This window comes from Arabidopsis lyrata (genome assembly GCF_000004255.2).
Source record: "Arabidopsis lyrata subsp. lyrata unplaced genomic scaffold ARALYscaffold_6, whole genome shotgun sequence".
Lineage (NCBI taxonomy): Eukaryota > Viridiplantae > Streptophyta > Magnoliopsida > Brassicales > Brassicaceae > Arabidopsis > Arabidopsis lyrata.
This window is the reverse complement of record NW_003302550.1, coordinates 20,334,051-20,394,998: the sequence shown is the minus strand read 5'-3', so window position 1 is coordinate 20,394,998 and position 60,948 is coordinate 20,334,051. Positions and strand designations below refer to the sequence as shown.

Below are 60,948 nucleotides of genomic sequence, written 5' to 3'. Positions count from 1 at the left end.
TATAGATTTTTAGTATATATAAATATATTTAATTAAGATTGTTTTAATGTATTAAGTTTCGATTCGAGTTTGATTCGAATAACTCAATACATTATGTATATACGGTTCGAGTTGTAATAAAATTCGGTGCAAACTTGAAATTGATGAATTTCGTTTCGATTTAGTTTGGTTTTGATGTCCACTCCTTAGCCTGAACTAAAATAACAAGAAAATCTAACACTAGTGGATAATAATAATAATAAAAAAAAAGAAATAAAAAAGAGAGTGTATGTGTCAATTTCTTGGTTCCGAAGCAATTTCTTGGTGCTCTCTTCCTCTCGATTGCATCTTGATACACAAGAGACAAGACAAATCATCCTCTCCCTCCTGCCTCCTCCACAACATCGAATCTCTCTAACGCCTCAATCACTGATATTGATGCTTGTCTCTTTGTAACGTAGATTGTTTTGAATTATAATTTCTCTATTTTTCCCAAGGTAAAAAATTATATACCTAAATGAGGCAAAACAGACATGAAAAATTCTCGAATCTTGTTTACCAAGTAACTGTAAAATAGGGTTTAGCAAAAAGGTTAAATGCTCCAATTGCGATAACCGGTCACGCAATGCGACTCCGGATACGAACGAACTCATCCGCATTAGCCGAACCAATCATCCACGCCACTTTTTTGCCCCCACTTTGGTCCAAAGCTCACGTTACCATCTTTGGCAAATCTTTAGCATTCATTTAACTCTTTATAAACACACCTCTTCATCCCAATGATTGCGACTTGTATGACCCATTAAGATTTCCAACCCAATTATAAATAGGGTTGTTGTGGTGGGTCCAAAAGACGGGCCACTTGTATAAAAATAGTTTAGGGTATGACTGGTTAACTACAATAGAAGAAAAAAAAAACGTAGAAGAAAAAATTCTTAAGTTATATACCAGTCAAAAAAAAATTAGAAGAAAATTTTTTCTTCTAAAATTGTCAAAAAGTAACTACAACAAAAGAATTTTTTCATCTCGTAAACAACTAGAACTCTTTTTTCTTCTTGATGGGACTTTTCTTTTCCTCTACTTTTTTTTCTCATTTCTTCTGGTTTTTTAACCAGTCAGACCCTTAGTTTTGAAAAGAGATGACTAGTGGTGATAGTTTTGTGTTACTGTTTTTTTATAGAAAATTTGCAGAGCATAATTATAGGTGATATTCATATAGTATTATTAGGAATTTTTTAATATTATTTATAATGTTTGTTTATTGTTTGAGATTTTTTATGATACTCCTACTAAATATGTTTGTATTAGTGAGACCAGTTTAAGTATCATATAAAAAAATTTACAAAATCAAAAATAAATATATAAAAACATAGGATTACAAATGCATTGGTGAATTTTTTTTTTTCCCGCTTTCACAAAAAAATGTATTTCAGGGACGAATCAGGAGCCGTCACGTCACCCAATACTGGATATCAAAAGTATCACTGCAGTGATACTGATCAGGCCCAAATTCATTATCTGATCCATTAAAATATTATATGTGGGCTCTTGATACTCTAATTGTATCACCTATGGACATGGTCTAATATTCATAAGAAACAAACTGATCTTGAAACGTCCTTATTAAATATATCGAAGATAGAGATATTTTTTGGATTACGTATAATAACTAAAGAGCCAACTCAAGAGTGATTACAATATAGACTCTCTTCAGGTTGTTGAAGCTTTGAAGGCGTCGAGACAGCTAGCAGTAGCGAGTGATCTGTTCCAAAACTTGTCCCAATACTCAACAAATGGGAAGGTTCTGTAAACAGCAAGAGATTCTTGTTCATTGATCAGCTCGTGTGCTGGACCAATCACTGCATCTGTCGAAGGGAAATAGAATGTAGGAATCGATAATCGCTCCTTCTCGGTGTTCACTACGGCTCTGTGGAGCACACTCTTGTATTTGTCATTGCTTATGACCTTAATTTAGCACAATATAGTGTCAAAACAGAGGAATTTAAACCCAAAATACTATAAAAAGTTAAACAAAGGAAACTGATTTGTTTTGATTACCAAACCTGCATTTGGTCGCCGATGTTGACAATGAAAGTATTGGGAATTGGATTAACAGCGACCCACTTATTATCCTTAAAGACTTGCAAACCAGAGACTTGGTCTTGAAGAAGGACAGTGATGACGGTTGGGTCTTTATGTCCGGGAAGTCCGTAAGTTAGCTCGGGCTCGGGACATGGTGGATAGTAATTAAAGGCCATGTGTTGAGCGTGTTTGCCTAATATATTGCTTATATGGTCGCTTTCAAGGCCTAAGCTCTCTGAGATGGCTTCAAGAAGTCTCAAAACCAAAGCTCTTACGCTTGTCGCGTATTCAGCTGTTACTTCTTTGAAAGAGTTGGGACTAGAAGGCCATTCTTCGATGAAATCTTCAATGGGAAAGCAATGGAGTCTTAGGAAGTCTCTCCAATTCAAGATTTTGTCTGCGCCGATGTTGAAACTGGTGGAGACTCTCGTCGTCTTTGTTGGATCTGCCGAGTAGTGTTTGACTCTTTCGCTCTCGGGTTGATGGAAGAACTCTCTTGCTACGGTTAGCATTTTATCTACCGTTGTATCCGGTACTCCATGATTCTTGATCTAGAAGATAATAAACAGAGCTTAAACAGAGTAAACGTTGTGTTGAAACAGAGCAATACTAAACTTGGAGTTACCTGAAAGAAACCATAAGTGGAACAAGCACTATCAAGTTGCTGGACAACTTCGGCTCGATTAGGTCCATGAAGCTCCCGGAGATCGATTAGAGGGATGGAATCGCTGGAACTCTCGACCTCGGACAAGTTTGGACGGTCCAAGATTGGTCGGACATAGTTTGAAGGGATGTGACTAACGGAGGAGTCGAAATCAGACACTAAGAGCTTAGATGTTGCAGAAGTTGCCATGATTTGGTAATTTGATCATGTCAAAAGATGAAATATAAAGGGACAAAGATGCTCTATAGTTCTATATAATATACACAAATGTAACGTTTAATGTGTTTATAAGTGGCGATCTTAGGAACATTGTAAAAATGACGTCGGCAATGTTGCGTCATTCTCCGTTTATGTTGCCGTGTTACGGACGGCAGTATTACTAAAGTAACACTTGTATAATTGTATTATTTGTTTTAAACAAGTAGATAAATTGTCAATGTTTTGTATGACTGTATATGAATTAACAAAGAAAAACAATGACTATGACTTTTTGATTTTTTCAAAAATTGATTTGTAGTCTTATATTAAGTTAAAAAATATATAACGTTTTAAGCACGGTTGATTCGTTGACCTGCCAAATTGAGCTGTTAAATCATGCCCACCAAATACGTTAAGGAAAACTATTAATGGAAATGTGATTAAGATTGTCTTTTAAATCTACAATATGTGGTTGTCTTTCGGAGTTGCGAATGGGTGGTGGTCTAATGATAGTACAAAATAGTGAGTTTTTTTGTGCATCGGATTTAATTCTCCTTTGTTACAGAAGGTTCTTCTTTAAATTAGAATACCTAAAGGTTAGTTCCCGGTATTGGATGAGATTATAACTACACTTTATCAAAAGAACAAAAAACATGTGATCGCCTTTCGTATCTAAAATTAAAACAAAAATTGGAAAAATTGTCAAATATGATTAAAATGACTATCGAAAGATTCAAATCCTGATCTCCCAACCTGAAAGTGAATAAATCAACGATGAAACCACGATAAAGTTATATGTTTTTGGTCGACGTACGTAACTATGGAGTTAGAATATATAACCTATGGTGGAGAACACGAAAATTAGTTGTATATAAATAGGTATTACCAAAGGAAAAATACATTAATTAGAAGGGTGTATTGGATTAGTAGTTTTTTAGAAGATTTGATATATGTATTTTAGATTTGAAGAGACTTTGAAACATACGTGATGATTTGGTGGATTTTTAAAAGTTTGATTTAAAAATAAAAATTGATGGTTATTTGGTGAGATTTTGATGGTTAAAGAGTATGAAAATACGTTAAGAAATAGTTGACCCGGCCTATTCACCCGATCAAAGGTAGTAAGATGAGTCAAAATGTCTGCGGATTCGCCTGATCGATCCGACCAGAGGTAAGACGGGTCAAAACATCTGGGGATCTTTCTGACCTATCCACCCGACTAGAGGTAGGGCGGGTCAAAACCATATTTCTTATCTATTCAATCAAATCATACATCTATATCTCTTGTCTCTTTTTCTATGTATGAATAGTTTCATAATTGGGTTTTAGGGGTTTTTAGTAGAAGATTCAATTAATTACTGGATTGATTGTCATTAGAAATTTTCTATACTTAAGTTCTTTGATTTACATACTTTTAATGCTAGAATATGACTGACCACCCTTTTTTATAAGATAGATTTTTCTATGCATCAAAAGTGTATGCCTGAACGAATGTTAATTGAAAAATGTGTTTTTAACCTACGAAAATTGATGCTAGAACGCATTGTAAACCAAATGAACATGTTTGATAATGAGAATTTGACTAGGAAATTACAAATGAAAGTTTAGTAATCGAGTAGTCAAATTTAGTGACTAATGTCTTGAAAGAGAATTAATTTAAACTTCTATTCTTGTTTGAGAACGATTCTTCATTATTGAATTCCTTGTTTCATGTATCCTACTAATCATTGTTCTTTGAAATACCCTATACTCCAATATCTTTAATTTATAAGTTTAATTATTTATTTATTATTTATTTTTATTTACAAATCTGAAAACTAACAAACAAACTTCCAGATTTTAATTAAGAACAAGTTTCGCAAGTCTTTAGTGTACCATTGGCTCTTGTAAATCGACCCGGTATAAATACCTTATGATTGAATGTATCATGTATTACTTGAGAAATCACGCACACCACAACCATCACCAACAACTTATGGTCCAATTTCATGTCTTCTAACATGTTTGTAATTGTGTTAGTAGTATAAATCGAAATCAGGAAATAGCGAATCTACGACTTATCACAGATCCAACTACCACCAGACCACATACAAGTGCTATATTTTTGTTTTATTTTAGTTTATCCTCATATGTAATTTTATTATTCTTGTATCCACATACAAGTGCTATATTCGTATATATATATATAATAACTCAGATGACCATAAAAGCTTTTTAAGCTCAAGGACTAATCCTAGACCCATAAAAACTCAAATTGCTCGAACCCCGATGACTAATGCTATTCGAATCCAGGTCGCGAGAATTGTCTCCTTTTACCACTGGACCAAAGCGACTTGGTTCATCGTATATTTATAAAATCTGAGGTTTAAAACTTTAAATCTCAAGCAACATAAAAGTTTTCAACAAAAGAAATATTATTTTTGTAAAAAAGAAAACAAATAGATTATTTTTTTGGGATCTTTTCTTTCTGTGGAGATAGAATCTATAGTCATATACACGTCAGAAAGTATCATTCGTACGAAAAATATTTTAATTATCAATATAAATTACAATTACAAAAATGATCAGTAAGTGTTTTCTTCGTAGAGTGGTTGAAACAATTTGTTTTTAATTAAGAGAAGAAAGAAAAAGAAGAAGTTTCAAAAGAAGTATTGACACGCACACACATGAACTGGAACGTTATACATATTATATGAAAAAAAACCCAATAATTTTAACTCTAAGATCCCTAAGATAGCATCAGCAAGCACTTGCGTGAAATCTCCAAGCGATACGATAACGTAAAATATATTTTAGACGACTTTTTTCGTTTCCATGAAAATATTAATTATAGTTCGACTTTGAGTTGCACAATCGTCCAATAATAACAAAAGGAAACTTTTACAGATTTAATGATAATAAAAAGACCCACCTTTCCTACTTAATTTGTCAGAAACCTATGCATCTGTTTATAGTTTCAAAATCACACGATAAATGATGTTTAGTTAATATTATTAGGGCTAGGTTAAGTCGATTTCTTTTTTTTTGGTGAGTAGGTTAAGTCGATTTCTTGTTTCCCAAGACTATACAATAAGGGTTTAGTAGATGTGATAAATTAGTCTACCATACTACATATATACAACCCCGGCTCAGCTCAGGGGTGGCGGAGATGCGACGGTTGGAGTTTTTTTTTTCTTTTTATAAAAAATTTTATATATAAAATAGGCCCAAATATTTTTAAAAAATATAATTAGTATGAGAATTATATTTCAAGAGGTCTAATTCTTTATAAGTAAAAGTATAAAAAAGCCCAAAATTTTAATATAACAATTTTTACTGTAAAAAATATGCGAATTTTTGAAAAAAATAATTAAATTTTCTTTTTCTATATAATAATAGGCCAAAAAAAAAACTTTTGTCCTAAGACTCCCAAATATATTGGGCCGGGGCTGGATATATACAAGACATGAGATTGGGAGATTCGTAGATCATCTTGTTAACACCTTTCTTGAGATTGACTAGATCTAGTCAATTCTCTAGAGAAAACCACTTTTGTCGTGTTCTATGTCAAGGCTATATCTCGTGTGGTACTTTAGTCCATAAATCTTCACTATCTTGAAATCCACAGTTTACAAGGAATTACAGATGTTACGTTTACACCAATAATGAAGATATATATCAAATACAACAAACGACAGTATCACATCAAGCAACTCAGAAGAACCATCTAATTACCACGAGCAGAACCTTTAACGTTCTTACACAACGCGGTGGCTAGACCGCTAGGTCCATTGTGTATTTGTGTGTTAAGTTGATGTCAATCAGCTGAATATAATATCTTTGCAAGGAAAGCTTTTGCTACATTGCATATTCACAGCCACTCAGTTCCTTTGATGTTCCCCAAAAGTTCTTTAACGTCACGTTTCATGAGAGTCTCCCTGTAGACAAGATGATGACCTAATCTTATAAAACAACTCAAATAAATTAAGAAAGCGAAGTTAATTTGTTTCTTGCGTAGGAAGTTTACCAATTTAAGGCATGAAGGACAAAGACAATGCGCCTACTCAGGGCCTGTTTTTTTTTTACGCCCACATTTTTGCTTCATGATAAGCATCTTATAATATCTTTATCTAATTCCGACAATGATTTGACATAACATCATAATTGAATAAATGTTTTATAGAAACAACATGTTTGATAATCTATTTAATATTAGAAATTTAGAATGATTATTAATATTGAGTGGTGTGATGTTGTGCTTTCACTTTCCAAGCCATGTGATATATACATCGTGTAAGTTATTACTACTGCTGTTTGATATTAGCCCAACTGCAAATCTATTGGAGAAGCTCTTTAAGCTTGACGATGTACAAGGAGCAGAGGAAATATACGGAGAGTGTAGGAACCGCAAGGACCCGAGTTCGATACTAGAATACCGGGTTTGCTAATCTCTCGTTATAACGAGGAAGATGGTGAAGCCAAGGTAAGGAAAGTAGACTATTCGAGTCGACAGAAGTGGATGCGGATGAAGTTTAAGCTGTTCAAGGAAGATTTAATCAGTTGTGCGGCAACTTCGGTTATGGTTGCGGTAACTCTGATCTTGCTATGGTGTGTTCTAAACCACCCTGTAATATGCCTTTTAGTACTTGCTTTCGCTTTGAAATCATTCTTGGACCCTTCATGGTTAATTTGGTCACTCCCTGCAATGTCGCGGAGGAAATCATTAGTATATTTTTTTCAAGTGTTTTATATATATTTGAAGATGAAATGTTACATGTCAAGAGTGTAACCGGAAGTTTAACATAGTAAATAAGATAGAGACTGTATTTACTATGTTATAACATGTCATCTTCAACACCAAATCAATGCTTGTTGTCGGCTGACTAGTGATACAACCAGGTTTCCTAATCTACTAATCCAAAAATGCACGATTAATATGTTGCGGTAGTTGTTGCTTAATTGCGATCTTCGCTGGAAACTTCCTTGGCCAAATGAATTGATTTGAAATAGAATGCGCAAATGGTCTGAGCTGGTATCGCTGACCATTTGGCATAGCTTGCTGCAAATAAACATGAGCTTGAGAGATATATGTGATTCGTTTAGATTTAAGTGAGCATATAACATGAACAAGAATAGTGTAGCTAGAAAGTCATATGTTGTAAGAACTTGTTACTAGGAACACTATGTTTTGGGATTTAGTTTCCTCAATATGAAATCCACATTGGATCTTCTCAGCAGCAATGATGTTTAAACATATTAATTTTTTGGACAATAGGCATTGATTGAAGCCACGAATCTGCCTAACATGAGCACCCTCGAGTCCGCGAGATCGATTTCTGTGTTTCATTCTAGTATTGCTCCTCCTTGAATGTCTTCTACAATATGTATAAGTGTAAATATAAAAGCATAATGAGTTCAAACTGTTACAAGAACGGTTTATTTTATTTTTCTAAGCAGATTTATTATTTATTGAAAACTACTGATCTTGAAATGGCAACACAAAATGGATTTTTGAGTTCCAATCAAGAACTAAGGACCGACCTAGTTATAACGATGATATCTTAGGCGGTGGAAGCTTTGAACGAGTCAATACAGCTCTCAGTTGCAAATGCTGTGTCCCAAAACTTTTCAAAATACTCAGCATATGTAAAGTTTCTGTAAATAGCATGAGAGTCTTCTTCCTCATTGATCAGCTCTTGTGCTGGACCAATCATAGCATCTTCAGAAGGACAGTAGAATGTCGGTATTGATATCCTCTCTTTGTCGATGTTCACAACAGCTCTGTGTAGCACACTCTTGTATTTGTCATTGCTTATCACCTAAGAGGAGAAACAAAATAAGCACATAAAGTTAGCACAAAGAGAGTGAACAAAACAGAGTTTTTTTTTCAATTTGTTTCCTAATTACCTGCATCTGGTCACCAAGGTTGACTATAAAAGTGTTGGGAATAGGATTAACAGCAATCCATTTACCGTCTTCGAAAACCTGTAAACCAGAGACTTCATCTTGAAGAAGAACAGTGATCAAGTTTGCATCTTTATGTCCGGGAAGTCCGTAAGTTAGCTCGGGTTGCGGACACGGCGGATAATAGTTTATAGCCATGTGTTGACCGTGTTTTCCTAAAGTATTGCTTACACGGTCTTTCACAAGGCCTAAGCTCTCTGAGATTGCCTCAAGAAGTGTCAGAACCAAGGCTCTAACGCTTGTAGCATATTCAGCTGTGACTTCTCTAAAAGAAACTGGAGTTGAGGGCCATTCGTGAATGAAATCTTCGATAGGATAACAATGGAGTCGAAGGAAGTCTCTCCAGTTAGAGACTTTCTCTTTGGAAACGTTGAAACTTGTGGAGAGTCTTGTTGTCTTTTTGGTATCCGCAGAGTAATGCTTCACCCTTTCGCTCTCTGATTGATGGAAAAACTCTCTTCCCACATTCATCATTTGCTTGATTATTTCTTCTGGCACTCCATGGTTCTTGATCTGGAACATGCAACAGTAACATTTTGATCGGGCATAACACAGTCTCTTTTATAATAAAACAAAGGGAACACAGTGGCTTACAATAAAAACATAGTGAAGTCGAAAGAAAACAGAGAAAAATGATTTAAACAGTGTAAACTCGAGGAAAAATATAAGAGTGTAACTCAAGAAACAAAGTAAATCTAGTAAATTGGTAAGGAGATTGAACGTGAATTGTTCATGGACTTGCCTGAAAGAAGCCATAAGAAGAGCATGCATGAGCAAACTGATTGATAATGTTGGCTCGATTAGGTCCATGGAGGTCTTGGAGATCGATTAAGGGGATAGAATCGCCAAAAGTTTCAACCTCAGACATGTTTGGACGGTCAGAGACTGGTCGGACGTAGTTTGAAGGGACGTGATCAACAACTGAGGCGATGTCGGATACGAGGAGCTTTGATGTTGCAGAAGCTGCCATGATTGGTGTGAAAATCTGAAGCGAGAGCGATAGCTAGAGAGAGATATGTTATCACTTATCGTACATATCCCATATGAGTCATAGATGTGTTATATAGAGACAAGGACACCGCGAGATGTTTGCCACGTTGGCTAATATGAATTTGATTTTGTTTCATCCTCAAACCTTTTCAATTAAGAAACTGTTGTCATCTTTAATCTACGGACACAAAAAAAAATTTCTTCTTTAATCTAATGGATAGGATTTAACTAGTCAAAATACGAAAAATGTAGAATTAATATAGAAACTGTAATCTTTTATATATATATATATTTTCGCTATTTGTAACTTTTATTGTTGTGTAGATAATGTATTAATAGTGAAAGCCCCTTTGGCCCATTGGTTGACTAAGGGTTCATTAATGCTTCTACACCCAGAGGTTTGGGGTTCGAGTTCCAGATACTGCGATTTATTAATAAATTTACAGATTATTGGAGACAAGTATGCAGGAGATCTCCAGCGATGTACAATTATAGCCGTTTTTACACAAAGAAGGAAGTATCCATCAAAACTATGAAGAAGGAGGTGAAAGAGGTGAGCATAAAGAAGGAGGTGAAGGAGGTGAGCATGAAAAAGGAGATGAAGGAGTTCGTGGATCTGATAAGGGTCGGAAGGAATTGTCCGTTGTAGAATCGTCTATGTAACAGTTCTCATAATTTGCAATAAATAATAAATTCAGATGATAAAAAAAAAAGATAATGTATTAATAAAGTTTTAAATAAGGAAAATTAGAGAAGTTGAAACGTTAATATTTATTTTTCTTTTTTTTTGTCATTTGTAAATTTTATATCTTTGTGTATTCAATGTATCACCAGCTAGAACTTAAAAACAAGAGAAAAAACAGGTTTTGCATGTTAATAAAGAGACTAATTAATATACAGAAGTTATAAAAAAACAATCTTTTCTTTTCTTTTTCTTTCTATTTTTTAACACTGATATATATATATATATATATATATATATATATATATATATATATATATATATATATATATATATAAAAAGAAGGAAAAACAGGTCTTGCATGCTGATAATTACATATAGAAAAGAGACAAAAGAATTAATTAATATAAAAGTTGTAACGTTTTTTTTGTTGTCATTTTTAGGTTTGTCTATATGTGTACCAAGTATATCACTACTAAAAGTTCAAAAAAAGAAAAACAAGTTTGCATGCTAATAACTATATATAAAATTTTGAATAAATAAGTATGTGATATTAATATATAAAAGATTAAATTAATTAAATAACATATATATATTTTTCATCTAATAAATTTATTAATAATATAATATTTTTTTTTCAATAATAATAATATAATAGTTAATAAAACATTTTACGGATTTAAATTTTAATGTAAAATAGTATCTCCGTATAAAATATTGGGTGCGGAAATTTTTCAAAATTGTCGTGATCGTTGGAAAGTAAATCAAATGTGCCAATGAATGAATTGTCGGGGTACCGGGAAGCACTCGAGGATGTTTTTTTGGAAAAAATTCTTTCTCTGCGGAAAATAAAGATTCTTTGATCTACGGATAGGATTTAACTATGAATAGTCCAAATAGATAATAAAAGGAAAAATAATGAATTAATAATATTAGAATTAATGATTATCTATTTTATTTTCTGTATTATTTTTTTTTCCTCATTTGTAACTTTTATTGTTGGATATACAATATATTAGTAACATCATATCTTCAATAAGCCCTCAAACTCTCAAATTTAGGGGTTTTTTTGAACTCCAACAAACCTTCAAACCTTTAAACCTTTATTTTTTGAGGGTTCATTATTTAGGAAAATGGCCAAAATCAATCCCAACTATTTCCATGCGGTTTTTTTCTATCCAAACTCTGATCTCCCGTACTTATCAACCCGAACTAACATAATTTTTAAATAACAAAGTTGAACTATGTAACCGTTAGCCAATTTCAACATAGTCTTTTTTGTATTTGTCATTATTGATTGGAATTGTTAAGTCGTAATTATCTGTTATTTTGTATCTGAATCATTCTTTTATTCAATTGGCTAAATGTTACATAATTCAGGTTTGTTACATTATTTAATAACGGATATATGTTAAAATTGACTAACAGTTACATAGTTCCGGGTTGTTATTTAAAATTTATGTGGGTTCGGATTGATAAGTACAAGGAACTAGAGTTTGAGTTGAAAAAGGACGCATGAAAATAGTTAGGGTTGATATTGGCCGTTTTCTCTTCACTATTCACACTCTAAAAAATTTCATATTTTCATCTTAGTCGTTATAGCTTATATATCTTATAAGTTACAAAAAAAATCCTATTAAATTCAATTATTACAAATATATACATACAAATTCAAATAATTTACATTCAAAAAAGGTAATCAGAGAAATTGTAACGTTTTTCTTTTTTTCTTTTTTTTTTTTATTGTCATTTGTAATTTTCTCTTTGTGTATACAATGTATTACTAGAACTTAAAAAAAAAAAAAGGTTTTCATAGAGAGACAAAATAATTATTAAAAAAAGTTTTTTTTCGTTTTTGTAACACTGATATCAATATTAAAAAAAAAAAAGCACTTGGTGTTGATGATTCGGTATAAAAAACAAGTGACAAATGAATTAATTAATATAAAAGTTGTAACGTTAATATACATATTTGAGTCATTAGTAACGCTTATCTTTATGTGTACCAAGAGTATATCACTACTAAAAGTTAAAAGAAAGAAGAACAAGTTTTGCATGCAAGCTGATAAATATATATTAAAATTTGAATAAAGAAGTATTACACGGTAATATACTAATATAAGAAAGATTTATTTTATTAACTAACTTATTTACGTTTTTTAACTATGTAAGACAGGGTAATGTTCGTATTAAAATCCAGTGAGCTACCTATTTAATGAAAGGGATTTGGGTTATATATTATGCAAAAGTTTTTCAAAATTGTCGCGATTTGATCATTGGAATGTAAATTAAGTGTGCCGATGAATGAATTGTCCGGATTTTGGAAAGCACCCGATCAGGATGCTTTTCGGGAAAAAAAGTGAATGCTCAAGTCAAATAAGATTCGACAAGAATTTAGAACCTTAGGACAAGTGCATAAATTTATCTAGAAAATGTGAATTTAAATTATATGTAATTCAAAGATTCAAATAAACAACGTTTAAATTGCATTTATTAGATTATAAAATTGTGGGTTAGTTCTCATGCGGAAAGTTTTCAAAATTTCGTGATTTGTTGTTTGGAAAGTAAATAAAAATGAACTGTTAGGGTTCCGAGAATCACTCGAATTAAAAATGTTTTCCAAAAAATCATTTAGTGCTCAAGTCTAAGAACAATCGACAATAATCTATACTAATAAGACGAGTGTAAGATTATGTTGGCGGAAAAATATTGAATTTTAATAAATATATTTTTTCGTGAAAGTAAATAAATATGTGCCAATGAATGAAATCTTAGGGTTCTGTAAAGCATTCAAAGATGTTTTTCGAAAAGTATTTAATGCTCAAGTTAGAGAACAATCGATAAGAAAGCAAAAAGATAAAACAATTTTTTGGATGTGAGTTCAAATGTGATTCAATTCCGAAATCCGAAAAAATGACCTTTAAATTGTATTTATTAGGGTAAAAATTGTGGGTTAGTTAATATTCGAAAAGTTTCAAAATTGTAGTGATTAACGTCATTGTGGATTAGTTATCATGGAAAATTTTCAAAATTTTCGTGAATTATGTTTGGAAAGTAAATAAAAATGTGCCAATAAATGAACTATTAGGGTTTCGAAAGCACTCGAAGATGTTTTCTGAAAAACAGTTAATGCTCAAGTCTGAAAACAATCGACAATAATTTAAATTAATAGGACAAGTATATAAGATCAAGTCTCAGACATTTAATGCACAAGTCTAAGAACAATCAACAAAGCCTTTGTACCAATCTAAACCAAAATCAAAGGTATCTCAAGTTCCTCAAAGATGTTTTCTGAAAAACAGTTAATGTTCAAGTCTGAAAACAATCGAAAATAATTTAAATTAATAGGACAAGTGTATAAGATCAAGTCTGAGACATTTAATGCACGAGGCTAAGAACAATCAACAAAGCCTTTGTACCAATCTAAACCAAAATCAAAGGTATCTCAAGTTCCTCAAAATGTTTCTCAGATTTCTAAGGGTATGAAGATGGGAACTAGCAAGAGTGATTTGGTAATGGAGGATGTTCCTGAGATGCAGGATAATGATCTAACTGAATGCATAAAATTAACAGAAAGCACATATAATTTACTGGATATGAAGGAGAATATCAGGATGAGAGGATACCACGTTCTCGCTACTGATGAAGAGGGGAGGGCTTTTTCTGTTGACGAAAGTGGTAACTCAAAAGGTATTTCTCACTTCTCTAGTAGTCTAATTCTTTTCAGGTTGATATTGAAAATACAAATAAGGCAATGAAGAAAATTATTCTCAAAATTAATAGAAACCTGAAATACAAACCTTTTGGGACAAAAATAAAGGAACAAATACTCACAAGAGAAATGTTTTCCCAATATATGGCTTCTCCGGAGAAACCTGTTGGTGGCTAAGGCTATGTTTCAAAAATTTGTATGTGATATCAAAACAAAAAGCTGTAGGTACAAATACTCATAAGGCTAAGGAGGGAATCAAAGAAGGGATGGTGGCGATCTCGATACCATAGGTTGATACGTGAAGATCTTAAGTTGAAACTGTCAGGGAATAGAGGAACACTTGATAGAAGACTATTAGCATGACATATGGAAGAACAAAAAGTCGGTTCTTTTATTTTTATCGGAAACTAAAAGATCTTATTCTTATTTACAAAACTTTCTATCTCAAAGTAGTTATAGTAAGTTATATACGGTTGAGTCTTGCGGGTCTAGCGGAGATTTAGCCTTATTTTACAATGACGATATAATAAGATTAGAGGTTCTTTATGCAAGTAATCGGGTTGTTGATATTAAAGCATTATTCGGGAAACAAATAGTGTTTATATCTTTTGTTTATGTCGATCAGGTTGTTAAATTTCGCAAACATGTGTGGGAGATACTAACTCAGCTAGGTTTTAATAGGAAAGCTCCATGGTTCATGATTGGACTTTAATGAATTTACTGGAGATCATGAGAAAACGGGTGGCAATTTAGGGTTAGCGGCCTCTTTTGTTTCCTTTAATCTCATGATTCGATATTGTGGAATGTTAAAGACTTTCCATCTTATGGGTATCAATTGTCATAGTGAGGTTGTAGAAAACAAATCGTTAAATGTACACTTGATCGGGCTCTCAGAAATGAAGATTAGCATGATTTATTCCCTTATTCTAGATTATTTGGGAATGATTGGATCTGATCAAAAACCAATTTTAGTGAATTGTTCAAATTCGATAGGTAGAAAGAGTCGATGTTATTGGGATCAATTGTCATGGTGAGGTTGTAGAACATATTGTTAGATGTACACTTAATTGGGGCATGATTTATTCCCTTGTTCTTGATTATTTGGAAATAATTGGATCTGACCAAAAACCGATTTTAGTGAATTGTTCAAATTCGATAGGTTAAAGGATCGAAAATTTCGATTCGATTAAATATGGGTTGGAAAAGATGGGTTTCCTATGGCGATTGATTCAGGTAAGAATCGAACTAACATTTTCCTAATACGGTGTTTCTTGAAAAGATTAAAAATTGTAGAATCTATATTTCATGGTAGAGAGAGAGAAATAATGTTCCGTAGGGCAATGTAAATATTTCCTCTCTTGAGGTGGCTTCGGAAGAAGCGAAGAAAGATGACATAATTTTCGAGGAACAAATTACAAAAATTGAAAACAAAAATAAAATGAGCCTTATCATGATGAAGAGATCTACTCGAAATTAAAAAAATAAACAAAAGTTTTTGATTTAAGGTTAGTGACAAAAATTCTAAATTTTTTTCATGCGTCAACAAAATCGTGAGACCTTCCATTTTAAATCAAAATTCTTTGATTCTACTAATCCTTCGTTTAAGTTTAACAAAGGAGATCGTGACTCTCAAACGTTCTTCTTTGTTAAACTTTCCTTTCCCTGAGCCTCGGAATAGATCCGGCCCAACTAGGATGGACATAGGGGCAATGGCCGAGACACCCATGTGATTTATTTTCCTAAGCTTGAGAATAGACCCGACCTAACTAAATATTTTTTAGTTATACATAAAATGGATCCAAATTTAATAGAAAAATGACTTAAGCCCAAAAATTTTACTAGAAAAATCTAAATTTTAGCTTTTTTAAAAAAATAAAAAAGTAAGAACTTGAAAATATATATTTGTTTTTGCTAAAAAATAAATACAAGGGCCATAAAAAGTTTTTGCCCAAGGATCCCTATTTATATTGGGTCAGGGCTGCTTGCATGAGTATATCACAATGACACAATAAAAAAAAAAAACAAATCCATCAATCGCAAAAATCCATCTCCCCAACCCAACTCTCGCTCAAAATCTCATCCCTCAACAGATCTATGATGATACATCTTGAGTAGAGTCACCCAGATACATATTCCAAATTTCTTGCCATTAACAACCCATCAAATCCTTTCTTAGCCTCAAGCAGATCCAAATTTTTTCTACAAAAATAAGAAATTTCTTTGATCCATGATTAACCAAATCGAAATACCACCAACTAACCATCCCCAATCTACTAGCCAAATCAATTTCCTCACAAGAATACCAAGAGATAGATTAAACTTAATCTCCATTTCCAAACCTAATCTTCTGTGTCGCCGTCATCGAATGCATGCATTGGTTTTTTAGACGAAAGTATCTTTCTGATAACTTAATGAAATTGATTTTTCACAAGGTATTTAATTTCTAAACCTAAAATCTATCATTTATGAATTTTCGTTTGCAATCATTAAATCAAACCAGCATTAAATTGAAATCTAACTAGTTCACAATACTTAATGAGTTGGATCGATATAAAGTTTTCAGCATTGAACACTATGAACTTTATCAAGTGTTATTTCGAATTTCTAAACTGTTTGTGATTTTTTTTTTTTTTTTGAAGTTGCAGTCATTGGCCAATTCTGTTACTTTCGTTGATCAGTTTGTTTTCATCTCAAATAATCAAGCCTATGGCAAGGTAAAATTCAAATCAAATTTTTAATTTGGATAGAAATTCTGACTATTATCACTACATACGTTTCTCAATAAATATCATTTTTATAATTTTCACATAATTAAGAAAGTATATGAAATTATCTCCTAAAAATTATTGATTGTTGGTATTGTATTTATTTTTATACTATTAGTTTAGAATTGAATTGGAATTTTGTGTTTTCTCTGGAAATATATATTGAAAATCTAAACAATAGTCATTTTATAACAGAAATTTGAAAGGAGTACTAATCATGATTTGCCGGTGCACTAGTGTAGTTAAAGTTAGCTAAATATTTTAGACCCCCGACCCCATTTAAAGAAGTAATAAATATGTTTACATAATATATGTGATAAAATAAAAAATGAGTTAAGAAAAAAAAACAAAAAAAAAAACTAAATATGGGAAAAAAAATGAAAGGGATGGCATCATCAACATGATGTCAAAACTAAAAAAATATATATACAAAATTAGCATTATATAAAGTTTGACCCCATTTTTTAAGCTTTTAACTTTATATTCTAGATTTATATTGTGAAATGGTATTTATAATTTTGCATTTTTGTGTTTTTGAGGTTAATGATAAAGTTAGGTTAATCACGCCACATAACAGCATATGAGTTCATATATTGTACACATAGAGATGCGCAAATATATTTAAGATATAATTTCTATAAATTAATATTAGATAAACTAATATTCTTTAATATACATTATCAAATAATTAAAATATTTCAAGTATTAATTACATATTATTATTGACTTTGTGAAGTCAACTTGCAGGTTTTAGAAATGGAAAGTAAAATTACAAAAAGTAATAGAATGACGGGGATTTTTTTGCAGAAAAAACTTGTATAGAATAATTAAATTATTTTATAGCTAGTACTCCCTCCGTTTCATAATATAAGTCGTTTTATCTTTAAACACGCAGATTAAGAAGATTTACTTTTACAAAGTTCAGCCAATCATAAAAGAGACTGCATAATATAAATAATTATAAAATATTAAAGTAATATATAAAGTGCATAGAAACTTGAAAACGACTTATATTATGAAACAAAATTTTTTCTCTAAAACGACTTATATTATGAAACGGAGGGAGTATATATTAAGGATTTTGCGGTTACCATAAATTTATAATAGATGATAACATATGAACTCGGATGTGGTGATGTGATGTGGTTAACCCAACTTCATCATTAACCTCAAAACACACAACAATGCAAAATCATTGAATACCATTTCACAATGTGAATCTAGAATATAAAGTTAAAATGTAAAAAATGGGTCAAACTTTGTCAAATGCTAATGTTGTCTTTTTTTTTTTTTTGAGTTTTGACATCATGTTGCTGATACCATCTCTTTCATTTGTTTCCCATATTTAGTTTGATTGGTAAAATGAGTACCATTGAGTTAAATTGAGGTACCTTTTTAAATGCGGTTGTTGGTCTAAAGTATTTAGCTAATTCTATTTAATTATATCAGTGCATCGACAAACTATAATTCAATAGATCTACTAATTAGTACTCTCTTTTAAATTATTTAATTAACTAAGTGGTATTAGTTTTATAGATGTAAAGTAAAATTACAAAAAAAATAACGAATTGGAAGGGCTTTTGAATAATTAGGCAAATTGTTATATCTTGTGTTCGTGGCATGGTGTGCTAAACATTTGTCTACCAACCTTTTAGCCCGTTTGTTTTCACTTGCATTGATAAACCAAAGAAGACCAATTTTAACGCATGAACCCTAATCTTATTATGTTGGCCTAAGAGTCTCCTCAATGAAATGATCAAATATTGAAGTGAACGAAAAAAACATTACCCATTTTCAAAGTCTTTAGTGAATTAGACAAAACGGTTGTATGAAATTTGTTAGGTATTTTTTTTTAGACGAAAATGTTTGCAGTTTTTTCCAAAGTATCTAATTCAGCACTTGTTACCTTCATTCTCAAAATGAGTCACATACATAGACAATTCCATAACGACATCTAAAACACTTAGTTGTAAGGTTTGAGACGTCACGAACTACTAGTAAAATCTTTATAACTTAATAGTGTCGGTACTATAATATTTATTTAATTTATAGTAATTTTAGTTTAGGGAAAGTTTCTAAAATATCACTAAAATGAGTTTTTGTTTCAAAAATACCACCACTAGTTTTTTTTTCTCAAAAATACCACTAAAATATATTTTTCCGAAATACCACAAAACTAAAATTAAAGTTTAAAGTTTCAAAACTAAATCCTAAAACCTAAAAAGTACACCTTAAAAATACTTTTCAGTTTTGTGGTATTTTTGGACTAAAAAGTTTTGTACTTGTATATTTGAAAGAAAAATATTAAAGATGGTACTTTTGTAACAAAAACTTTAATTTAGTGGTATTTTAAAATATTTATCTTTAGTTTATTTATCAATTTATAAAAAATGCTTTATTTTATCACTTAAGATTTTACATGAAATTTTAGAAAAAGATGAATTGAGATAATTTGCTAGAAATATATTTAATATTTTGTAAGTTTGGATTTCAAATTGAATAATTAATTATTTCAGATTTACAAAAAAAAATACTTGATAATTAAATATTTTAAATTGAATTAACGTAACAACATTTGAATTTCATAATTTGAATCTAGAATATAACTCGTAGTTGTTAAATGCTGATGTTGTCTCTTCTGACGTCATGTTGCTTACGTTACGTTTTTAAATGCAGTACATATAAGGTCATCTGCAACGCCGGACCACTCCCATGTTCTTAGCAGTTTTTTAATCCAAAAAAATGGGCTAATGGACTTAAGATCAGGAACTGGGCTCTAGTCCTGGATCTGTTCTTGTGGGTGTTGCGGGGTGACGTGTCATTTCGGGATTGGTTGGAAAAATTAGGAAAGGAAACAACAGATTCATTTTTTGAGATTTTTTTTTGTCCTTTTGTCAGTTAATAAAAAGAGTGTTGTTCGTTAAAGATTAATAAATGACTTTGTATTTTTCTTTCTATTATAGTAACTTTATTTCAAAAAGAGAAATATAGTATTTGTTTCACCGCTTATCTTTACATTCTAGGAAACTTCCTTTTTTTTTATTTGTTCATAAAATGACTAATTTTTTTATCATTACTCACAAGTTTACTTTTTTCGGTTTAAGTCCGGTTCTTTGGTATTGTATTTTGAATTTTAGTATAAAAAAAATTGGGAAAGGAAACAACAGATTCGATTTAATTTTTTTTGGTTCATTTTTTTTTCTTAAATATTTGGTATTATATTTTGAATTTTAGTATAAGTTTTTTAAGTTTGCAATTTAAATGTAATTTTTATAAGTTTTTATAAATGTAATATGTTTAAAAAGTTTTTGATTATTATATTATTAAATTATGATCTTAAACATGTTCTCCCAATAACCAGCTTTTTAACAAAAGATCTAAATTACTGATCTTACATTATTTTAACAATATTTTTACTCTAAAAACACCCAAATGTGATTCCCCATTGAGGATGCCCTAAGTCAAAATAGATCATTTTTTCATTTGTCTCTTATATTGTCACTTACATACAGATTAATTACGTTTTTAAATGCCGTAAGTACACCGGAAAATCTATATATATAATTAGAGAGTCTTCTCTCCATCTAAGGTGTCCACCTAAGCATCCACCTAAGCAATAATATTTATTTTACATTAAAATCAATTTAAAACATCCATTTAATGCATTTACTTGTAATTAATAGAAATAATAAATTTTAAATAAATAAAAAACGAATTATGTAAAATAAATAAATTGTTAAAATAATAAAATAATACTATAAAAATTTTATAAGTAAGACTAATATAATTCAACTTTTAAATGATAAAAATTAAATATGGTCAGTATTCAAAATTTTAAATGTGTTAATGAGTTTTAGGATGGAAGTAACTTTATGTAATTCTATATGTGAAACTTTAAACAAGAAAATAAAAATCAAAGTAAAATATTAGTTTCGAAGAACAATATACTACATATTTTTAGTTATTATTAAATTTTTACTTAAAGAAAAATAAAAAATTACTAAACTCAACATAAATTTATAATTTAAGAAGAAAATATTGTAAGATGCAAACTTTATCTTGTGAAATTATAAAAAACAAATCTTGAAAATTTTAAAACCTTATCATCCATCTTTTAAAAAATAAATAATCAGTGATCACAGTATTCATGAGTTTTACAATAAAATATATTAAAAATAAATGTAAGCCACTAAAAAAAGTGATATGTAATTTGTGTAGCATATTCTCAAGTGGAAGTACAACTTTATAACAGAATAAAAAAAACTAAGTTTGATATTTCATCAATGAAATATTGAAAAGATAGTTATGATATGTCTTGAAAATCAATTCACAGTCCAATATATATTATGTGTGAGTCAATAGAAGGTAAAAAGAAAGTAGATGTCGAGAGGCAACGATTGCATCATAGAAGATGACGAAAGAACTGGTAGTTAAAAGAGTTTGAAAATAAATTTCTAAAACTTTAGAAAGATAATGCACATGACTAATGTATCTTTGAGATCTCATTCATTGTGTGAAACGAATGAGTTCTTAGAAAATACATGACATACATTATTAAACAAATTATTAGATTCAAAGTTGGGTTTAACCATTTGGCCATGTAATCATGGAAAGTAAAATAAGATAGGCACATTGATGACTTAGTCAGAAATTCTCTTATTGTTGCACTAGCTTTGATGGGTAAATCAAACTCGCTAAACTGGTTCTAGCAACATGGTATTATAGATGTACTTTTACACTAAATAATGTTCATAAAACTCGGGAAATTCACATTTTATATGGAATGATGTTATGTTCGTATCAACATTTAATCATAAATAATATCTACAATTAGATCAACAGTCGATAATTAATATCAAAACTTTTAGAAATACCTTCATGGAATATGAATAAGAAATAAACTCTTTGAGAGTGTTGATACCGTTTATTATTTGTGGGATTATATTAAGTGATCTTTGTTACCACGTGATATATATCAAATTATTTATTTGTCAAAGAAATATTATCGTCGATAATATATATGTTATATATCGCTGCGTAAAATAAGTTTAGTGTTTAAAATTTGAATTATTATATTTATGCTCAAAAAATTATCTTTTAAATTTAATTGATTATATTTTATGCTCAAATTTTATATCAATAGAAAAGATTTTAAAATTAAAATCCCGCGCAACGCGCGGGTACAAAATCTAGTCTATATAATTCAATAGATCTCATTTTATCACATATATACACATTAATTAGTACTATTGTTATATATTTTTAAAATTGACTATAGATTTGTTTATGAAGATCTTGTTAATTAAGTTTTGCAAAATTATATGAGAAAATTAACACAAATAAGATTTAATAGGAAAACTCTATAGTTAATGACCGGAGAATTCAATGAGACTACCAAGAGTCATGAAAAATGGGTTGGAAGCTAAAATCATCATCTTTTTTTTTGTCACATCTAAGCTAATGATTAGATATTTCAAAAATGATATAATTTCATGTTACGGGGATCAATTATTATAGAGAGATTGTAGAATAAATAAACACATTGTCATATGTAGGTTTGATCGGACTCGTAAAAAACGAAGATCGGTAGAGTTTACTACATATAAGTACGTTATTTTATTACATATGTAAAACTTTAGAAAAAAATATATAAACTCTGTCAATCTTTGTTTTTCAGAGTCCGATTAATCTAACATCTAACAATATGTTTATTTATTTTATAATAATTGATCTCCGTAACAAAAAAAATTATAGTTTTTTTTTGTCAACCACACATTAATTAATACATAACTTCTTGATTGGTTGCCCAATTAGGAGGATAAAAGTTTACAAAAGTAATTTTAGAAAATAAAAGTAAAAAAAAATATATATATATATATAGCTTTTTAATATATCGAATTATTAAGTTAAAAGAGACAAAAGAAGATGTTGATTTTAGCTTTCCATCCATTTTTTTTTTATATTCATTAATCTCATTGAAGTTTCCGGTCATTAACTATAAAATTTTCCTATTAAACTTCTCATATAGTTTTGCAAAACTTAACAATTGACAAGATCTTCATACACTGATAAACATACGAATATTTATTTTAAAACAATAAGACAGATTAATTAATATGTATGTATGTGAAAAAGGAGATCTATTGAATTACATATTTGCATGTGCACTGACGCCATTTAAAAACGTAGCAAATTTGTATGTATGTGACAAAATAAGGAAATAATGAAACAAATGATCTATTTTAATTTGACTTATGTGAACGCCATTTGAAAACGTAACGTAAGCAACATGACGGCAAAAGAAACAACACAGCATTTAATAAACTTCAACTTATATGTACGTCATTTATGAAATGATTTTAATGATATTGTATTGTTGTGTGTTTGGTCAACCATGTGACATCACTGAACGAGAGTTAATAAGTTGGATAAAATTTCTATAAAATTAAAATTTGATAGATTAATAATCCTTAATATATATTATAAAGTATTAAATAATTCCAAGTATCAAACTTAATAAAATTAGATTAGATGATTAGATAATAATTTTCGGAAAGCCCTTATATAAAATATATGATTCCATTATTATCCATAACTAATAATCATATAACTTATATATATATATATATATATATATATATATAAGATAAAACACAAATGTATAGTTAATGATTTTTCAGAAAATAACTTTTCGTTTGAGATGGTCTCTAATTTTTATTGTATTTTAACAGTTGTTTTTTGTGTTTTCAAACTATCATATAATAGTATTGTTTATAACTTTATTATCAAAGTAGTCAAAAACTTTTGTAAGTTTTTAAGTTGTAAATATATATTTTTTTGTTTAATAGTTTAATAAGTTATTAAACGCGACAATTGAGATCATATGTTTCAATAAATGAATTTATTTATAACCTTTCTTCTTTATCTCCAAGATAGTTTTTTTCTAAATTTGAAATGTTGAAATCAAAATTTACAAAATATTAGCTTTATTTATATCAAATTATCTCAATTTATATTTTTCTAAAATTTCATGTAAAAATTTGAAGCGATAAAAATGTTAAAACAATTTTTTTTATAAATTAATAAACAAATTTAAATTACTACATATTAAATAAATATTATAATACCAATATTATTAATTTATACTACATATTTTTTTTAGAATGAAGGTAACAAATGCTGAAGTCATACTTCCGAAAAAGTACATAATCAATTTTATACAATGATACAAACTGCATTGTCTAATTCACTAAAGACATTGAAAATGGGTATTTCTTTTTTCGTTTACTTCAATTCAATCTTGGATAATTCAATTAAGAGACTTTTAGGCCAACATAGTAAGATTAGGTTCATGCGTTAAAATTGGTTGTCTTTGGTTTATCAATGTAAGTGAAAGAAAACGGATTTAAGAGTTGATAGAAAATGTTTAGCACACCATGCCACGAACGCAAGATATAATCAAATGGCTTCTATATCTCTTTATATTTTTAGTACCTTTATCTTCTATCTTTATAAATTGTAAGTCAATTTCACAAAATCAAAAGTAATATAAATTATAACATACAGTAGTCCAAATAATTCGTTTTCGTAAATATATTAGCCTAAATAATTTTGTCCACCAATTCTTATGTTGGTGTTTTTGTACTTGTATTGATAAACTAAAGTAAACAAATATTAACGCAAGGATATCAAGGTCGTTTAGCTTAGAGACAAAATTTTATAAATAATGAACTCAAAGACAATTAGTTTTCTATCTAAGTAAAAAAAAAACAAATAAATAGAACAAATAGATTTGAAGTTGAAAAAAATCACAAAAAACCGGCCTCTACTTTTACTTTGCGTGTGGGATAGGCTCAGTTAATTTCTTGGACGAGAGAAGGAACGGGTTAACGGACATTTAAAGTTTGACATGTGAAATGATGTACATGAAACGAGAAAGAACGAGCTGACATGCATGTAATAACGGCCAAATTAACATTAATTGTTGGTTTCACAAATTGAAGAAATTTTAACACGCTACAAACATATATTGCACTATGTTAATATTTGTACACATGTAAATACATATATAAAGCGTTAAAAATAATTATAGTGTTAAGTTATTATATCTATGTATACATATAAATATATATATATATATATATTTATATTTATATAAGAAGCGATTAACATTTGTATACATATAAACATATACATAGAATGTTATTAACATTTGTATGCATATATAAACACATATATAGAGCATTATTGACATTTGTATATATGTAAACACATATATAAAATGTTATTAACATTTGTATATTTGTATACACACTGCAAATTAAACATATATTACGACTATTGTATCCTAAACCGTCAAACATAGCACAATTAGACACCGAAATATTATTGGAATAATAAGTTTCATAAGATTTTCAATGGAATTTTACCTGTTTTCGTCGAGTTTTTACCGGATCTTCACCGGATTTTATCGAACTGTCATCGGATCTTCAGCAGATTTTGTCAAAAAAAATTCCGGATCTTAAGTAGATTCATTAATAACGCTCATGTGTTTACATGTATATATAAATCCAGTAATTTAACATATACTCCCTCCGTTTCGTTTTAGTTGTCGTTTTAGGATTTAAATTTTGTTTCGTAATAGTTGTCATTTTAAGTTTTCAATGCAAATGTTTGATAAAAATTCCAGTATTATCCCTAGTGTTTTAATGTTTTGGCCAATGAAAAATTTTATAAGATATATTAATAAAGAATAAAACAGAAAATTTAATGTTTTCTTAATTTGTGTGAGAAAACCTTAAAACGACAACTAAAACGAAACGGAGGGAGTATTTGTTTACATGTATAAATATATTAAAATTGTGTAATACTCCATCCGTTTCAAAATATAAGGCGTTTTAACTAAAAGTACGCCGATTAAGAAGATCTACTTTTTAAAAGTTCAGCCAATCATAAAAGATACTGCATAATAAAAATAATCATAAAATATTAAAGTAATATATAATTTGCATAGAAACTTGAAAACGACTTATATTTTGAAACAAAATTTTTTTTCCAAAACACCTTATATTTTGAAACGGAGGGAGTATATGTTTATAGTGTGTTGAAATTTCTCCAATTTTTGAAATCAGCAATTAGTGTTAGTTTTGCTATTGTTAAATGCATGTCAATTTGTTCTTTCTTGCTGCATGTACGCTATTTCATATGTCGAGTTTTAAATGTCGGTTAGCTCGTTCCTTCTCCTGTCTAAGAAGTTAACTAATCTATCCACACGCAAGACAAAAGCAGAGACCGGTTTTTCGTGAATTTTTACAACTTCAGCTATATATGTTTAATATATTTATCTTTTTACTTAATAGAAAACAAATTGTTTTTGAATTAATTATTTATCAAATTTTGTCTCTAAGCTAAACGACTCTGATATCCATGCACTAAAATCGGTTGTCTTTGTGTTTACCAATGCAAGTGAAAACACACCGACATTGGACAAAATTATTTGGGCTAATATATTTCCAAAAACGAATTATTTGGGCTAATGTATTTATTGCTCCAATGGGCTAATTAATGAAACCTTAACGAGCTATCTACAAGGCCCATTAAACAATAGGGTAAGCCCAAAGCACTATCTTACGCCCTCTTTTATATTCATCGCCACTGAAACTGAAAAAAGGGTTAGTTTCGCTGCGCTGTTTTAAGGGTTTTCGTTTTTTTGTTTTTTCCGAAGAAGAAGAAGATAAGAGGTTGAAGAAGAAGATGCCAGGACCAGTTATCGAGGAAGTGAATGAGGAGGCTCTTATGGATGCCATTAAAGAGCAAATGAAGCTCCAGGTTCGTTTTCGTTTTCTCTCGTTTTTAAGAGAGACTATTTTTTTTTCGATTTTGACGATTTTTTTGTGTTGTGGAGCAGAAGGAGAACGATGTTGTTGTTGAGGATGTGAAAGATGGAGATGAAGACGACGATGATGTTGATGACGACGACGATGAGATTGCAGATGGTATTTTACTCTTTTTTCTCGATTTGATTGTTTTTTGATTAATGGACTTGGTTTCTGAAATCATTTTGTGGATTTGTGATTGATTTTGTGGAATCTGTTTCTCATTTGTGAAAGATTAGATTTGTTTTGCTTGGAGTTATGATTTTAGGGTTTTGATGTTGTTGTTGTTTGTGTTTATGTGAAGGAGCTGGTGAGAATGAGAGTTCTAAGCAAAGTAGGAGCGAGAAGAAAAGCCGAAAGGCGATGTTGAAGCTGGGAATGAAACCTGTCACTGATGTTAGCAGAGTGACTATCAAGAGATCGAAGAATGTAAGTAATAATTCTCTTATTGTTGTTTTCATTATCGTATAACGATGTTTGATTATATATGTTATGGTATCTTTTAGGTGTTGTTTGTCATCTCGAAGCCGGATGTTTTCAAGAGTCCCAATTCTGAGACCTATGTGATATTTGGTGAGGCTAAGATTGATGACATGAGCTCTCAGCTTCAAGCACAAGCTGCTCAGAAGTTCAAGATGCCTGATGTTGCGTCTATGATCCCCAACACCGATGGTTCTGAAGCAGCCACGGTTGCACAAGAGGAGGAAGACGATGAAGATGTTGATGAGACTGGTGTTGAAGCCAAGGACATTGATCTTGTGATGACTCAAGCTGGTGTATCGAGGACCAAGGCTGTTAAGGCTCTTAAAGCCAGTGACGGAGATATTGTTTCCGCCATTATGGAACTCACTACATAGGTTGAGTTGCAGAAACTCCCGGTGGTTCTTTTTTTCCGTTGCTTCAGTTCTGATTCAGTTAGCAATTTTCTCGAACATTATCTGTGTTACTCCACTTTTAAGGCTATTTTTTCTCTTCCTCTGAGCCATAAACAATGTTGCTTCACATCTATAATTTGAGACTTTTATGTCTAATGTTGTTATCTCTTTACATATATTCATTGAAACGTTGCTTCAAAATACAAAATTGATTCAAGAAACAAAGCTAGCTACATTTGTGTATAAAGCGTTTCAACATAACATAATTCAGATTCAAGTCTTTCTCTAGAATTGACATGAGTGTCACTCTTTTCTATCTACACACGCTAGCAAAACTTCTCTAGCTCGTAACACCGCCTCGTAAATTCCGTACACAGACCTTAGACTCTAAGGCTGTGCTGTGAGATTCAGCCGCTTGAATTTGTACACACTAACCTGCAAAATCAAAAGCAAACGCTCAAGAGGACCTCATAGAAAGAGTAATCGATCGTTGACATTATTGCTATGAAATAAGAACTAGGATGATTTGATGCACCTTATAACTTCTTACTAATTGCTCAAGATCTTGCTTTTGAAAGAAATGTTTCGTTTTTCGTATTCCATCAAAGACCTATCTGCTTTAGCCTGAAGCCATAAGCTTTTATTAAAACACACCTAGATTGATTTGCTCTTCTGTTTGATGATGATTCCCTATAGCCTGCACATTGTCAAACCGATAGTCTTGAAATACGCCACAATATCATGTCTGTAAGTATACAAGTACAGACTAATTCTACCTTGCCAAAGCCATTTTCTTTGTTCACACCAAATTGAAAATGTGAATCTGGTACCATATCCCCTGAGACCATGGAGTACTTCTCTTTCCTTTTAACATTAACACTGGCACTCGTAATTTTCGCCTTTGGTGGCTGATGGTCTCTAATCGATTGCTATAGAGAACATATCGAATCTTAGAGAAATATGGTGAAAGCGAACATTGTTAAAACAAAACAGTTAGTTGAATGTTTTAAGGGAAGGTAAACAAAACTTTGGAACTGAATAGTAGAGATACACCGCAAAATGTTCCTTTTCATGTGTGTTTAGATGTTTTCTGAATACCCTGAAGCTTTAAAAATCTAAGAATGCTTCGATGATCCTTAAACTTGTCAAGAGAACATACCTTACGGATATAAGGCAACGAATATAAATCACATGAACTGTGAACAGCGCTTGAATGATTCCCAGTATGCTCCTGTACTCTGTTATTGATGTAAGAGTTGAGATTCTGCACAGTACAGTTGATGAGATCAAGATATTGCTCATTTGGTAAATCTGAAGTTTCTGAACTGTGTACATGTGTTAGCAACTCTGACAGTCCATGAATCGTCGTAAGGAGTTTCTTAACATCCACTTTTGGAGATGGTGATGATGTGGAACAGCGGTGTCTATCGCCAAAGTCAGATAAAGCTCTCACATCGCTTGAAGATGAGCCAATTGGAGAGATCAAAACGGAACCATTCCCCATGGCCGGTAAATCATTTGCAGCTTGTTTTTTCTCACAGCCATATACTTTTTGTTTATTATCTGCTAGTGAGAACTGAGGGGCCAGAGGATTTAGTTTCTTCCGACCACGAGACTTGTTGCTGGACCTATCCAGTTTTGTATTCTCAGAAATCTGAACTTGAAACCGAAGCTGAGGGTTGAATGAAAATGTTGTTCCCCATTCATGAGCATTATTAGAGTATCGATTCTTTAAACTGCCGTGGACCTCTGAAGAATGTGTCTCAACCTTTACATTAGAAAGCAACATATTGTCTGAAGAACTTAAGCCAGAAGTTGAGCCAACATTTGTCTCCATAGTTATCATGTGATCCGCTGCACCATGCTTCTCACGAACGAAGGCACTTAGTTTTGCACAAGCAGGAACAAACACAGGAGCCAAAGGATCCAGCTTTGTAGACTTTTGGAACTCTTTGTCAATATCTAACACGCTCATAGTGTTGGAAAGACTCTCTTGAGAAACCAAACCCAAACTTTCATCTACATGATGGATAAGGACGCTTCTTCTAGTGTTTTGGTTGGAACCTTGTTCAATGCCAGCTTCAGAAAAACTACAATTTTCTTCAAAGACTCTACCATTCTTGTCTAGGTTCTTCTTACCATTGGAGGGTATATACTGAGGTGCCAAAGGATTTAATCCATTGAGACAATTTTGATCATCGCTAAAACGCCTGAAATTCAAAGACTTGACACCTAATGCCACAGTGTTATGAGACCGTGTTCTTCTCCAACAAGAAGAATCCCCCACAATGTCATCTTGTATCGAAGATTTCTCAGATAGTACACTTCTGTTGGCGCTGCACAGATTCTTCTTGTCAATACCAGAACCGTTGGTACATTCAATCCGCGGCGCTGACACTTTAGAGAAGACTGGACTGCAATTGCTATCTTTTCTCACCAGAAACTTTCCCGAACAAGCTGACTCGTCCTTACCGCAAGAAAACCGTCCCTCTACTCCATCAAAACCAGAGTTATCATTAGCTATGTCAGCACTCCTAGCTACTGGAGTTATACTAGTAACTCCAAAAACCGAATGCCCCGATTCTTTCGCTACAAGAATTCCAAAGAAAACATTCACAAGTGTCATAGAAGAGCACATTACACTACTCTCAGCTCAAAACCACAAAATTTTAATACGAGAGTCTCTCCAAAGGATTCAAGAAACTCATAACAAGGAACAAAACCATAACATTTGAAGAAAGACAAAAAAAAAGAATCACCTTTAGGAACAGTGGTCGCATCATTGGGACAAATCTTGTGGTCTTCGGATGTCAAGAATGAGAAATCGAAAGTGAAATCATTCCATAAAGAATCTTCAGAATCAGATTCAGAAGCAACGAAAGAAGATGATAACGAAGTAACAAAAGGAGATAGACTACGATCACATTGCTTCATGTTTCTTCTCTATGGATTCGAAAATCTGTGGATAAAACCGAACAAGGAAATGTATTTTGCAGAGAAGACGAGCTTCAACCTTCTCCTTCCCCTTTCACTCTGCTATCTATGTGATTAGTGATTACCAATGTTGTTTAAACCGATCCAGACGGTTTAGGTAAACCGGACTACCTTCCGGGTCAACCGTCGATTAATCTATATATATAATGAGAGAGTTTTCTATCCATCTAGAGTGTCCACATAGGCGACACATTAGCGTACACGTCATCATACATTTTTAATAGGTATAAAATGTTACCAAAAACATTCGAACCCCTTACCCAATACATTTAATAGGTGCATTTCAAACCAAATTGCCATTTAAATCGTTTTGATTGATATCAAAATTTAAATTATATATATGACTTTATAAAACTTCCACTCAATTTATTTATTAAACGAAGAAACATTAAAAAAAATTTCACATACTTTTATATTATCATCTTTTAATAAAAGAAAATATTTTTTCATAAACAATAACATTGTTTAATATAATATAAACGGCCATTTTCAACCCCAACTATTTGGGGGCGGGTTTTTCCAACCCAAACTAAGACCCCCGTCAATTTCTACCCAAACTCAAAACTAATTCAAATTCAAAACCTAAACTAATGAAAATTAGCCGATTTCAACACGACAGAAGACGGTGTTAGCTCGGGATTTAACGGCTGCTGAGTCAGCGATATCGTGGCATTGACGTGGCGGGAAAACGGCCATTTTCAACACCAACTATTTGGGGGCGGGTTTTTCCAACCCAAACTAAGACCCCCCCCCCCCCCGTCAATTTCTACCCAAACTCAAAACTAATTTAAATTCAAAACCCAAGCCGCTGCTATATTCATGTAATCTTGTAGTTGGGTCGTGAGAGAAAAACTATTTATATATCGAAGGTGATCTATCATTCGATAGTCCGACTGTGTATTACTTACCATGTGATGGATCTTGGGGGTTGTATGATTTCTAAAACAATATGGTATTGTCTCCATTTGTGTCGAGTTGAAATTTTAATGAATGACAGTGTGTTACCATAGCTTTAGAGTTCATGAATTGTTATGCGGATTGAAATTGTTGTGAATTATAGTGATGATGATTCAGGTCACGAGACTATAAACACAATTGATTTCAGACAAGTTTCCAGATAGAATGTCTGTACAATGATTCCACTGCAGGAAGAAAGACAAAATCTTTAGACGGACACAATTGCTAGACCAAACTATTCAGGAACAAATTTTGCTTTTTCTTGCTATTGCTACATTTCTTTCAGATTCCGTTTACAGTGCCTGTGAATTCATAAAATCGACGAACATTTTTCTGTTTCGAGAGAAAATGAAGAACCCTAATTTTAATTTTTCCCCAAAATTAGAACGACGTCGTTTCATTGTTTGAAGGGGAAAAAAATAAAACGACGTCGTTTTCATTGACCAGAAGCCACGTCAGTGAAAACGACGACGTTTTATTTTTTCCCGCCCCCAAATAGTTTGGGTTGGAAAAACCCGCCCCCAAATAGTTGGGGTTGAAAATGGCCGCTTTTCCGCCACGTCAATGCCACGATATCGCTGACTCAGCAGCCGTTAAATCCCGAACTAACACCGTCTTCTGTCGTGTTGAAATCGGCTAATTTTCATTAGTTTATGTTTTGAATTTGAAATAGTTTTGAGTTTGGGTAGAAATTGACGGGGGACCTTAGTTTGGGTTGGAAAAACCCGCCCCCAAATAGTTGGGGTTGAAAATGGCGGTTTTCCCCACAAAAATATGTGAATAGAAGTTAATATACAAATAGATCATTCAAAAATAGAAGTTAATGAATTAATAAAACACAGCACAAAAATATATAAGATAAAAATATGAATAAAAATTAGAAGCATATAGATAATTTTCAAATACATATAATTTATATATGAGAAGTAGAAAACAAAAAAATATGTTATCACGCTAGAAAGACATTAACCTTTTCAAGATTTATAAAATATTTAGATTAAAAAAAGTTTATATGATAGTAAACTATAGAATTTAGATTACACGAAATAAGAATATCTATTTTTCAAGAAAAAAGTATGTATCCAAAATCAAGATAAAATATATATAAAATTGTATAATATATTTAAGGAAAGAATTGTGATTTAAAAGTACAATTAGATACAAGATTTTTTTAAACAATAACGTAAGAGTGCAATGTTTCATGGAAAATGCAATGTATGAGAATAGGAAGAATCCAAATATAAAATTTAATATGTAGGAAAAAGAACATTTTATAATAGACAAGAAAAAATAAAATATAAAAATGAAATAGATAAAGAGAATATAATTTTAATGTAAGTTTATAATGAATCAAAAATTTAATCAATTATTTTAACGAAAAGAACGTGAAAAGAGATAAAATGTCGCGAGGTGGACGACTGCATATTAGAATATGACGAATAAAATGACAGCGAAATAATTTCAAGAGAAATTGACTAAATTCAAAAAAATGTATGAACATGACATGGTCGAGATTGTATTATATTTCTCTGAATTTTTTCAACTAATTTTTTACCACGTGTTACCTAAAAATTTGTTGTTTTTTTTCAAGAGAAACATTATTCTCAATAAAATCTATGTTATATATCATTTCATAAATAGGTTTATGTCATTATAGATTTATCTTTTAAAATTCAATATATATATTTATATTCACGGTTTATATTGTTAATAGTTTATAAGTAAAATCCCGCGCATTGCGCGGGGTCACAAATCTAGTTGATTAAAATTTGTTTAATGTATTTTATATGATTTTATATTTATAAACTAAAACTAATCATACTATACTTAACAAAAATATAATGTATAATAATAATAATAATAATAATAATAATAATAAAGTGATTAAATTTTCTAAATCTAACTAAAACCGAACAAAAAATACTAAGATATTAGTCGATCACCAATGACGGAAATAAACTAATAAAACATCGCAAAGTCAGGACAACCAATTTATATTGAAAATCTAAGATATCAAGAATTGAATAGTTTAGTCAATATATTATATATAACTAAAATAATTGAAATACATTAAGATTTTATATTTTATTTTTTAAATCAAATGAATTCTCGTGAATTATTATCTGGCCGGTTCAAGTGGACCATCAAATCGTGAGTTAAACATATTGTTTTGAGCTTTTCCGGCTTTAAAATTGTCGGATATTAGCACTAAACCTAAATCGAAGAAGTATCCGCGGTTTTTTTTTGTTAGCGTTAATTTTTAAGGTGATGCTAATATAATGATGTTTTAAAAAATTTTATGCAACTTTAAATACATTTGATATTTTATGACATTTTATATTATGTAGTCCTTTATATCATTGGTTGAATTTCTTAAATTAACTACTAAATGATAGTAGTTTTTAAAAACAAAATTAAATTTCTTAAAGTGTGTGATTTTAGGTAAAACATTTTATATTATAAAACAGAGAGAGTATACAATAGTGAATTATATTTTTAACCATAATATATAAAATGACATTTCCTATTTACAAGCAGAGAACGTCGGACTTCTCTTAGTTTTATTTTTTTAAAGTGAAGTATCATATAATTATAATTTACTTTTTCCCAAGTTTCAAGTCGTTATGCATGTAGTTACATGAGACGGCATGCATTAACGTTATCGTCATTGAACATATTACTAACCCTATCGTCTCCACGAGAACCTACGGGAATATTACCATGTTGTTCCGTACCATTGTAGCCATGCCTATAATAGTTATAGCTCTCTTTAAACTCTTTAGAAGGATCTACGAAGTAGTTTTGAGTAGATGTGAAGTAAAGTGGAGGCTCAGGGTATGGCCAAAACTCAGCTCTCTTCCCGGCTCGCCTCACGGCTTTGAGCACTTTGTTTCTGTCAACGTAACCCACCACTCTTACTCTTCCCAACTCTCTATCCACCTCCACTGAATCAACTCCTATAATTTTAATCAAATTCATTACATCTAATCTTGTCTTTTAAATTTTAAGCAAAGCATTAATTAGTTGTTACCTCGGAGTTTGGAGATTGCGTTCCTAACGATCTTGACGCAACCGGTGCAACACATTCTGACCTTGAGCTCAACCGTCTAGTAGTCCACGTTCCGCGGATGTCAAACTCAAAAACTTTAGTTTTCTTATGAGAAACTTTGGATATATACATGAAAAATAGTATCGTACATACGATGTGTCGAAATGATCATTACTAAATTGTGGACACATGAAAGCTAGATGATTGTGTACGAATTGACATTTAAATCGAGACAAACCATGGTACCTAGCGTACATTTTTATAAACCAATTATTTCAGCATATATCTGCTTTCTAAATCGTAGACATTTGGAAAGCTAGACCATTGTATAGTCATTCGTTTAAAAAAAAATCCTTCGTTTTGCTAATCTTGTTATACTTTCAATTAAAAGATTTTTTTTTTAAATGCATCTATGTAACCACAATTATGTGACCAATTATATAGGGATGAAGATCTAAGCCATATTATTACCATACCCAAAAATATTTATAGAGCCATTTTACAATTTAGTACTCAAATAGCTATATACAATGTTCTAAAAAGCGGTCTAGGCGGTCGCCTAGGCCCCGACTAGGCGCTAGGCTCTTATGCGACGCCTAGATAACCGCTTTGACCGCCTAAAATTACACAGATCTTGTTTAATGTATTTTTTCAATTTAAATTAGAGTTTTATTTATATATATAGTTATAAATATTCATATATTGTTTAATATAAATATAAATAAATGTTTTATCTAATTTTTGTTTATAATTTCATAATTTTTAGTTTTATATAGATATTTTATATAACTTTTATATATAATATCATATGTATAAAATTTTATGTTATAAATGTCTAAACCGCCTAAAAAATCGCCTAGGCCCCGATTAGGCGTTCTAGGCGCTAGGCATTGGGTCACCGCCCGCTTAGCGCCTAGCGCTTTCTTGAACACTGGCTATATATGAGCTTGATTGGTTGGTCTGTAAGTCCACCTTACAGTATTAATTTTTTTTAAAGCCGAAATTATATGTCAATCGTGTTGTAGTGGTTTTTTAAAAGCTACAATCTTTTTTTTTTCTTTAGGCTGTAGCAGAGTAAATTCCTAAAGCCCTATTTTTTGGCTGTAGAAGTTTTAATTCACATTAATATTAGATAAATATGAAAATTAGAAATTATCAACAAAAATTCTAAAAAAAATATATATATAAGTTCTAAAAATAAAATTATCAAAAATACGTAGACTTTTGTGTTTTGACTAGGATTTTTAAAAAAAAATATTTATTGTTTTTATTTTAATTTTAATTAATAATATACCCAATTTTATTTACTTTAAAAAGTAAAAATAAAATTTTATTATAAATAATATATTTTTGTTTTAAAACACCTACGTCCAAAAACTTACAGCTACAACCAATTCACTTACAGCAAAAATTCTACAGCAACAAACGCTACAACTACAGCCAACACAGTTACAGCAAAAATTCTGCAGCAAAAACTTTACAGCTACAGCCCAACCAATCACCCACTATATCTTATGATAATAAAAAAATCAAAATAATCTTAATTATGGACTAAATTTATTTATGAGTGTATCGATTTGATTTGAAAAACAAACCAAAGTTGAATATATTTTGGCTCCAACTTGGTAACAATCATATATAATCGAAACCAAATTAGAGGATTCAAACGAAACCGAACCGAAAATCAAATGGTCATGCCTATGATTTCAGCTGTTGCGTGTGGCGGAATGGGCATGTATGTCTAAAGAAAGAAAAATAACCTGCAAAGAGAGTGGACGTTTCCTAGACATCCTGAAGTAGCTTATATGTGTTGTGGTTCTTGGATTAGACACATAACGACCGCGTCGAAAGGAGAAAATTCTTGTAATGATAGAGACAATGGACCCGAGACTTTTCATAATCAAGGAAGACATCTACGTCTACGATCGGAGATTTTGGGAAAGATTAGATTCAATATATACATAATGGGAATATATAGAGAGAGATAGATGAAAGCTTCGGAGATAGGAGAAGTTGAGACACATTGCGACATGAGTAAACAAGAGACTAACTTAATTACGGAAAGGAATATTTAGAAATTGAGATAATGATGTTATGTAAGCTAACTTAGCAGCTTTTTTGTTGTTAAATCTCGTGATCTCTTAGACACACGTCACACACGTTGAGGCTCTTGCACACTTGTGTTTTATTTATTTTATGTATAAGATTAATGTTTTTTTTTTGATAAGTATGTGAATTATAGATTAATGTTGTTTTAGTTAGAAGCAGGGTTTGGCCTTATCATGACGAGGAAAAGCACATGGTACACGTTCTGATGTTCATAAGAAATTATTGAAACAATCAAAGAAAATGAGAAATTGCTTCTTTTTATATATGCATGCATGTCCGAATGAAATTTTTTAAGTCTTACTGTGCACAACATGCAATATTACCTTCTGTTTTTGGTCATCTGATTAAGATTAAAATTATTGTGATTAGATGCTTTGAGAATTACAGACTTAATTTCCACGGAATATATCAAAGCTCTATCTATACAAAGAAAGCAAATTAATATATACTAAGAGGCAAAGGATGAAAGGGATAGGAGAGTACACACCACAAAGGAAGTGGACTTAAGATAATTAAACTTGACAAAAAATAACAAAAAAAGAAAAGCTTATTTCAGTTTGAAATTTTAATTTTTTTTTTTTAATTAAATGACCGATACCAACGATCTCGTTGACTTGGCTCCACCATTAAAAAAAAAAAAAAAAACCACATATAAGTTTATCTTTTTGAGTATATTTATTATGATGATTGTTGGCAAAGAAAACTTATATATTTTCTACGAGAGTAAGACAAACCACAAATTTTTGAACCTCAAAGAGACGATTTGTTTATATTTGAAGTCATGAAATATGGGGTTTTGTTTATGGTTTCTTGTGGTGTCATGTTTCTTATTCTAAGCCATGTTGAAGGTAATTTTTTTCTTATTTTGTGTTATCAATTGTTTGTATATATATTTTCATAGCCTAACTTTTTTGTGGTTGATAACACAATAGAAGCTGACGCCATGAAAAAGTTTGGGTGCAACACTACACACCCATTCCCTGGAAAATGCGGAAATAATGGAAAGAGTTCTTGCGTAAGTGACATGAAAAAGCTTCCTAGCGCGCCAAAAAATCGTAATATACGTTGCGAATGTTCTGACCGTCCAAGTTTAGCTTGGGGTATGCCTGGCGAGCGTGTATGTAGATGTCAATATGACTGTTAAAATTTATAATATATCCATAACTAAAAGAACATGTCGTGCTTTAAAGAAAAAAATGTTTTTGCCAAAGTAGATTGTTGGGGTGGGATTCCATCCTTTGGCGCCGAGCCAGACTTAGAGCACCTCGGGAGTCTTTCAGTGATCACCTCGGGGCATAGCATCATCCACCTCGGGTTATCCATCTAATCAGTTTAGGGTACCCGAGCCCATCGCCTCGAGGATACCCGAACGAGACGTCTCGAGGTACCCGAGCCCAGTTGCCTCGGGAGTACCCGAGCCCAGTTGCCTTGGGAGTACCCGAGCCCAGTTGCCTCGGGAGTACCCGAGCCCAGTTGCCTCGGGGGTACCTGAGCCCAGTTGCCTCGGGGGTACCCGAGCCCAGTCGCCTCGGGGTACCTGAGCCCATCGCCTCGGGGACACCCGAACAAGTCCTTCCTGTGTACCCGAGCCGATTGCACAAGTTTCTCCGAGGCGAAGTCTTCATCATCACCCGAGGTAAAGACTTAGTAAATATTCGTCTTCAAAGTATCATTTCCAAGCAAGGCATCATTTCCGAAAAAGAAGGATCATTTCCGATAAACCCGGAAATGATAAAGAAGAATCACGAAGGATCAACTCAAATCAGGGAATCGTCCAAAAAACTCCGAAGAATAAGGAAACTATCCTAAATCGCGATATTCTACGCCGACTTCAAGATAAATGGAAATCTTCCGAGAATATCGCTGGAGAGGCGGTTTATCACCCCTACATAAAGAGACTCAAGGCTCTCGCAGAAGGGAGGCAATATCGCTCTAGAATTTAAACTACGCAAAGCTCTCACAGCACAAACATCTTTTTCTTTTACGATCAAACTTTTGTACGATCAAAATTACTCTTTTCATCAATAAGATCAAGAACACCATCTTTGGTTACAATAGTTTCTGTTGTTCTTTGAGAATTCACGTTTATCGTATCCCTAAAATAAAACCTTAGACAAATCTCGATTGTGTTAGTTTCGACTTCCACATAGATAGCTATTGATTATTAAATAAATATGATTGTGAGTTAATATCTCTCCATTTTACAGAAAATGTTCAATTTAATGTGACTTTTTTTCTTCCCAATTTACTCTTAATCCGAAACTATTTTTCTTTGAATTTAAATCATTATTGTATAATTAATCTCTTATTGTATAAGGACATATATGTATTATTAGTGGCATTGTTATTTGTGACATGTGTCAAAATAATCCCTTATATATTAATAGAGAAACACTCTAAAAAATAAACCTTACCTTGACGTGTTATTAACAAGATTGTCATGCTGACGTGTCGCTCTCAGAATGATTTGTCACCTATTTAAATAATTGCCCAAATTTTATTAGACTATTTACAGAATTTGCCATTAATATTATACACACATATATCCTACTAATCAAAAGGAATTTTTAATTAAAATTGCAAATAATTATGCAACAAATCTTTCTAAAATAAATATATCACAAACTTAAGCAAATGATTACGTAACTAATATTAGTAACATAGACTACGAGACCACCTTTATCTCTATATTAGCAAGATCATTAAAATGTAACAGAGGCTATGTCCAACCTTAAGCAAATCTTATCAAGTAACTAATACTTCCAAACTAAATATACAACCGCCTTACATTTTTTCCATATAAACATTAGATATCTATATTTTTTTGGTGAGTACATTAGATATCTATATTAAATAGCAAAGACATTAAAATGTAACAGACATTTATTTTTATATTTAAGTGACAAAGACATTAAAATGTAACAGACGGTGGAAGCGGATTTATCAGTGAGAGTGGCTTCACTTCTTCAGTCACGAGCAACACTATCCCGGGAGAATAGCCAGTTGAAGCAGAAGATGGCGATATTAAAACAGGAAAAGCTCATAAGAGAAGGAAAATAAACCACACATTCAAGGAGTCTGAATACAAAAAAAAATAATCTAAAATCCTATATTTTATTTCAAAATCAAATTATTTATTTTACCCGGTCAGTTCAACCGGCTCATCAAGTTACGGGTTAATGGCAGATTTTTGTGGTTTTTTATTCGGTTTTGAAAAAACCAGACATCTGAGCCAAAAAGAAAAATTACCGGACATTGCCACTAAACCTAAACCAGAGAAGTGTACGGATCGCATGTTAACTGATCATGCCGAACGGTTCAGGTCGGACGTAAAAACACTAATTTGTACGTATATAAAGAAATTTATTGAAAAATACAAAAAATTCAACCCTTTTTACTGATATAGAAAATTGTGACCATCAACCTTTTCCGCGTAAAACGCGGGTCCTGTATCTAGTATTTTTGTAAAACTGAAGAAGAAGTATAAGAAACTTTCTCTTATGAGGTAACGCATGTGGCCAATGACAGTATCAGAACATGTAACATCATTAAGATTAAGTCTCTTATAGATGTCAAATCCAAAGCCTAAGTCGACAAAAGTATTCCAAACGTCCAACTAGGATTAGCATCAAGAAATGTTTTAGTCTCCACCTTTACACTCGGGAGGCTTGACCTTTTGTGCTTATACAATATCTTCTCAATTTGGAAAGACATTGTTTGGTGCACGGCTTCAACCTTCAGTAATAATTTTTTTGATTCCCCTCATCTATACTATTAATTGGGAATCACTAGATATTAAACAACCTTATGAAGAGTAAAATATTACATAAAATGCCATTGGGCTTTAGTGTTTTTAAATAAATTCATTAAGGGTATAATAGAAATCACAAAATTAATATATTTAAATAAAAAATAGTAAAATTCTATTAAGTAATTATTAGTTTATAAAAAGTTAAACTCATTTTCTCTATCCTATTATTTATGACCGAAAATTTAAAATTAATTTATGAAAAATTGTTAAACAATGAGAATGGAAAAACAAAGATATGATATATCATTTTAATTAAAATGATATCAAAAAACAAAACTAAGATAAAAATTAAAATAATATCATTTTAATTCAAACAATTGGTTCGAAAGATGAAGAAATGGTTGGGAACCCAGGCTTCTATCAATATTGCTAAAGTCTTGTCTATCCAGGAGTTAATGAATTCCACGCCGAGGCATTATTACGATGAACACGGTGTAGTTGGTCCTTTTATAGATAATGAAGTTGGAATTTTAAATGTTTATGCTCTTGCCCATCATTTTAGAGAGAGTGGAACAATATACGAAGAAGATTGTCCTATCACTGAGGAGCAGGTTTTCCTGGATGAGAGCACAACGACTGAGGTAAAATGTTCTCTCTCCTTCATTGTCTTCTCTCTTTGTTAAATTAACCTTGAATTAATGTTGTTTTCCCTTGATACAGGGATGTGAGAGAATTATCCCAAGCATTTGTGATGTTCATTCTATCTATGATTACATAGCGGACTATGGTGGTGAGGATGGTGTATCAATGTTTCATCAAGAGTTGGAGTATCAGCTCAGGGAGGGAGGACCACTCAGTATTCAATTCGAAGTGTATCCTTCTTATTACACCACTCAGGTCAGGAATTGTATTTTAATTCTGCTTTTTAGTTTACTTTCATATATTTTCTAAAGCATTTGATTTCCCATCTTTGTTTTTGTGGATTAATACTTGATCTCGGAATCCCACTAATTTTTAACTTTTTGTTTTTTTTAGGGAAACCTCTATAATATAATCCTTCTAATTCAGAACTTGAGTTCATTCCTCTTGGTGGACACTATGTCATCGCCACTGCATTAGGCACACTTGATGGATTCCTCGCCTTGGAGTGTCAAGATACACTAGTAGAAAACAAATATTTTGTTAGAATTTTCCAACAACTTAAAAGTTATTGCTTCTATGATAGAAGTTCTATCCAACAATATATAATATTTGTTGGAAAATTCCAATAATATTCATACAAATTATACAACGTAATTACCACAACTAAAATTTGTAATGAATTTCTAACGATATAATATTTCTTGGAGATTTTCAACGACTTTCCTACAAAGTATGCAATGTAATTGTCACCATTATAATTTGTTGCAAATTTGCACTGAATTTCCAACAATATAGTATTTGTTGGAAAATTTCCACAATTTTTCTATAAATTATGTGATGTACTTGCCACAACTTAAATTTGTTGGAAATTTACAATAGATTTCTAACAAATATAATACTAAACTTAATTTTATGGGATATTCATTGGAAATTTCCAACAAAATTCGATTGTTAGAAACATTTGTTGGAATATGCCATGTTTTCTAGTAGTAAAAATTAAAAACATTATCGTTTAAAAAGATTTATCAATAGAGGATTTTAAGATTGAATTTGAAATTTCATAAAAAGTTAAATACAAATATTTCAAGATTCAGTTTGTTATAATATTTTCACAAATTTTGAAATATAAAATGAAATTTTATTTCATAATTTCTAAAAAACGATATTAGATATTAACAAATATTTATATTTACTATGAACTAAAATAAAATAATAATAAATTTAAAGTAATTATCATTATGGCCTTTGTTTAGAGCAAGTTTGGAAATATCTAAACAATAGATTGTACATATTAATTTCAAAATATTTTATGTTTTAATTTTTCCTTTTTAACCAGATGTTCCTTAAATAAATCCCTAATATATTGCACACAATGTTTGAAATAATATAAATTAATTATATATTTTGCATTCAAACAAATTGTGCAGCAATAGCAGATCCCTTTTATAGATGTATCTCAAATTTTTAATTTTAGTCCAATCGAATTAATTATGATTAAACAATGAAAAGAAGAATATACAAATTTTAGCTAAGGAAAGAAACATTAATAAATTTGTTAAAATATATTTGTAACTTTAATAGCATACATATTAATCTGCAAAATTTACAGTTAGTATTGTATGGTATATAAAGGTAAGCAAACAAGAATTTAGAACATAATTTTAATAAAATGATATGAGAATAGGAATTACGAGACGAGATAGGAGGGGAACATAAATTAAAAATCAAAGTAAATACCCAACTGGTATGAGTTCGGGTTATGAGAACTATATAAAACAAATTTGTTTACACACATAACCATGTACATACGTTTTCGGTTACACATATTCTATTTATGACGGATACGGGATCGTAATATTTTTATTTCACGTATAAGAGACGGGTTATGGGATGAAGAATTTATGATAGATATATGACGTGATAGGTTTCCCGTTTTAAAATAGTTAAGCCTAGCTAATATATATGAAATAACTCAAACTAAAGTTAAGCTTATTTTATCTTAAATATAATTTCGCACGAAAGTGTAGGTTCGGATCTTAAAATATAACTATGCACTAACGCAACTGAATTTCGTTCATTAGTCTAACTTTATAATATATATACTATTACGAAATTCACTAACACAATAATATATTTTATATTTTTAAAATCTATATAACAATTTTATAAAAATATCTCTACAAGTACGTGTGAATCCAGATCTAATACACTAAAAAATATATCATAAAAACAACAAAATATTCTATGTAGAATTTTTTTAAAATATAAAACCCCGCACGTATATTATTAAAGTAGACACTCCAACTAAAACAGAGGTTTCTGTTGTAATAATAAAACCAAATTAGGCCAATATGTCAACCCCAAATTCAAAAAAATTAAAAAGCTTTCATGGTATCAGAGCCATGGAAAGCTCTTCTAAACCTTTTTGTGCTTCCTCACTGAGCATCTCTTAGTTTTTCTCTCTAAATCCCACTTCTTCCAACTACTTCTTATGGAAGAGTGTTTGAGCTGTTCATTGGTTTTTCGATTGGCCAGATGACGATGAGTCACATGGTTGGTAGAAGCTGAACTTACTGAAGGCAAGAGATGATATAAGTCAGCAGAAAGACGAAATCAAGGTACTTAAAGATTCTTTAAGGGGTAATAAATGAACAATTTGTGAGTGGTTCCACCACTATGAACACTAGTTTAGTGAACAAACACGAAGAAGAAAAGAAAAAGCTGGAAAATGAAGTTATAGCTGATAATGAGAGGGAAACGATGCTTCGAAAGTTCATCGTGTTGCCTTGGGGAGGTTTCATTGTTGTCATTGCGCTGATTTTTGGAATAGGGAAGAAGTAGCTTGCAGTAGTTTCGTGTTATGTATGTTTTTTGAATTTGTTTTTTTTTTTTTCAAGTGTGGACAAAGTTGTTTGTATTTGTTTATTTTGTTGTTTGAATGCCAAAGGAAAACTCTAATTACAAACGCGTACGTAGGGGGGCTACAATACTAGTTTAGCACTCGCACGCGTATCACTCAATTCTTTTTCCTCCTTTTTAATTCGTTTTAATACTCCAGTTTAGCTTTTTTCAAAACAATCAACTCTCAAAAAAAAAAAAAAAAAAAAAAAAAAAAAAAAAAAAAAAAAACCAATCAACTCTCGAAGTTGCATTTATTGTACAACCGTCTTTTTTTGGTGAATAAATTTTACATTTATACAAAAAAAAAAATTACTCTAATTACATATTAAGAACCTAGACATCTACGACTATACGATCGAAGATTTTAGAAAAGAACATAGAAATATTGGATTTCAATATATAAATGATGGGAATGTATAGCGAGAGTCAAAGAGATAGAAGAAAGCTTTGGAGATAGGAGAAGCTCAGACACATTGCGACATGAGTTAACAAGAGACTAGCCTAATTACGGAACAAAAAAAAAAATTACGGAAAGGAATATCTAGAAATTGAGATGATGATGTAATGTAACGAAACTAAAAGCAGCTTTTGTTGTCAAATCTCGTGATCACTTGTGTTTTATTTCCTTACCATTAATTAATGTTGTTAAGTTGTTTTAGTTAGAACTTAGAAGCAGGATTTGGCCTTATGACGAAGAAAAGTATATGTACACTTGAAGAAAACTAATGATCATATGCATGTCAGAAGAATTGTTAGTGTGTTCTTCTTGTCACAAAGACCAAAAAACCTTAGATTCATTCAACAAGGTACTTAGAAGTGATTATTAACAAACAAGGAAAGAACCTTGTTGATGTCGACAGTATAGGTTGGTAATTCACACAAAACTATTTATAGTTTGAGTCCAAATTTAAATTTTAAATGTACTTTGTATTTAGAGTTAACTAAAGACACTGTTTTCCTTTTGGCATTCAAACAACAAACTAAACAAATTCAAAAAACATACATATCACTAAACTACTGCAAGCTACTTCTTCCCTATTCCAAAAATCATCGCAATTAACCCAAGGCAAAACGATGAACTGTCGAAGCACTGTTTCCCTCTCATTTGCTGCTATAAGTAACTTCAATTTCTAGCCTTTTCTTCTCTTCCTCATTTCCTTACTTGCGTTAACGGTTATAAAGTTGTAGGTTCGAATTCACCAACAGTTCAATTTCAAACATAAAATATTTTTAGACCACATATAACAAAATGAGGTATTTATTCCATCTGAAAAGTTTTTATATTAAACATCCAAATAAAAAATAGATAGTTTTTTTTATTGGAACTTTTCTCTAATTAAATTTGATATAAATTTTTTTTCTAAAATAAAGACCGATCCCACCGCTCACATAGACTTGGCTCCACCTTTATCTTTTATATTTGTACTTTGCCTAATTAATAGCAAAATATATTTGTATTGTCTATTAGTATCTTAATAGTGGGTGTTGTTGACAAAGAAAACTAATATATTTCAAGCTATAGGTTTTTGTAGCTAAGGGAGACGATATTTTTATCATTTTATAAGTCATGAAAAGTGGTGTTTCGTTTATGTTTTATTGTGTTCTGACACTCCTCGTTTTAAGCCATGTTAGAGGTAATTTTAGCTTCTTTTTTTTGGTAATATCAATTGTTTATCTAAATATTTTACATGTTAATTATCAATATTTTTTTGTTTATATAACACAACAGAGGTGGAATCCAAGCAAAAACGGATGTGCGAATTCAAAAAACCTTTTCCTGGAAAATGTGGAGACACTGGGAAATTCACATGCTTCATGAAAATTATGGATTTGCCTAACAAGCCAAAAAATATTCCCATACGAAATTTCTATTGTTCTGATATTCCACGCTCTCCTGACCGTATGTGTAAATATATTTACGAATGCTGAGTTTTTTTTTCTATCTCTCTATAATAAAAATCACTTTACCAATAATAAGACGGAAGCTTTCCTGAGAGTTTGGCATCTTCCTTATCGAGGAAGGTCATGTTAGTTTATTGTTTCTTCAAATTATACTACTTTTGATTTTAAAATAAATATAATTCCTGGTTAATATCCAGACTATAATCCTTTTATGGGAAAACGACTTGTGTCCCCATAGGAAGTTTCATATAGTATTACAACTACACAGAATTCGGACCTCGACCGCAGTCCACACAGATCAGAAGTTAAACTCCAGTTTCCCCCCCCAAATCAAAAGTTTGAGACTTTGGTCCCCAAAATTTTGAATTTCGTGGTTTATCTGTGGTTTACTGTACCGAACCGATGCCAAACCAAAACCCAGTAGAATAAACCGAAATCTATCATGTCCAAAAATCTATCATCTTCTTTAAAACTCTTTTCCGGATTCCCAGCTTTGCAATATCCGTCAATCAACGTGTTGTACGTTATCAAAGAAGCAACAATCTTCTTGCAAGCATTTCGTCGAACAACTGTTCTGCATCTTTCATCTTTCTCACTTTACATAACCCATCAATAAGGACATTGTAGATAAACACACTGGGATAGATTCTATCGTGCTTCATCCGATTAAACAGCTCTAAACCTTTACCTACATCGCTCAATTTGACGGTAGCTTGAATTGCTTTCCCATACATGAACTTACTCGGACGAAAATCAGAATCCAGAATATTCAAGAACACGTTTATAGTCACTCTGAATTGTTTCGCCTTCACAAGATGATCAAGCAACAGTGTTAACGAATCTGAGCTGGGAAAAATACCTTCACTCCTCAAAGCGAAGAACAAATCTGCAGCTTCAGAAATCATCTTCGATTCGTTTAATAGCACGGAGAGAAGCAAGTAGGAGAAATCGTGTTTCAACGACGGAGATGATAGCGAGAAGGCGGAGAAGAGTTCTTGTTGAAATTCTCACAATCTCTCTATCTTTCACACTCATTTACGGTTTCATTGTCTTTAGAGAGAAAGAACAAAAACCATTTTACTATAATCTTCTACATTGATAATTGATTGGATCACTCCTTACAAAGCACACATACACATTCATATAGTAGATTTCTTCTACTCACCATACTCACTCTCTTAGACTCTAAACTTAGTCACTATTTGACCTTACTTCTAGACTTTAGACTTAAGCATACAAGCAACCTTACACTAGCTACTAACAATCCCAACAACTCTCAACTACTCTAGCTTAAGTACTTTAGCTAGAATAAGATACATAAGTTAATTCTACGAATGGGCCACAAAGAAACATACTTCACCACTTTGGGCCTATACTAACTTCATCAGCCCAATAAGACAAAACACAAAAACCCACTTCTCTTGTTGACTCTGTCTTTCTTCTCCTTTGTCGTTGACCTCTCTGTCACGACATCTTCTTCTTTTTCACTTGCTTCTTCTTTGCTTTGCTTCTTCATCTTCTGAAGCTTCTTCTTCTCTTTTGCAAGTTCAATCAAGGATACAATTCCAACACTCCCTCTTGGATCCTTGATTGAAATCCCCAATTCCAATTTAGGGATTTGAATCCCTTTGCTTCTTCTTCTTCTCTGGAATCGCCTCTTCCCTGTGCGAGTCCCTTTCACGATCTTTGGCACAGCTCACTAGTAAGCTTGCCTCCTTCATCTCCCTCTTGCTTTGAATCTCCGCGCATCGAGCTTCTTCTTCTCGATTCTTTGTGCGTGAAGTTCTTCTTCTCCCTCTGTCTTCTTTGACCCCTTGATCAATTTCTCTTCCTTGCAGGGACACTTCAACTCTAGGGTTTTCCATGTCTCCTCAAGTCATCTTCTACGTGAGCTCTCCTCACGTTCTCATTTAATTTCTTCTCCGTGACCACTCGTCACGTCTCTTGCTCGGCTGACATTGCAACCGGCTTCAGCTCCCACTGTGGTGAGCTTTTTCTTTGCTTGGTGTCTTCCTTTGATCACCAGCCTCTTCACTCTGTTTTTGATTCTCCGAACCATCACCTGCTTTAGCTTTAGGACACTTTTCCTCTGACTTGAACCACCACCTCGGCTTTCACTACCGTAGTATGGTTGGCTTCTCCTCAAGTCATCACCTTAGCTTTAGCCTTGGTCGTTTGGTTCCTCAAATCTCCACCTTAGTCTTCTTAACCTTAGCTTGATTGGTTTCTTGAATCATCAACCTCGGCACTCTCCGATTTGGTTTGTTTGATTCCTTACACCTCCACTTTGGTCTTTCTAACTTTGGCTTCTCTTTCTCCTTCTCGTTTCAGCTTACGAACCGCTCGGATTCTCAACCTCAACAAGCATCTTCAAGCTTCACCTTCACTGTGCCGGACAAGCAAGGAATTTCGTTTCACAACTCTGTCTCCACCACCGCACTATCTCCACAGCTTCTTCCAGAGATCTCCTTGTCTTCTTGGATGCTCTTGGGGTACGGTCTTGTGGAACAGTTTGTGAAAGATTGATGGTGCTCAGTGCTCTTCCTTGTCACCACCTCTCTTTCCTTCCATTTTTCTCTGACATAGTCTCTGGTTTACTCTTCTCTCTTCTAGCCTTACACATCTCTTCTTTTGTGTAGGCACCTTCTCTTCATCTCTCTCACCAACCACTTACTTCAGTGGCTGCAAGATCTTCAGCTTTGGTGGAGCTTCACACTCAGGTTTGCTCCTTCTCTTCTTCACGGCTTCTTCTTTGCCGACACACCTTCAGCAGCTTCTAGGGCTGCATCATCACTTCTTCTTTTTTTTTTTTTTTTTTTTTTTTTTTTTTTTTTTCTTTGCCGTCTTCTTCTCACGGCCAGCTCTCTTCTTCTTTGATGGCTGTCTCCATCTTCTTCACAGCTTCTACTTCCTTGGACATCCTTTGACAGGCTCCAAGATCAAGTAAGCTCTGATACCATGTTGTAATTCTCACAATCTCTCTATCTTTCACACTCATTTACGGTTTCATTGTCTTTAGAGAGAAAGAACAAAAACCATTTTACTATAATCTTCTACATTGATAATTGATTGGATCACTCCTTACAAAGCACACATACACATTCATATAGTAGATTTCTTCTACTCACCATACTCACTCTCTTAGACTCTAAACTTAGTCACTATTTGACCTTACTTCTAGACTTTAGACTTAAGCATACAAGCAACCTTACACTAGCTACTAACAATCCCAACAACTCTCAACTACTCTAGCTTAAGTACTTTAGCTAGAATAAGATACATAAGTTAATTCTACGAATGGGCCACAAAGAAACATACTTCACCACTTTGGGCCTATACTAACTTCATCAGCCCAATAAGACAAAACACAAAAACCCACTTCTCTTGTTGACTCTGTCTTTCTTCTCCTTTGTCGTTGACCTCTCTGTCACGACATCTTCTTCTTTTTCACTTGCTTCTTCTTTGCTTTGCTTCTTCATCTTCTGAAGCTTCTTCTTCTCTTTTGCAAGTTCAATCAAGGATACAATTCCAACAGTTCTTTCGGCGAGGTGAACGGCGTAGAATCCGACCGAAGCAGCGAAGAGAGAGCGCCACGTGCCGTTTCGATTCGAATCTGCTGGAGAAGAACTCGGAGATTCCTTAGCTTTTCGTGTCGCTCTTCGTCTCCGGTGACGGCATTCGTAGGCGGAGCTTGTGCGGGTTGAGATTCGGATTTGGGGTCGGTGGAGGCTGAGAAGAGACGACATGAGCATGATGCTGAGACAGACTCAGTGAACTTGACGGTGGCGTAACGAGAAGATTTCGAAACGAGTCTTAAGCGAGTCACCATCGTTGAGCTGCCGGAGAACTCGGCAAAATTGAAAGACACCCAAATCTTAACGTAATAAAACCTTATAAATAAAACATATATTTGGAAAATTAATGAAATTTTGAAATTAGTTACAAAATTCATTGCGCGATTATGTTTAATTAAGTTTAAGGATTTCAATTACCAAAAAAAAAGGTTTAGGGATTTCAATTCGGTTTATTCTACTGGGTTTTGATTTGGCATCGGTTCGGTACAGTAAACCACAGATAAACCACGAAATTCAAAATTTTGGGGACCAAGATCTCAAACTTTTGATTTAGGGGGAAACTAGAGTTTAACTTCTGATCTGTGTGGATTGCGGTCGAGGTCCGAATTCTGTGTAGTTGTGATACTATATGAAACTTCCTAGGGGGACACAGATCGTTTTCCCTCCTTTTATATATAAAAATGTTTTTGGCTCTTGGTGGTGACATCAAAAATAGTAGTACCATACAAAGTGGGTGATTGATTGAGCTGTATCTATAAAATTTAAATTATAATGTACATTTCTTTGTTGTACCTTTGTTGGATGTAGCTATATATATTAACTATATATGTAATTTTATATATATATATATATATATGTAATTTTTAGCTATGTATATTTTAAAATAAAAATATGATTGATAGTTATAAGCCTTGTTCTAAAAATCGGGCTAGGCGGCCGATTAATCGGCGCCTAGGCGCTAGGCGGTGCTGTACCGATGGGTTTAATGCATAATCGGTTTAAGAAATCGGTTTACTGATTACACCCCGCGTAAACCCGATTTTTTGGAAAATCGCCGATTTAATAATTTAAAAATTTGGGCTTTAATTCGAATTGGGCCTCAAAATTAATTAAACCCATTTATTTTTCTGGATTTGGAATTTTGGTTTAATGAAACCCACATCCACGTTTTCTTCTTCTCTCCACTCGTGCATTACAGTGAAACCAAACAAAATTAACAAAACCTAAACAAGTTTTTTTCTTAAAAGAATGGAAGAAACCTAATGAACTTTGCTCACATCCCATAATCTCGTCTCTCAAAAATTAGTTCTAACCCTAACAAAATTTGATTTGATTTTGAGCCACTCTTATCTCTAAAATCTCAACATCGGCACTACACAATTCTGCAACTTTCTCTCTGGTGCGTCTTCGTTCTTCTTTTTAGATTTTATACTTTGTTTGCCAATTAGGAATGTGAAGAACGCTTGTGTTTTTCTTGTTGTTCGATTACTTGTTTTTTTTTACTGTGACAGTTTGAATCTTTCTTGATGTTTCTATCATCCTTCGTTTGATTCAATTGTTTGATCATTTGCAGATAATTAAAAAGTCCTAACTAAACAAGAAGTCCAACATATGCTAATTACTTGATCATTGAAGAAATCAAACGAGGAAGAAGTAGTAGTCTTCACTTTTTTGTGACCTTTCACTATTTTTTGTGTGTCTCTAGATCAAGACCATACTATTTTTTGTATAACATGTTGGAACTTTAAATTGTATTTTGAATACCCATTTAGGATGAATGTCATTTTGATATAAAGTAATTTTGCAAAAGTATTGATAAAAGTTTTAAAATATTTTAGTATTTAAATTGTACTAGAAATATTTTAAAAATATATATAATATTGACTAAAAACTAATCCCGATTAATCCCCGTGTAATCTCCGATTTTCTTGCTAGGCGCTAGGCCCACCCTCACCGCCCGACTAGCGCCTAGCGATTTTTTTAACATGGGTTATAAGTTAAAACAGACACTACAAGCAATAATAATAAGAGTTCATTTGAGAAAATACCCTAAACTAAGATTATAATTCAGCCATATATTTTAAACCATCATTGAAGATGATCTCAAACTATCGCCAAACGAAAGCTAACTCAAAGAGGTATCTGGTCTCCAAGTATGAGCTAAATCCGAATATGGAAAGGTTTCCAACAAATGCCAAAGTTCTGAATTTTATGTATGAGATACACCTTTTCATCCTTAAATGACTGTATTTTTCGAACAAGTTTAATCTTTCTCCAAATTATTTTTTAATATGAATTGACTCAATAACAACAACAAAATTTCGGTAAGACACTTAAATTAGAAACTAGAGTCAAAAGTGGTAAAGATTGTTACATATCATTTACTAATGGAGGATCCTCGATATCACTTGGAAAATTTTATTCCTAACTTTGTTATGCAATAGGGTTATTAAAGAAAAATCACCTTATAGCATTTTAGCAATTATATTGACCTGGTTAATTGGTTTTCATATCCAAGCTTCGTAAAAAAAATAAAAACTGATTTTATATAAGATAAATTTTCTAAAATAAAGACCGATCCCACTGATCTCGTAGACTTGGCTCCACCTTTCTTTTTTTTTTCATTCTTTTTTTATCTTTTAACTTTTCCTAATTAATAGCCATATCGTCTGCTAGTATATTAATAGTAGGTGTTGTTGAAAAAAAAACTATATATTTCAGACGAGAATACGACAAGCTATAAGTTTTTGTACCTAAGAGAGGCAATACGTTTATCATTTTCTAAGTCATGAAGTGTGGTGTTTCGTTTATGGTTTATTGTATTCTCGCATACCTTGTTTTAAGCCATGTTAAAGGTAACTTTAGCTTCTTTTTGTGTATTATTAGTTGTTTGTCGAAATATTTTTCATTTTAATAATATTTTTTTGTTGATATAACACAACAGAAGTAGAATCCAAGGGAAAAAGGCTGTGCGAATTCAAGAAATCTTTTCGTGGAAAATGCGGAAAGAATGGAATATTCACATGCTTGAACGACTTTATCAATCTGTCTAACATGCCAAAAAATATGCGCGTAGGAAATTTCAGATGTTTTGATGTTCCACTTTCTCCCGACCATATGTGTAAATATTTTCACGAATGCTGAGCTTTATCTCTCTATAATTAAATTCTCTTCACCAATGAATAATAGTATAGAAGATATAAAGTTATAACGCTTTTTGGATTCTTCCTTACCGAAAAAGGTCAGGTTGGTTTAATGGTTTTTCAAATTATATTACTTTTGATTTTAAATAAGTATCTCTCCGTTAATGTTGAGATCGTAATTCTCTTATACTCCCAGAATCTCTTAATTATTCAAACAAAAAAAAATTAAGATGTCACATCAGAATGAAGAATTCTCAGAAGATGTCACATCAGAATGAAGAGGTGCATCAGAAGATGAATATGCAAAAGGCAAAGATTCATCATGAATTACAGGAGAAGCAATATGAGAAAAGAAAGTATGTATATCATCTGTCAATGTAGAAGATAGAAACGGGAAATATCCTCATTAAGAATGACATGTCTTGAAATTGAAATGACATTGCTCTCCAAATCCAATAAAATAAAACCTCTATAAATTAATACTCGATAAATGAATAACCTTTATAAATTAATCAATTCTTCCAAATTTGAGTTGGGACTAGTGTAAAAACTGACACAAATCGATAAATTAATAAGATAATAATTTTTTTAAAAAATCCTATGTAAACATTTGGTCCTATTAATATTATAAATTAATAATTGTGAAATATGATAAATTAATGAAATATGCCTCTAGTATTGTTTGTTTTTCTTCAATTTGTATCAATTCATGGTAGAATTCAATTCTAATATTTTTACTACATCGAACCATACCAAAAAAAAAAAAAAACTACATCGAATTTTTTTTGTGTTATTTTCTAAACTTAGTATTTGCTTTTCTACTTGTAATTTGTTTTAGAAAGATATTGATTGTAAAGAAAAAATTGCTTTTCACATATAATATTTTTTAAGAAATTACAAAATTAGTAGAATCATCTCTCTATAAATTAATAATTATTAATCTATAGATAAATTAATACCTCTATAAATTACTAGAATTTCTCGGTCCCGACATTATTAATTTATAGAGGTTTTACTGTAATTTGTAACATTTATACCCTGATGGATATCCTAAAAAGATATAGTTTAGCTCTAGGCGTTACAATTCGATCCATCTAGATTATGCAAAACAAGAGTTAAACTTGGATGAAAATGATGCATGTAAGAAGAACGGACTGTGAGAGCTATCGAAGGATTCATCACTAGAGGAGATATTCACAGCTGAGTCACGAGCCGTGTAAGTAACACCAGAGCTTCTACGATTAACAATCGCAGCTCTAAGATTGCCTTGAATCAGAGATTGAGCTTGCCTGGATGCAATTGGAGAAACATAGTCGGGTGAAAAAGGTTGAGCCCTTATTTTGGCACCTTTCTTTGCCATTGATATATATATATTCTTAACATGCAATATATGGTAACTAAGAAAACTCATCTTTTAGGTTTAATTCTAAGTAAGATGAGTTTTCTTAGTTTAGCGACCATGCCAATATAATTACTTAGAATTAAACCTAAAAGATTAGATTTTATACTTTGTTTGCTAATTAGGAATGTGAAGAACGCTTGTGTTTTTCTTGTTGTTCGATTACTTGTTTTTTTTTACTGTGACAGTTTGAATCTTTCTTGATGTTTCTATCATCCTTCGTTTGATTCAATTGTTTGATCATTTGCAGATAATTAAAAAGGCCTAACTAAACAAGAAGTCCAACATATGCTAATTACTTGATCATTGAAGAAATCAAACGAGGAAGAAGTAGTAGTCTTCACTTTTTTGTGACCTTTCACTAATTTTTGTGTGTCTCTAGATCAAGACCATACTATTTTTTGTATAACATGTTGGAACTTTAAATTGTATTTTGAATACCCATTTAGGATGAATGTCATTTTGATATAAAGTAATTTTGCAAAAGTATTGATAAACGTTTTAAAATATTTTAGTATTTAAATTGTACTAGAAATATTTTAAAAATATATAAAATATTGACTAAAAACTAATCCCGATTAATCCCCGTGTAATCTACGATTTTCTTGCTAGGCGCTAGGCCCACCCTCACCGCCCGACTAGCGCCTAGCGATTTTTTTAACATGGGTTATAAGTTAAAACAGACACTACAAGCAATAATAATAAGAGTTCATTTGAGAAAATACCCTAAACTAAGATTATAATTCAGCCATATATTTTAAACCATCATTGAAGATGATCTCAAACTATCGCCAAACGAAAGCTAACTCAAAGAGGTATCTGGTCTCCAAGTATGAGCTAAATCCGAATATGGAAAGGTTTCCAACAAATGCCAAAGTTCTGAATTTTATGTATGAGATACACCTTTTCATCCTTAAATGACTGTATTTTTCGAACAAGTTTAATCTTTCTCCAAATTATTTTTTAATATGAATTGACTCAATAACAACAACAAAATTTCGGTAAGACACTTAAATTAGAAACTAGAGTCAAAAGTGGTAAAGATTGTTACATATCATTTACTAATGGAGGATCCTCGATATCACTTGGAAAATTTTATTCCTAACTTTGTTATGCAATAGGGTTATTAAAGAAAAATCACCTTATAGCATTTTAGCAATTATATTGACCTGGTTAATTGGTTTTCATATCCAAGCTTCGTAAAAAAAAAAAAAACTGATTTTATATAAGATAAATTTTCTAAAATAAAGACCGATCCCACTGATCTCGTAGACTTGGCTCCACCTTTCTTTTTTTTTTCTTTCTTTTTTTATCTTTTAACTTTTCCTAATTAATAGCCATATCGTCTGCTAGTATATTAATAGTAGGTGTTGTTGAAAAAAAACTATATATTTCAGACGAGAATACGACAAGCTATAAGTTTTTGTACCTAAGAGAGGCAATACGTTTATCATTTTCTAAGTCATGAAGTGTGGTGTTTCGTTTATGGTTTATTGTATTCTCGCATACCTTGTTTTAAGCCATGTTAAAGGTAACTTTAGCTTCTTTTTGTGTATTATTAGTTGTTTGTCGAAATATTTTTCATTTTAATAATATTTTTTTGTTGATATAACACAACAGAAGTGGAATCCAAGGGAAAAAGGCTGTGCGAATTCAAGAAATCTTTTCGTGGAAAATGCGGAAAGAATGGAATATTCACATGCTTGAACGACTTTATCAATCTGTCTAACATGCCAAAAAATATGCGCGTAGGAAATTTCAGATGTTTTGATGTTCCACTTTCTCCCGACCATATGTGTAAATATTTTCACGAATGCTGAGCTTTATCTCTCTATAATTAAATTCTCTTCACCAATGAATAATAGTATAGAAAATATAAAGTTATAACGCTTTTTGGATTCTTCCTTACCGAAAAAGGTCAGGTTGGTTTAATGGTTTTTCAAATTATATTACTTTTGATTTTAAATAAGTATCTCTCCGTTAATGTTGAGATCGTAATTCTCTTATACTCCTAGAATCTCTTAATTATTCAAACAAAAAAAAAATTAAGATGTCACATCAGAATGAAGAATTCTCAGAAGATGTCACATCAGAATGAAGAGGTGCATCAGAAGATGAATATGCAAAAGGCAAAGATTCATCAGGAATTACAGGAGAAGCAATATGAGAAAAGAAAGTATGTATATCATCTGTCAATGTAGAAGATAGAAACAGGAAATATCCTCATTAAGAATGACATGTCTTGAAATTGAAATGACATTGCTCTCCAAATCCAATAAAATAAAACCTCTATAAATTAATACTCGATAAATGAATAACCTTTATAAATTAATCAATTCTTCCAAATTTGAGTTGGGACTAGTGTAAAAACTGACACAAATCGATAAATTAATAAGATAATAATTTTTTTTAAAAATCCTATGTAAACATTTGGTCCTATTAATATCATAAATTAATAATTGTGAATTTATCAATATATTTAATATGATAAATTAATGAAATATGCCTCTAGTATTGTTTGTTTTTCTTCAATTTGTATCAATTCATGGTAGAATTCAATTCTAATATTTTTACTACATCGAACCATACCAAAAAAAAAAAAAAACTACATCGAATTTTTTTTGTGTTATTTTCTAAACTTAGTAATTGCTTTTCTACTTGTAATTTGTTTCAGAAAGATATTGATTGTAAAGAAAAAATTGCTTTTCAAATATAATATTTTTTAAGAAATTACAAAATTAGTAGAATCATCTCTCTATAAATTAATAATTATTAATCTATCGATAAATTAATACCTCTATAAATTACTAGAATTTCTCGGTCCCGACATTATTAATTTATAGAGGTTTTACTGTAATTTGTAACCTTTATACCCTGATGGATATCCTAAAAAGATATAGTTTAGCTCTAGGCGTTACAATTCGATCCATCTAGATTATGCAAAACAAGAGTTAAACTTGGATGAAAATGATGCATGTAAGAAGAACGGACTGTGAGAGCTATCGAAGGATTCATCACTAGAGGAGATATTCACAGCTGAGTCACGAGCCGTGTAAGTAACACCAGAGCTTCTACGATTAACAATCGCAGCTCTAAGATTGCCTTGAATCAGAGATTGAGCTTGCCTGGATGCAATTGGAGAAACATAATCGGGTGAAAAAGGTTGAGCCCTTATTTTGGCACCTTTCTTTGCCATTGATATATATATATTCTTAACATGCAATATATGGTAACTAAGAAAACTCATCTTTTAGGTTTAATTCTAAGTAATTATATTGGCACGGTCGCTAAACTAAGAAAACTCATCTTTTAGGTTTAATCTTTTTGGATTTTGAAATGATATTAATCAAAACAAATGATGATTTGAAGTACTAATCAAGCAAACTTATCATCCTTAACAAAAAGATCATCCTAAACAACCAACAAACAGTATTCAAAAGCAAGTTCGAACTCAGGATTTTTTTCTTTCATGAAGAGGAAAAGCTTCTTCATCTCAGCTTGAGACTCTCGGTGTTCCTGATCACAGCATGCATTCTCAGACTCGTGTTCATAAATCGTGCGCCGAAGTTGATCTTGAAGCTCCACAAGAGTTGCTGCAGAAGAGCTCGCATAACTCTCTTTCCATTCTTATACTTTTGTGTCTTGACCAAAATGCATCCTTATGTTATGAGTTTGACAGCAAATTCAGAATTTTGACGCTTACCTAGAGCATAAAACATAAACTGATGTTGATTAGAGCTTAAAACACCTACCAAAAAACAAACAAAAACTGATGTTGATCTCTCTAACCCAAATTTCTTTTTTGAGAGGTGGATCAATTAATCAGACCTGGCGTTGCAGTTCAATGGCTGCAAACATGTTCCTTGCACCCTGTAATGTGTCCACATCAGCACATTAGATTATATCTTTCTTAGGTTATAAAAAGATATGTTTTATACATTAATAATACCAAAATCTCACAGAAGAAAAATTGCATGACTGTTTTCTTTGGTAATATACTCTTTGAAGTTGATACCTCAACCACCTATATTATAAACCCAACACAGCAACGTAAGAACTAAAAGACTTGTATCCAAATATACAACGACCGAAAGTAGTCAAACTTAACTAAACAATAAAAGAACTAAAAAAGTTTGTTTTTTCTTAATGAGTCCTACTACTCCAGACAATCTAAAACTTCAATACAAGAAGATTCTCATGTCTTCACCATACCAATCAACAAGTTTAACTTTATTAAGTCAATCAAAGACTAAAGCAAGCAACATAAATCAAAGACTAAAGCAAGCAACATATCCAACAAAGTCTCAATCTACCAAAACTACCAGACTTAACAGGAAAGAACAAGGACAAGAAAGAAACCTTATCGACGTAGGGCCACATGTACGAGAGAAAGAAATCTGTTAAACCAGTCCACCTTAATGTAAACAATAAAAAGAACAATCAGTTCAAATAATCGATGGTAGCTAGATCAAAAGTTCAATGCTTTAATTCAAAAAAAGGCTCGCAGATTAACAATCAACCAACGAAAAATCGAGTGAATCATTAAGTTACCCATATGACCAAAACAAACAAAACAAACCTCAAACATGAAGAGTTAGATTAAGATGCGACAAGTGTGTTTGATTGATGTTTTAACTTGCTCATCAGCACAAACAGAGAATAGATTCGGCGGTTTCTGAACCGGCTCCCATGGTCATTCAAGCTCAGCCACCGCCGCTTTAAGCTCGGCGCGTTTCCGCATCTCACAAATCTGGCGTTCTCGGTATAATTTCGCCATGAGGAGTTGTTTCTGTTTCTTCGCTTGACCTCCCTCCTCGTCCTCGACTTGATTTTCCCATATTTGCCATAAAATCAGTTTCAATTGAGATAGAAGAGAGAAATTCGAAGAGAGAATAGAAGGAAATCGAAGAGGATTGAAGGAAGAGGAGAGAAAAGTAAGAGATCAGATGGGAAAAATACCTAAGTTTTGGATACAACTAAAGTGTCGATTGATTTTGGGTTTTGTCTAAAACCATCCTAAGTCTCAAACCCAAATTAAAAAAGCGGAGCCAAAATTTTCATTCAGTTTGAAAAGAAAACTAAAAATAGTCACAAATAAGTCGCAAAGTGGTCTTTTATGACATATTCTTAAGAATCATAATTTTATTTTCTTAAATTACAAAACTTAAGACACAAAGAAAATCTATATGTTATAATCAATAAAATTACAATACAAAACAAAAACAAGATCAATTAGTCTAATGAGTTAAAACATGAAATGCAAAAAAATTTAAGAAATTTCAAAATCATTAGTAACATTACATATAACACTTGTGTAATGTTCAAAACCTTGTGCAAACCATAGAAAACTTAAAGTTTTTTGGCATAATAATGATTCAGTATCTATAGTAATTCAAATCAATATAGAAACCTTAAAACTTAACATGAAATTCAATGAATTTAGGACATTTCAAAAGTATTAGTTGACATTACATATACCATGATGTAATGTTATGAAAGTTTCTATAAATCATATAAAACTTAAGCTATTAGAATGATTCAATACCTACAATAGTTCAAATTAATGTAGAAACCTTGAAACTTAACATATTGAGAAATCTCTATTGGTAAATCTCAAAATAAAATCGTGAGCGTCGCTAAACGGTTACAAAATCGTCTCAAATTCAGGTGTTAGTCGCAAATAAGTAGCATATATGTGGGTAATTTAAGACTTATTTGTAACTCTCAAAAGTTTCCGTCGCAAATTAGTTACCGTTTTGTGACGATTTTCTTAAGGGTCACAAACCTATTCTTATGAATTTGAAAGTTTTAGAACCAAAGAAAATCAATTTATAGTGTTAGAACCAATAATATTACAATACACAACAAGATCAATCATTTATATTAGAGAAAACATGAAATTCAATGAATTTAGGACATTTCAAAAGTATTAGTAAACATTACTTATATGATTATGTAATGTTTTAGATATTTGAGATCACATTAGAAAACATGAAGTTTTGTATGGCATACGATGTATTCACTGTCTATAATTGTCAAAATCATACTAAACACATCTAATATTACGAGAATTCAAAATCTAACATGGTAAATGTTTATCTAAATATCGGGAGTCGCTAATAGGTGAGAAAAGAGTCCCAGTCTCAGGTGTTAGTCGCTAAATAGTCACTAGATCTTTGCGACGGATTTGTGACGACACAAAAAAAAAGTAACAAATAAGTCCTATATTGTGACCCTTTAGCGACGATGTTTTGTAACCCCGTTCTTTCCGTCCCAAATTAGTCGCAAACTAGGACCTTTTTTGGACCGGTCTTAAAATAGTAGCAAAATGGTCGGTAATTGGCGACTAAGCAGAGACTAATCGTGGCGTCGTAAATTGGCGACAAATATGCTTCTACTTTTAACGTAGTCGTTAAAGAGTCACTATATGGTAACAATATCGTCGTAAATATTTGCGACCAACAAAAGAGTCACAAAAAGTAGTCGCAAAAGGCTTGTTTTCCTGTAGTATATATATAATATAATTATCATGGAGAGGTAATAGAAACCAACAGATTGTGAGATGCAGGCTTGATCGGGCACTAGGAAATGAGGATTGGCATCACATGTTCTCTTTTTCAAAAGTGGAATATGTGGATATGATTGGATCTGATCACAGACCGATTCTATTGAGTTGTGAAAAATATTTTGGCTAGAAGGAAACGTCAATTTCGATTCGATAAATGATGGGTTGGGAAGGATGGTCTTATCGAGGCCATAGA

At 31.7% G+C, this 60,948-nt stretch overlaps 6 protein-coding genes and 6 long non-coding RNA genes across 26 annotated transcripts; 7 read left to right on the top strand and 5 right to left on the bottom strand.

The window, feature by feature from the left end:
* Positions 1–1,567: 1,567 nt before the first annotated feature.
* LOC9308588 (protein DMR6-LIKE OXYGENASE 1) lies at positions 1,568–2,993 on the bottom strand. Its single transcript, XM_002872473.2, has 3 exons — positions 2,687–2,993; positions 2,043–2,612; positions 1,568–1,944 (listed from the first exon to the last, which is right to left on the bottom strand). Exons 1-3 carry the CDS (start codon positions 2,912–2,914, stop codon positions 1,690–1,692), a joined length of 1,053 nt encoding a protein of 350 aa, XP_002872519.1. The 5' UTR covers positions 2,915–2,993; the 3' UTR covers positions 1,568–1,689.
* A 3,489-nt stretch (positions 2,994–6,482) lies between these two features.
* Positions 6,483–7,608, bottom strand: LOC110227817. The gene is made up of 2 exons (XR_002331504.1): positions 6,930–7,608; positions 6,483–6,840 (listed from the first exon to the last, which is right to left on the bottom strand). It is a non-coding gene; the product is annotated as an uncharacterized LOC110227817 (long non-coding RNA).
* Positions 7,609–8,193: 585 nt separating this feature from the next.
* Positions 8,194–9,950, bottom strand: LOC9310701 (protein DMR6-LIKE OXYGENASE 2). 2 transcript variants are annotated; one of them, XM_021020629.1, is made up of 4 exons: positions 9,609–9,950; positions 8,810–9,379; positions 8,444–8,721; positions 8,194–8,277 (listed from the first exon to the last, which is right to left on the bottom strand). In XM_021020629.1, the coding sequence occupies exons 1-3, from the start codon at positions 9,834–9,836 to the stop codon at positions 8,464–8,466; spliced, it is 1,056 nt and encodes a 351-aa protein (XP_020876288.1). In that variant the 5' UTR covers positions 9,837–9,950; the 3' UTR covers positions 8,194–8,277; positions 8,444–8,463. The 2 variants fall into 2 exon arrangements, with proteins under 2 accessions (XP_020876288.1, XP_002872518.1); XM_002872472.2 differs by lacking the exon at positions 8,194–8,277 and having other exon boundaries at positions 8,312–8,721.
* A 5,960-nt stretch (positions 9,951–15,910) lies between these two features.
* On the top strand, positions 15,911–19,940 carry LOC110227189. 2 transcript variants are annotated; one of them, XR_002330973.1, is made up of 3 exons: positions 15,911–16,682; positions 16,896–16,964; positions 19,692–19,940. It is a non-coding gene; the product is annotated as an uncharacterized LOC110227189 (long non-coding RNA). The 2 variants fall into 2 exon arrangements; XR_002330972.1 differs by having other exon boundaries at positions 16,890–16,964.
* A 6,742-nt stretch (positions 19,941–26,682) lies between these two features.
* On the top strand, positions 26,683–27,929 carry LOC9308587 (nascent polypeptide-associated complex subunit alpha-like protein 4). Its single transcript, XM_021022520.1, has 4 exons — positions 26,683–26,843; positions 26,923–27,010; positions 27,195–27,319; positions 27,397–27,929. The coding sequence occupies exons 1-4, from the start codon at positions 26,769–26,771 to the stop codon at positions 27,745–27,747; spliced, it is 639 nt and encodes a 212-aa protein (XP_020878179.1). The 5' UTR covers positions 26,683–26,768; the 3' UTR covers positions 27,748–27,929.
* LOC9308586 lies at positions 27,922–30,865 on the bottom strand. Of its 3 annotated transcripts, none has more exons than XM_021022517.1 (5): positions 30,525–30,865; positions 28,925–30,354; positions 28,542–28,714; positions 28,301–28,462; positions 27,922–28,200 (listed from the first exon to the last, which is right to left on the bottom strand). In XM_021022517.1, the coding sequence occupies exons 1-3, from the start codon at positions 30,697–30,699 to the stop codon at positions 28,565–28,567; spliced, it is 1,755 nt and encodes a 584-aa protein (XP_020878176.1). In that variant the 5' UTR covers positions 30,700–30,865; the 3' UTR covers positions 27,922–28,200; positions 28,301–28,462; positions 28,542–28,564. The 3 variants fall into 3 exon arrangements, with proteins under 3 accessions (XP_020878176.1, XP_002872517.1, XP_020878177.1); XM_002872471.2 differs by having other exon boundaries at positions 28,542–28,694; positions 30,525–30,864; XM_021022518.1 differs by having other exon boundaries at positions 28,542–28,694; positions 28,925–30,255; positions 30,525–30,864.
* A 3,339-nt stretch (positions 30,866–34,204) lies between these two features.
* On the bottom strand, positions 34,205–36,898 carry LOC9310699 (heavy metal-associated isoprenylated plant protein 44). 2 transcript variants are annotated; one of them, XM_021023145.1, is made up of 3 exons: positions 36,526–36,898; positions 34,748–34,823; positions 34,205–34,661 (listed from the first exon to the last, which is right to left on the bottom strand). In XM_021023145.1, exons 1-3 carry the CDS (start codon positions 36,676–36,678, stop codon positions 34,351–34,353), a joined length of 540 nt encoding a protein of 179 aa, XP_020878804.1. In that variant the 5' UTR covers positions 36,679–36,898; the 3' UTR covers positions 34,205–34,350. The 2 variants fall into 2 exon arrangements, with proteins under 2 accessions (XP_020878804.1, XP_002872516.1); XM_002872470.2 differs by having other exon boundaries at positions 34,205–34,673; positions 36,526–36,886.
* A 447-nt stretch (positions 36,899–37,345) lies between these two features.
* LOC9310698 (putative defensin-like protein 225) lies at positions 37,346–38,047 on the top strand. The gene has a single exon (XM_021023661.1). The coding sequence runs from the start codon at positions 37,818–37,820 to the stop codon at positions 38,016–38,018; it is 201 nt and encodes a 66-aa protein (XP_020879320.1). The 5' UTR covers positions 37,346–37,817; the 3' UTR covers positions 38,019–38,047.
* A 9,373-nt stretch (positions 38,048–47,420) lies between these two features.
* On the top strand, positions 47,421–51,454 carry LOC110227854. Of its 10 annotated transcripts, none has more exons than XR_002331516.1 (6): positions 47,421–47,772; positions 47,909–48,055; positions 48,402–48,562; positions 48,710–48,790; positions 48,972–49,013; positions 51,219–51,454. It is a non-coding gene; the product is annotated as an uncharacterized LOC110227854 (long non-coding RNA). The 10 variants fall into 10 exon arrangements; XR_002331519.1 differs by lacking the exon at positions 51,219–51,454 and adding an exon at positions 49,580–50,008; XR_002331517.1 differs by lacking the exon at positions 48,972–49,013.
* A 902-nt stretch (positions 51,455–52,356) lies between these two features.
* LOC110227773 lies at positions 52,357–52,877 on the top strand. Its single transcript, XR_002331454.1, has 2 exons — positions 52,357–52,500; positions 52,590–52,877. It is a non-coding gene; the product is annotated as an uncharacterized LOC110227773 (long non-coding RNA).
* A 920-nt stretch (positions 52,878–53,797) lies between these two features.
* LOC110227083 lies at positions 53,798–54,673 on the top strand. The gene is made up of 2 exons (XR_002330884.1): positions 53,798–54,114; positions 54,438–54,673. It is a non-coding gene; the product is annotated as an uncharacterized LOC110227083 (long non-coding RNA).
* A 902-nt stretch (positions 54,674–55,575) lies between these two features.
* LOC110227811 lies at positions 55,576–56,076 on the top strand. Its single transcript, XR_002331496.1, has 2 exons — positions 55,576–55,718; positions 55,808–56,076. It is a non-coding gene; the product is annotated as an uncharacterized LOC110227811 (long non-coding RNA).
* The last annotated feature ends 4,872 nt before the right edge of the window (positions 56,077–60,948 follow it).

Bases quoted from the DNA above. Each gene is read 5' to 3' on its own strand.
- LOC9310701 (XM_021020629.1), bottom strand. From the start codon at position 9,836: ATGGCAGCTTCTGCAACATCAAAGCTCCTCGTATCCGACATCGCCTCA. The intron at 9,380-9,608 runs GCAAGTCCATGA...TGCATGTTCCAG, and splicing joins CTTCTTATGGCTTCTTTCAG to ATCAAGAACCATGGAGTGCC. The intron at 8,722-8,809 runs GTAATTAGGAAA...TTCTCCTCTTAG, and splicing joins ACCTTGGTGACCAGATGCAG to GTGATAAGCAATGACAAATA.
- LOC9310698 (XM_021023661.1), top strand. From the start codon at position 37,818: ATGAAAAAGTTTGGGTGCAACACTACACACCCATTCCCTGGAAAATGC.
- LOC9310699 (XM_002872470.2), bottom strand. From the start codon at position 36,678: ATGTCTTCCTTGATTATGAAAAGTCTCGGGTCCATTGTCTCTATCATT. The intron at 34,824-36,525 runs GTTATTTTTCTT...GTGGACTACTAG, and splicing joins AACGTCCACTCTCTTTGCAG to ACGGTTGAGCTCAAGGTCAG. The intron at 34,674-34,747 runs GTAACAACTAAT...TTAAAATTATAG, and splicing joins CGCAATCTCCAAACTCCGAG to GAGTTGATTCAGTGGAGGTG.
- LOC9308588 (XM_002872473.2), bottom strand. From the start codon at position 2,914: ATGGCAACTTCTGCAACATCTAAGCTCTTAGTGTCTGATTTCGACTCC. The intron at 2,613-2,686 runs GTAACTCCAAGT...ATTATCTTCTAG, and splicing joins CCACTTATGGTTTCTTTCAG to ATCAAGAATCATGGAGTACC. The intron at 1,945-2,042 runs GTTTGGTAATCA...TGCTAAATTAAG, and splicing joins ACATCGGCGACCAAATGCAG to GTCATAAGCAATGACAAATA.
- LOC9308586 (XM_002872471.2), bottom strand. From the start codon at position 30,699: ATGAAGCAATGTGATCGTAGTCTATCTCCTTTTGTTACTTCGTTATCA. The intron at 28,695-28,924 runs GTATGTTCTCTT...TGTTCTCTATAG, and splicing joins CGTTGCCTTATATCCGTAAG to CAATCGATTAGAGACCATCA. The intron at 28,463-28,541 runs GTAGAATTAGTC...GACAATGTGCAG, and splicing joins AAGAAAATGGCTTTGGCAAG to GCTATAGGGAATCATCATCA.
- LOC9308587 (XM_021022520.1), top strand. From the start codon at position 26,769: ATGCCAGGACCAGTTATCGAGGAAGTGAATGAGGAGGCTCTTATGGAT. The intron at 26,844-26,922 runs GTTCGTTTTCGT...GTTGTGGAGCAG, and splicing joins AAGAGCAAATGAAGCTCCAG to AAGGAGAACGATGTTGTTGT. The intron at 27,011-27,194 runs GTATTTTACTCT...GTTTATGTGAAG, and splicing joins CGACGATGAGATTGCAGATG to GAGCTGGTGAGAATGAGAGT.